We start from the raw sequence: 72089 nt of genomic DNA, 5'->3' as shown, positions 1-72089 counted from the left end.
AGTGTGTATTCGGCTAGGCAAGGTGGTCCAAGTGCATCATCATCATCAAATAAGTGGGACACAAGCGATCAATGAATGGTGTTGAAGGATCCCATGGCATGGTTATTTTCTCTCTATTATAGTGGAGGCCCATGGCTCTCAACACACACCCTACAAATGTCAATGTGACCCTTTGGAGGGCTTGGATTCGTATAGGGAGACCAAACCCCAAGATGAAGACCCATCTAGAATACTGTATAAGATCTCATGCATCTCCTTGCCTTCCAATACAACAATTCATTATTTTAATTGAACAAATGAGCTTACAAATCATGGAACCAAGTGGGCAATTCATAGTAGCATGGCCTTCCATAATTGGCTTTGGAATGTACAGGTGTCCCCAAGCTTAAGAAGGAGGTTAATCAAGGACCCTATTAGATGATTTCAACCTTTAAGAGAGTGAAATTTCCATGGTACATCCGTTAGATGGGAGGTGTCATGTGAAATAGTGATGAAATGGAGTGGAGTAACAGGGTACGCTCCAAGCCACATGTCATGGTACAAGGGTAGCTATAATGAGAGAAACTCACACTTAGGCGTATATATGTAGGAGGGAGAAATTGTGGTATATGAGTTACCCTGGCTTTTGTTTTTCCACCCTTCTTCATATTCCCTTTGCCTTTTATTGATTTTTTCTTCTTTTTTTTTATAATTGCTCAGGGCTCCAGGAAATGAGAGCATGATGTGAATGATATAGCAGGGAATACCCCCTTAATCTTGGGTAGTTCATTAACCACCATGGGTTGGTACAATCATGGGTTCATGAATGTAGGGGGCTCAAACAGAGGCCCTAGGAACCGGGGTGATGACCATGATAGGGGGTAGAGCTCATGTTTGGCTTTTCCCACATGCTAAAGTTTTATGTCTCGGTCATATTTTGCATTTTATGGTACATTTCCTATTGTAAGTGGCCATATTATGCTTTTAACTTTCCTTTTAGCTGTGTTAACCTCTAGGGCATCGTTGTAGGCCCAGCCCAAAGTGTGGACAAAAAGAGGGGGAGGCTAAATCCTTGTGGACCCAATGGACAAATGTGGACCCGTATGAGAAATATGTGAAAATGGGTTATAATAAACGGAGGGGAGTGATGTATGTAGTGTCGAGAAGCAGGACCACACAACGAAAATCGAGAATTTTCATGTAATGTTACTCCTAAAGCTAATAGCTAATAAAGGAGATCCCACAAGACTAGGATACAAGATTAACCACCAAGTTGGACAAGGGGACAAGAGAACAAACCAATCTCATTCTTTCTGTTGAATCCCCCCACTAATCCATACCCATAATTTTCCATGAGAAGTAATAAAAAAATACCCAAATACATAATGAAAGCCATACCTTTGAGGTTGGAAGGCCCACCTTCAAACATACAATCATAATAGATGGGCGAGGGCACATAGTGGTGGACTCAGGTGGCGAAGATGGTGGCAAATCGAGCTATCTGGTGGTTGCAAGGGATTGCTAGTTTTTGGCTAAAGACAATCTAGGAGAAAATTTCTCCTATGGGTGTCACCCACAAGTGGTGGGTAACATGGTCGTCTTGTGCAAATGAGGCTGACTTAGACAGCTAGAATATAAATGATTTTTCATTCAATTTTGATTATGAAAATATCAACCAAAGCTACCAATTTTCAATACTTCTTTCGTGTTTTTTTGTCAATGTTGTTCCTTTTCTGCAACTTTTATTGTAGAAATTAGAGGAGATTTTCATCCATATCTAATCACACTGAAGTGTCTTACGACTGATTTCAAGAAGAAATGTGCAACTTTTGAAAATATAGACCAACGACTTATATTGTAGATTTGAGGTGCTACCTTCCCCATGAATTCAAGGTTAAACCCTCAAATCATCTAGGGAGTCCCTACCATAGAATTGGTACAGAAAATTTTGGAAGCGAAAGGAAGTTAAAGCAATGATTCAAAGCTACTTTATGATGGTTATCCAAACACCTTTGATTTCTGGAACAAACAAGGTTCATATACACAAGTGAATAATTAAAATATTTGGAATATGTAAATATCCATTAAAGGACAAGTAATATTTATACAAGAATGTTGAATGTGCAAGAGATATGAGATGATTTGATTACAAATGAGGGTCCTCTTATATACCTAGGCAAGTGCCCCTTAATGAATGGTCATGTCATTTAAGACATGTCTCTTCAGTAACTAATTAATTAGTATTGTTATGATTATTATTATTATTTATAATATTTATATTATTTTTATATATTATATTTATAACATTGCCTTCCTCTTCAAAAAACAATTGTCCTCAAAGCTTATTGTTGACAAGATATGTCATTTGTTTCTTTGTCTTGTAATCTATTTTTATCTTTCAGAGTTCTTCGAGTTGTCATCTTTGATGATACAAGATGATAGGATCCTCTGAGTGATAAATAAAATTGTCAAACTAAGAAGGGATCTAACCATCCTAAATCAATCTTCTATGGAATTTTGCAATTATTTGATAGTTGGGATAAATTGTTATCGTAAGACTGGATTGTGCAGACATCAGTTTTTTTCAGAACATAAGTTTGTTGTTTCTATCCTAAGTGATACAAGCAGATTAAGATGTCTACTCCTGTGATTCAGATGTCGATAAGGGGTTCTTGTGATTTGATTTTCCCTCATCATGTGTGTGGTAATTTCTTGATTTACTTCAAGTACTCATGTTGTTGAGTTGGGTACAAAATATTCACTTGGAATTTTCACCATGTGAGCTGCAACATCTGCATATGTTTTTACTTCAACTGATTTATCATTTTATTTTGTTGTGATATTGACGGGATTGATATTTGTTCTTTTTTCTTCAACTTGGATTGTTATCTCTGAAGACTTCAATACTTCTCTCATCATAAGTTCTTCTAGTTTGTTTTTCAATAATTTCTTATCGCTTTTAAGTTTCTTAATTTGAGTGAGTAGACTTTGATTATGATTCTGAGACGTAAGAGTTCTTTAGTTTTTGATTCATCAACCTTATTTTCAATGCTTTGACATTAAAGATTTTCATCTTTTAAATATCTAATTTGTTCTATAAACCTTTGATTTAGTATTTTTAAGTGCAAATTTTCTTCTTCTTTTTCCGATGGATTCTCTTTGAATTTCTTCTGAAGACATTCATTTTCTTCTTTAATTTTTTCTTTGCATCTTTAGACTTTGACCTTCGTAAGTAATTTTCCACTATGATTCCTTCGATGCCAAATTTCTATGTTATTTTCTGTTGATTCTTTGTAAAACTGATCTTTGAGATTTTTATATTTCTTTTCTAATGCATTGTTTTTTATTCAAGTTATGCCACTTCTTCCTCTATTTTTTTATTTTTCTTTGTGTATTACCTTGATGTTCTTTTGTACTAAATAGTTTTCCACATGTTGAACAACATATCTCACATTTTTTATGAATCCACAAATACCCAATTTCAATTTTACAAAATAAACATTTAGTCCAAAATGTTGACGTACATGTTGAACTCATCTTACGATATTTCTTGACTTCTTTGAAATATATTTCTCTACCATTTATAAATTACTTTTTTTTTACTTTCTTTCTCTCTTCTTTTTAATTTATTTTTCTATTTTTTGAGAAAAGTACTTTAATATGGTCCTCCCAAAAAAAATATTATATAACTCGATACATATTTATATATATCTCTAAAATCTTCAAATACCTTTTTGAGACTCCAATTTTCAATTTACTTTTTTAAAATATATATTAAAGAAAGAAATAATTATCTTATTTTCCTTTTATTCACGTACCGGACATGCTTGCTTTAAGAAGGGTCACGACTGACTATGCATTGTAATAATTTTTTCATGAACGACCATGACTTTTTGAATATGGGCCACGACATTGGAATATCTAATGATTATGGGTGTGTATGACGAATCAAACAGCAAAACAGCAATATGGATTAGTACAGACAATGATTACAACTGAGTTTGATATAGCAGGGATTGGACTGTGATCAATGATGGCTTCAATTTTGTAGCTTCCACATAATCCTCTCGGTTGTTAACAGCTTTGCGGCGGACCAACTGATAGATACATCTCTTTTATTACTTGTCAGGTTGTCATGAATCAAAATTGTTGTTATAATGGTTATGTCCTTTATCTGTTGTTACACATCAGCTTGAATTTGATACCCATGGTTCTGAATCTTTTGATGGCTTGGCTACAGGGGCAGTAAGTATGGCGAGGCACGGGGTATCACTAATGTTGGACAGCATAGGCGGCGGGGTTTGATGCTACAATGTCAAGCAAGCAGGAGATAAGCGGGGACGAAAATGGTGGATGTAGCATGCAACGGAGCAAACAGGATGGCGGTTGGAGGACGCAAGCCTACAGGCTGCAGGGTGCATACAACGACTGCTCTGTCGGTGCAACCACGAGCTACAGATGTGGCTAACAGCCCAGGTCAATAATTTTCTTCTAGAACTCTTTGTTTTTCTATATAAACTTTTTTCCTTTTATTTAATAAATAAATTAATTAATTAAAAAAAATAAAAAATAAAAAAAAATAAAAAAATCCCTATAATTTTTCATAAATATGTATAGATATATACATAAAAAAATTTATATGTAACATTTTCTTTTTTCTGTTTTTTTTTTTTTCTCGTTATTGGCCAAAGGCCAAAATTTATTCATTTATGTAAAAGTAATGATCAAATTTCAACTTCTGGTGGCGGAAGGCCAAAATCGAATTGATTGTTGAGTTGTAAGAAAATTTCCAAAATCTTCAAGTATGCAGTAAAATCTCGGCCAATGACCAGGATCAAAAAACGTAACTCTGATACCAATGTAATTGTTGTCACATGTCATACCCTCTTGTAAATGTGTCAAATGGTCATATTTCTTATCCCTGGTACATAGAAGGATGGGTGAAATCGTGGTTGACCAAAGAGAAATCCCAAGGGAGAGCCGAAGTCCGAACGCTGAAAGGAAAGCCCAAAGGGAGAACCGAAGTCCGAAAGCTAAATGTAAGACCAACCAACAAGGGTCGATTCTCGAAATGGTGGATATTAGAGATAGGCTAAGAATATCGAGGGCCGGTATCGAAAGGACTGGTAGAAAGGCATATCAAGACTTTTGGCTATCGAAGGTCAAAACATAAGAGACCTTGGAAACCTATTTAAAAGCAGACCTAAAATGGAATATCGGAGCAGGCAGACAGAGGGAATGTATATCGAAAACTCGACAGGTCGAACCTCAGAGCGGGCTAATATCAAAGCCTAGAGCTTTCAGAGTTTGAAATCTCGTACTCCTTTATAAATTGAATTCCTTATTAAATTCCCAAGGTTATGGAGAAATAGAATTTCAAAGGAAATCATTAAAAACCAAAGGACTAAGGGACCCTTTCTCTCTCCTCAAGACAGGAAACATGGCAGCAGGTAATTGGCCCTCAAGGGCTAACAAGGCAGATGACATCAACATGACGTGACAGTATGAAGGACACGTGGTAGTCAATTTCGGTGTTTTTAGGTGGCCTAGTGGGGCAAACCCATGTGACACATGTCACCACTCAGATGGCACCACATGGAGATGACGACCTAAGCATGACATCATCTCAGAGGTTGGCATTTCGAAGGGAAGCTCAGCATCACATCATCTCGGAGGTTGGCATTTCGGAGGGAAGAGATTTTGGAACTCTTGTGTATTTGCAAATCGAAGAAGTTCCAATGAAAGGGGCTTCTGATGTATGATTGGCAAATGGTCATGGGAACCCAAAAGAACCAAGGGCATATAGTAGGCCTTAGCACCTAGTGTTGTAAAGGAGCCACGTTTAGGGTATTTCAAAGGTCAGTTTATCGGAGGTAGGAGGCATCATAACTCTATTCTATTTTCATTTCGAATAAGTTACGAAATAGGGAGCTCCCAATGTTGATGGGTGTATGATCGTAGAAGGGACAAAAGACCAAGGGCGTAGAGAGCATTGAGCACCTAAGCACTATAAAGAATATCGAAGGAAGGAAACACCATAACTCTATTCCAATTTCAATTTGAAAAAACTTATGATGAAATGAGCGTCGATGTGTTGGTGGCGCTTGGTTATGGAAACCCGAAGAACCAAGGGCAGAGAGCGATTACAAAGGGAAATAAGCCCTCGACCAGAGCCCAAACTCTTTAGCACCAAGCGCCAAGCCGCTGATCACAACAACCGATTCTATGGCAGAAATGCGATATGGGTGCTAAGAGAAAAGGGGTTGAAGGCATTAGAATTTTATGATTTCTTAACGTTTCTTTTAAATAAAGTTATGATGTGTTGTGGCTCTAAAGTTGCACTACGGTGCAATGTCACAAGATAGAAAGGATATAATACCACAATACAAAGAGTTTGGAGGATGGGTGGGTTGGCAGCGAAGTTATAGAGCACCTCTAATGTCACCACACTTGATAACGCCCAACTCCAAAAAAGGGAAATTCAAGCAGTTAGAGGGAGAAAGCGACAGCAGAAGTGTCAGATAATTGTGGTAGGAATATCATGATAGAGGCATGGATAGATCATCAGCCCACCACTAATCCAGATAATGGAGCCTGAGTCCACCTTAGGAGATCAGAGGAATCGACATCGGAGATATTTTGCTGTGTCAATTATGACACCTCATGCTTTTCATGTTTTGCTAATTTCGAATTTTCAAGAAAAGAATCAAGTTTTTTAGGTAATCATTAGGACAACTAGGTTATTCGCATGCTTAGATAGCTAGTAGTTCAAAGAGTTGTAGCATTCTGAGATATTATGTAACCGTTGTTTGAGCCCTCTCTCCCCATAAGGGAAGAGGAACTAAGTAATAATGGTTCCCAAATTCTATTTTCAAAGGTTTCAAATTATGTGTTTGAGGGTTTCGAATTATGTTTTCAGAGGAGGTTCCAAGTTTGGTTCTATTTTCCTCTTCCAAGGGTTGTAATTGTTTTACAGATTTCACAAGTTTAGGCATGTAGCAAGTATTTCATTTTTTAAGATTAATGAAGAAAGTTTATGGTGATTCCAAGCATTGGGATATGTAGTATGTGTTCTACCTCTATGTGTCATTTCATATGTGTATTTTCTTCTCCAGAAATTGTGTAATTGTAGTTGTTGGATTCACTCTTAAGTCACAAATTTACTTATGTTATGTAATAGCTTATGGTACCTGTGAGATTGTATATTTATCTATGTTATGTAATAACAGACGGTACATGTGAGATTGCAGATTTACCTGTGTTATGATATAGCAGATAGTACCTATGAGACATTGAGTTGAAAGCCTTAAAATGCGCTCCATAATTTTTGCACTTCATTCCTTTTATCTTGTCATGATTCTACTAGGATTTGTTGCATAGGATTTTGTGTTTATCCAACCCTCTGCACCATGTTCCTCTCTTATGTTTCTCATTTCCATCTCCACTATAATGAAAAAGTTAAGTTGCATTCACTATGTGTCGGGCATTAGACCTGAACATTTGTTCTTGGGAATGATATGTTGTTTATGAGCATACTAAATCTGCCTCTGAGAAAGGTAATTGAACCAAAATCTAAACCATTTCACATTTATCTCTTGAGATGCACTAATTTATCTTCAAGAGAGACTAAGATGTCCTAGACAGTAACCTCTTCTCAACCTGAGGATTGTCTCTACGAGCCACAACATCTCCTGGCATCGCTGTCGGGGAACGAATCAGAATATTTTTCTCGAGATACGACATTTTTACATTCCTTTTGGCAAGTGAGTGAAGGAAGTGTGGGTTGAAGATCTCTCACCTTGGCGACTCCACTATTTAAATCTTCTTTTTGATCGTCCTGGCTTTCAAAAGGCCTCATACTCGCTCTGACACTTCTCAGTAGAAAACTCCTCCTGTATTCAACCCTGAAAGAATCATATCCAAAAGAGTTTGGAGAGAAAGGACCCCTATTACTCCAGATCCTGTAATTTCATTTCCTGAAGTGTCAACTTCTAGCTCTTAGAAGGTTGAGATAAACTACTCTAAGTCCTCTTTCAAAGCCTTGGAATATTCAGAAGAACATAGCCAATTGTTTAGCTCATTTTCTTCTAAAGTTAAATATGAAGAAGCTTCTGTTAGTTCACCTCCTCTCACATTCCCTACCTTCCCAGAACCTGAAGAAGTCAAAAATGTTCTCATAACTAGTCTGACTCAAAGCATTGCTAGCACTCCATCTCAGCTCCATATAGCCATAATCCATACAGCTCCTCAACCAGACCCTTTGGTAAATCTTCGACCGCCTCCACTGCAAAACATGGATATCCTTGCTTTTCTATTTAATAAATATGCTCCACCCAACTTTCCACAACCTCTGAATAGGATGCCACAAGATTACCTTAAATATCTACCATGCTTCACTGGAGAGGATGATATTTCAGCCCAAAAACAGAGAGATTTTTTGTGCATTTGCTGAGAATTCGAATGTGGAACATTTGGATCTAGTCCTAAGACTCTTTGTTTAGTCTCTGGATGGGGAGGCTAGGATATGGTTCAAGATTCTACCAAATACTTCAATTAATACCTAGGAGGAGATGGAGAACTCTTTCATGTAGAAATTTGGGGAGAAAAGGGACTATGGATATATTCTTACAAAATTTAATGTAGTGAAGAAAAAACCTAATGAAGATGTTTTCAGAATTCATAAAGAGGTTTAATAAGTTACAGAAGCTAGAACCATGCTAGAGAAGAAAGTTACACAAGTATGCAGAAGGAAGCAAATACAATCTAAAAATCTCCTGAACTCTCCATCCAACAACACATGTTGTTGACCTAATCTTTGAAAATCTAAGCATTAGATGGGGAGACTATGCATAGAGTTAGGGGGAGCTTATGATCTTTACATTCGTCAGACGGTGGACCCTCTGAAGTCAGGGAGTTACAAGTTCAGAGGAGGATGGGAGAAGCAGGAAGATCTTTGTTCATGGGAGAGTCGATTAGCTTCCAAACTGAGAAGGGAAAGGCGATGATCAACGAAACAAGTGGCTTCGATGAAATAAATGGTCAAAAAGATGCAACTGTGGAGAGTTTAGAAGCAGAAAATTTGCATATTGCACAGAGTAGTAATTTTCAAATTAAGAGGCTAAGAGAGATACAAGTAGTTGAAGTAGATGAAGCTATCGAATGTGAATGTTGCTTTTGGGAATATCAAATTGAAAATATTGTACAATGTCAAAATGGGCATCGCTATTAGGCATTCTTGCATAAGCTATTCATGGATGGATCCTATGAAAACCTTGATGAGTCATATCTGGACATTCATAGATCATCTCTCAGGAACACTCCATTGAAGAACATGATCTCTTATCTATCCAATGAACTATTGTTGAATACTTCTTCCACTTGTTTACAAGACAACAAGTTTTCATGAGCTAGAAGAGTTTATGCAGGCACGAGGAGTTGGTTCATTACATGAATGAATGTAAGCACATCTATCATGAACCTCATTGCCAGAAAGAAGAGCACCATGATAGGGGGAGTAATATACCTATGACGAAACTAGTCGTGAAGAAAAGGAGCAGCTTGACAGGGGGAGTACTTGGGCACCCCGTTTGCCACTGATGTGAAAGGGGGAGAGAATGTTGAAAAGGAAAAAATATTGCCATCAATGAAAAAGGGGGGGATTGTTAATCTAGGTTGTCATTGATGTCAATATAGCAGTGTTTGTGATGGCAAACTCTTGTAGACGCCATATCATGAAGATGATATATTATGATACGATGAGATGGAGGACCTAAGGTTTGAATACAGACATAATAGAAGAAGTGGACCCAAGGAAGAAAGATATCAGAATCCATCGAAAGAGAGAGAAAGAGTAAAAAGAATAAGCCATCGGAAGAGAAAGAGAAAGAGTAAAAAGAAGACGCCATCGGAAGAGAAAGAGAAAGAGTAAAGAGAAGAAACCATCAGAAAGCTATCAGAAGCCATTGTGAAGCCAAAGAGTAAGAGGAATAAGTCATTGGAAGCCATCGAGAATCAAAGAGTAGTCGTCGTAAATCACAGGAACGAGAAGCCATGAGAAATCCAAGCCAAGAAGTGATACAAGGAAGAAAACAGTGATCTTAGCAAAATATCCAATAAAGAACCAAATCATATCATATCGACGATATATAATATTGGCGTTTTTATTAATGTATCACCGCCCAAAACCTCTGATGTGAGATATAAGGTGCAGACCTGACATGATTATATAACAATTAAATTGTGAAATCATATCCGCCACTTATCACAATCTTTGAAATGTGACCTCCAATTAGAACCTCCGATAAGACTAAAACTTTGATTGCAACATATGTTACGAACCTGATAGGACTATCAAAATAGTTTTATTGAAATATCGCATCCACCACGTCACAAGTCTTGGAGCCTTGTTACACTGAAATCCCTGATTGCGATATGAGTTGCGGACCCAATGGTCCCATTATAACATACCCTAATGTAATATCGCATCCACCGTATCGGAACTTTCATATCACAAGTCTTAAATGAATGTCACGATAAAACCTCTGATTGCGATATGTATTACGGACCTGACTGCACCATTATAACATGACTCAATATAATATCGCATCCGCAGTATTGCAAGTTTCAAAGGGATGGCGTGTAAAACCTCTGATTGCGATAGAGTTATGGACCTGATTGATTTATCAAAAACAATTTATTAAATATCGCTACGGTGTGATATGTGAATATCGGCGATATTGATATCAGAAGACAAAGCATGTGCACAACTTGTAAAACCTCTGATTTTTTATAAAGTTGTGATTGTGGGATTAAAGGAATGGCGTGGCATGTGGGACCTCCAATGTGTGTATAGCCTCTCCTATGCGATTTCCATAAATAACAAGTCTATGTTGTAATTGGATGAATAGTAACAAAAGGCTCCTCCAATATATTAATGTGTGACCTCATAAGTCGGCCTCTCCTCCAAAGAACGTGTCTTTTTGGTTATTGGTGAGACTCGTATAAATACAAGTCAAATGCTTCACCTCAAGGATCGATCACGAGCATCTATCACAGAGAAGAAGAGACAGTTCAAAACTCGTGAACTTGAAGGAACAAAGGAAAGGAAGCCGAAGGTCGAGTAGGAAAAGAAATTTTGTTGATTGGGTTAATCTTTGAAAGGCTCGGACCTGTGATGAATTAATCTATGGAAGAAGTACAGACTGCAACCTAAAGAATAGTTTTGTGAATATTTGTATGACCTCGAACTAGCGAAGTAAGATTTCATCAGTCATCGTTTGAAGGGAGCAGTAGACAACACCAACATTGAAGTGTTTGTGAGTTTGTTCCTTGGAAGTAAGATATCGCGACAATGAGAAGCAGTCACTCCTGAAGCAATTACTGCGACAGTCACTCCTCTGAAGCAGTTACTCCTGAAGCAGTCACTCCTGAAGCAGTCACTCCTGAATCAGTTACCACAACAATGAGAACAAAGGCTCGAAACAGAGAATTGTTTTGTGCAGACATTGAGGCTTAGTGCAGCCTATTAAAGATATCTTGTTGAAAAGCTTCAGCAGATCTTGGAGACATTATTGAAGATCATGATGCATTGTTGAAATCATCATGAGGTAACTTTGCAAACTCAGTTTAGGTAACATGAAGAACAGTGGAGACTCCTTCATGTGAAGATACAGTTGTCATTGATAATGTCATGTGGAGACTAAGTGAAGGTGTAGCGTGAATATTAGAGTGAAGCTAAAGATTGACAGGGCTTAGTGAAGATGACCTAGGGAGCCGTGAAGTACAATCGAACATACCTTGACAAAGTAAAGCAATAGGGTTGGAGCCCTTGAGGTTGGTGCCTCATAATTGACAAGGTTGGTGCCTTGGAAGATAGGGTCGGAGCCCTGGAGGATAGGAGTCCTCAAGAGACCAGGTTGGTGCTTGTACCATAGATAGGGTTGGAGCTCTAGAGGTTGGTGCCTCAAAGTGACAAGGTTGGAGCCTTGGGAAGTCCAAGTTGGTGCTTGGCAAAATACAGGTTGGAGCCTGGGAGATTGAAGATTGGTGTCTTCATTTAGGTTTGGATCCCTACACAAATATTGTACTTGATTTATTGAGATTAATAATAGTATTTATTCCTGTTGTTCATTTTGTGTTCTAATTATAAGTGATCTAACTGGTAAAAGTAACAATTTAAAACAAATACGGATTCACCCCCCCCCCCCCTTCAATATTTCCAACAAGTTAGAGGAGATGAACAAGTTGATAAGGAATTTGTCTAACAAACTGGTAAAACTAGAGTTGGAGAACAAAAACCCTCCTCGACAAATTCAACCAACTCCTAACAGAAATTTTAACCCCCAATATAGGAGGCCACCCTTGCAGCTCTTGCAAAGGGAGAGAAAGGATCAACATGATCATATTCAGCCTCCTTTGTATTTAGAAGAGGATCTTGAGGAGATGGTCGAAGAAACTATAGAAGTTCAAGAAAATCAGTTCTCTTCTCTCTTAGAGGGAGAAAATGAAGTAGAAGCACTTGAAGGAGAAGGGGATGATATAGATGCCCCACTGGATGATGATGAGATAGATAGTTATTGCAAATAGTTTGCTGACTTCATGCAAGCCTAGTTGCACAAGAAATATGATCTCAGGTCATCTAGGAAAAGGTCCAGGGGGCAAGATCAGAATGAAGAAACTCTTCATCCAAGTTCTCCTAAGCCATCAAATAAAGGGAAGAAACCACTCAACCCTGTCTCACCAACCAAAACAGAGTCCTCCAATCCTATTCCAAATGAGTCTAGAACCTCCAAACCATAGAAATTTCCCCCGCCAATAAAGTCAATCTGCAATGAGAACAAAGAACTTGTCGAGTTTGCTAAAATTGATAAGAATCCATTTGCCTTTAGTCTTCAAAAAGAGTAGGAGAAAGTAAAAATATATGTCCCTTTGACTGAATTGTTGAAACAACCTAGTTATAAAGCTAAAGTGTCTCAGTTTATGAGTTCACCCACCACTACTCCCCTGCAAGATAGCCTTAACCTTCAAGAGGAAAGACCTATGGTTGTGTTTGGACCGCATGTGGAGGAGTAGGACTCTTCCACTAGGCCATTTTATGTCACCTTGGTGATTCATGACCTACTACTACATAATTGTATGCTTGATTCAGGAGCATCTCATAACTTAATACCATTATCTGTGATGGAGTAGTTGTGACTGCAGATAACAGAACCGGAAAAATATCTATACTCCTTTGATTCTAAAAGAGTGAAGTACCTAGGTATCATCAAGGATCTGGTGGTCAATTTGGCTCAAATCCCAGTAAAAAGTGTAGTAATGGATATTGTAATGGTTGACATCCCTGCAAGATTTGGTATGCTTGTGTCTAGGTCATGGGGAATAAAACTTGGGGATTCCATTAAATTGGATCTAACATATGCTATAATTCCTGTGTTTGGTGGAGAGGAGTGTTGATTATACAGGGAATCTAGATTCATGAAGACAATTACAAAGGCAAATTGTTCAAACAATGCTCCTGTGTATGGTAAAGAGAGATTTCTCTTGTCTGCTATGGGAAGAAGATGATCAAATTATAAGGGACAGCCTGGTTGAATGTTCTGCTCAGCTAAGTAAAAAAACATTGGAACATGACAAGGTATGGAAATTGTATTTTGACAGTGCTTATTCTAAGTCAGGAAATGGGGCGAGTGCATTATTGGTATCTCCAGGAGGTAGCTTGATACCTCTCTCTTTTAAGCTGGAGTTTGAGGCCACAAACAATGTTTTCAAATATGAAGCTTTGTTATTAGGGATGCAAGCTGCTAAAAACCTTAACATCGGGTGCTTGACCGTGTTTGGGGATTCAGAGATGATGGTGAAGCAAATAAAAAATCAATGTCAAACCAAGCATCCAAGATTGAAGTCCTACAAGAACGAAGTATGGGATTTGGTTGAAAACTTTTTCTTAGCCTTCAATATTCAATTCTTGCCCAGAGAACAAAATCAGATGGCTGACTCTTTGGAAATTGCCGCTAGTAATTTCAGACCCCCTCAAAACCCCTTGCTTAGATATGAAGTCGAGGTCAGGTACAAGCCTTCAATACTAGACAATGTGAGGTACTGGCAGGTGTTTGAGGATGAAGAATAGATCAAGCGCTTCATGGAGGTTGTTGGGGAATTCTCAAACTCGATGACTGATCAAGAAAACAAAGAGCTGACAGAGGAACAACAAGTCGGTTAGGAAGGATCTATTGTTGGTCACAGAATCTTGCAACTAAAGGGAAATATCATCCCCAGAGGGTTGGTTCCATTGGAAAGGCTCTTCAACTCAAATGATGTGGTTGTTAAGCCAGCTAAGCAAGAGCTTGAGGAGGAGGTGGAGGATTGTAATATTGGCACCGAAGAAGATCCTAGAATCATCAAATTAGCTAAAGGAGTTCCTAGGGAATACAAACAAAGGTACCTGGAACTTTTCAAGGAGTACATTGATGTGTTTGCTTAGTCATATGATGATTTCAAGACTTTTGACACTGGTGGCATACAGCACAAAATTCCTCTAAAATTTGGGGTGAAGCCATATAAGCAGAAGCTTAGGCATATTAATACCATGAGGGCTTCACTCGATGAACCTATGACGTATCACGTGCGTTCGTCGCATATTAAATAATACCCTTAATTTGACTACATATTGGAAAATATCTATAAAAATCACATAATTTAACCCCCTACCAATATGTACCCAACACACCTTCCCAATTAAAAAACCCATACTTTCACTAAATATTGTATGTATCCATTTTTTCTTTAATATTTTTTATACCCTTTATTTTTTTTTATTAACTTTGAGCTCCATTTTTTATACCTTCCACTGTAAAAACCCTTTACCCCCTAAATATCCCCCAATATATTATGTCATTTTTACCTCAATATATATCCCCCAATATGACCCCACGTGGTATAATTCCCCCAGTGAAACCTCCGTGATTAATACCCTGTTACTTCCATCAATTGAAAAGGAGGTGAAGAAACTATTACAGGCTAAGATTATTGTGCCTTTGAGGTACTCATATTAGGTAGCAAATTTAGTTCCTATCAGGAAGAAGAATGGGGAAATAAGGCTATGTGTAGATTTCAGGAATCTGAATCGGGCCCCACTGAAAGATAACTACCCTTTGCCTAAAATGGATTATATTATGCAGAAAGTGGTAGGGTCTGCTCGAATGTCCACGATGGATGGTTTCTCTAGATACAACCAAGTCGTTGTACACCTTGAGGATCAGAAGAAAACAACTTTTACTACACCATGGGGAACATTTATGTATGCCAAAATGCCTTTCGGCCTCATAAATGATGGAGCTACTTTCCAAAGAGCGATGGATATAGCGTTTGTTGGAGAGCGGGATAAATTTGTAGTGATTTATCTAGATGACATAATTGTTTTCTCTAAATCAGATGAAGAGCACCTCAATCACTTACAACTCACTTTTGAAAACTGTAGAAGGTATGGTCTATCCTTAAACCCAAAAAAAACACAGTTTGCTTTAAGTGAAGAGAAGGTATTGGGTCACATTGTGGCAAAGGAAGGAGTGGAGATTGATCCCAAAAGGGTGGGGGCTATTAAATATATTCCATTACCAATGAATAGGAAGGAGATTTATGTTTCTTGGGCAGAATAAACTTTTTGAGAAGATTTATACCAAACTATGTTGAGAATGTCAAAGAAATCACAAAAATGTTAAAGAACGATAGGGAGGTCAAGTTGACTATAGAAGCCCAGGAGTCATTCTCCATAATTAAAAAAGCTTTTGTAGAAGCCACAGTCTTAGTTAGCCTAGACTATCAGAGGCCATTCCTCATTTTCTCTTTTGCCTCCCCTAACACATTGGCAGTTGTTTTATTGCAGAAAAATAGTGAAGGACAGGAACAGTTGATTGCATTTTTCAGCGAGGTGTTGCGAGATGTAGAGTTGAAGTATAATATCTTGGAGAAACAGGCCTATGCCTTGGTCAAATCCCTGAAGGCTTTTCGAATTTATGTCCTGCAGTCAAATATAACAACTTATGTCCCTACAATTGCTGTGAAATATATTCTTGTGCAGGGTAACAATGAAGGCAAGAGAGGCAAGTGGATTGCCAAGATTCAAGAATATGACATGGATATCAAACCCACTAAGTTGATCAAGGGGTAGGGATTAGCAAAAATATTATCTGAGGCTAACTGCTAGGCCTTGGGCATAAACCTATTGGAAAATATGGAAGAAGAAGGTAAAGGAGAAGAGGGGCATAAACCTATTGGAAAATATGGAAGAAGAAGGTAAAGGAGAAGAGGGGCATAAAAGCATTGTATCCTCAACATAGAAAATTCAGATGAAGTACCTCGCCTCACATTGGTACAAATATATTGTCCATTATTTACTTTTTCTGAAATGCCCAGTAAATTTTGACAAAGTTAAATACAGGGCCTTGAGACTGCAAGCCCAGAAGTTTGTTATCTCAAATGGCCAATTGTACTGGAAGGACCCAGTGGGGATTTTGCTTTTATGCCTGGTAGAAGAAGAGATTCCTAAGGTGATTGATGAATTCCATAACTGTGTTTATGGAGGAAATTACAGTTGGAGAGCCACAACCCATAAGATCCTTAAAGCAGGTTTCTATTGGCCCAAGTTGTTTGGTGAGGTTCATGCTTATGTTAGATCTTGTGAAAAATGTTAGATTTTTGCTGAGAAGTAGAAGTTAGCACCCCTCCCCCTGATTCATGTTTTTGTGGAAGAGCCCTTCAGGCAATGGGGGCTAGACTTCATTGGAGAAATACATCCAACATCCAACGATTAACACAAATGGATACTTACAGCCACTGATTATTTCATGAAATGGGTGGAGGCCATTCCAACCAGAAATGCAACCGATGCAGTGGTCATTAAGTTTATGGAGGAGAATATCCTTGTTCGATTTTGTTGTCCAAGGAATATTATCACTAACAACGCTCAGGTATTTAAGTCAACCAAGTTTCTTAATTTCTACCAAAAGTTCAACATCATTGTGGGGCACTCCACCACCTACTATCCGCGGGGAAAGGGATTGGCTGAATTCTCAAATAAAACTTTAGTAAGGATTTTGAAAAAGACCATATCAGAAAATCAGAAAAACTGGGACTCACAACTGAAATTTGCTCTATGGGCCAACAGAGTTAACTACCAAGAGCTCAATTGGGAAGTCTCCTTTTGAGTTGCTATATGGAAAGGCTGCAATTTTTCCTACCAAACTAGCCATGCCAGTGGTGAAATACTACAAGATGTTGAGGAGGAGCAAAGATTTCTCATTTTCATCACCGTAAGTTTAGGGAAGCCATTGAAATTGAGAGGAGTTCGAGTAATCTAAACAAGGATGATGGATGGAAAATTAGTAGCTATTGTATCGCGGCCCTTTCCTTTTAAGCTTTCTCCTTCTTGATCCAGTGATCTTGTCATTTTCTTTGATTTCCTTTTTCCTCGATTTTTGTTTTCTCTGTTTTCTCCCCTTTGGTTTTTTTTCCCTTTTGTTTCCCTTTTCCTTTTATTTTTGTATATATTATATGGATCTTAATTTTTTTCATATTCTTCCTTTAACTTAGGTTTTTATAATTTAGTCGATTTTCTTAAAGTTGTGTAATTAGTATTAGTTTCCCTCTTTCTTTTTTTTATAATTATCCCTAACCCTTTTTTTATGAAAAAAGGGTTTTATTTCTTCACTCTTTATATATATATATATATATATATATATATATATATATACACATATACATACATATATATGTATATATATACATACATATATATGTATGTATATGTATATATATATATATACATACATATATATATATAGATACATATATGTATATATATATATATATATATATATATATATGTATATATAGATATATGTATATATAGATACATATATACATATATATATATAGATAGATATATCTATATATATACATATATCTATATATATAATTTAACTCATTCTATTACCTTAAGAAATTATTTTCTCCTAATTCTTAGTCAAATCAGATTTAGTTTGGGAATCTAGGTTTTTTATTTATTTATATATTTTTAATTATTTAACTCATAATTAAAATATTAATTTTCTTAGTTTAGTCTAAAATATTATATGTAAAAGTAGAAAATATAATATTAACATCTTTGGTTACACATTGATTAATTCTTACCCTATATTTTGACCCAGTCAAAAGTAGTTGTTTTATAGTCGTTTCTTTATAGCCATTGGAAGGATTTGTCTTTCTATTTAACATGTTGCCATGATCTGATTCTTCATCTTGTCTTGACGATGAACGACACTGGTTGATTTGAAACGCGTCGACAAATACTCTTTGATCTGATTTCTTCCAAAATAAATCTTCTTATAAAGGAGCCAAATTCTCTGACGAGGAGAATAAATCAGTTGGTGGAACTTCAAGAAACTAGAGGGGAAGTAATTCAGAATCTGATTAAATATCAGGAAAGGATGAAGGCTCCTTTTGACAAGAAGACAAGGGATAGATCCTTACAGCCAAGAGATTTGGTACTCAGATGGAATGTTAGAAGAGAGGACAAAGAAAAACATGGGAAGTTTGATCCCTTGTGGTTTGGACCTTTCAAGATATCTAAAGAAAAATGAAACAACACCTTCTTACTAGAAAATTTGGATGGTGAGGTACTTAAACTGCCTGTGAATGGGCAATTTCTCAAGCTCTATTTTTAGCATTAAAGAGGTCCATTTCCACCCACTGTATATATCAGTGAGCCATTGTACATACCAGTAATGTTTTACGTTCTTATTGCTTCTTTTTTTGCTTTTTTATGTACTTGAATAAAATGACTCCATGCCCAATAGAAAGAGGCCCTAATCTGCGGGTTCTCAATGCATTGATTGCAATACATTGTCCCCAATTGGAGTCGATGTTGTCACCTGTCATACCCTCTTGTAAATGTGTCAAATGATCCTATTTCTTATCCCTGGTACAGAGAAGGATGGGTGAAATACTGGCCGACCAAAGGGAAAGCTCAAAGGGAGAGCCGAAGTCTGAAAGCTGAAAGGAAAGCCCAAAGGGAGAGCAGAAGTCTGAAAGCTGAATGGAAGGCCGACCATTGGGGTTCAATTCTCGGAATGGTGGATATCAGAGATAGGCTCAGAATATCGAGGGTCGATATCGAAAGGACCGGCTGAAAGGCATATTGGTACTTCGGGATATCAGAGGTCAAAACATAAGAGACCTCAGCGACCTATTTTAAAACGAACCCACAATGGAATATCGGAGCTGAGAGTCGAAAGGAAGGTATATCAAAAACTTAGCAAGTCGGGACCTCAAAGCGGGTTAATATCAGACCCTAGAGCTTGCAGAGATCGGAATCTCGTAATCCTTTAAAAATTGAATTACTTATTAAACATAGAGGTTGTGGAGAAATAGAATTTCAAAGGAAATCTTTAAAAACCGATGGACCGAGGGACCCTTTCTCTCTCCTCAAGACAAGAAACATGGCAACAGGTAATTGGCCCTTAAGAGTTGATGAGGCAAATGATGTTAGCATGACGTGATAGTACAAAGGACACGTGGTAGTCTATTTTATCATTTTTAGGTGGCCTAGTGGGGAAAATCCATGTGACACGTGTCACCACTCAAGAGGCATCACGTGGAGATGATGACCTCAACATGACGTCATCTCAGAGATCGACATTTATGAGGGAAGAGATTTCAGAACTCCTATTTATTTGCAAATCAAATAAGTTTTGATGAAAGGGGCTTCCGATGTATGATTGGCACATGGTCATGGGAACCCAAAAAAACCAAGGGCATACAACAGGCCTTAGCACCTAGTGTTGTAAAGGCACTACGTGGAGAGTATTTCGAAGGTCAGTTTAACGGAGGTAGGAGGCATCGTAACTTCGTTCTATTTGCATTTCGAATAAGTTACGAAATAGGGAGCTCTCAATGTTGATGGTTGTATGATCGTAGAAGGGTCAAAATATCAAGGGCATAGAGAGGGTTGGGCACCTAAGCACTATAAAGAATATTAGAGGAAGGAAACATTGTTACTCTGTTCCAATTTCAATTTGAAAAAACTTCTAACGAAAGGAGCTTCGATGTGTTTGTGGCTCTTGGTTATGGAAACCCGAAGAACTAAGGGCAGAGAGCGATTACAAAGGGAAATAGGCCCCTAATAGGAGCTTGAAGGCTTTAGCACCCAAGTGATTTTGTAATGTTTCTTTTAAATAGAGTTACGATGTGTTGTCGCTCCGAAGTTACACTATGGTGCAATGTTACGAGATAGAAAGGCTCTTATACCGCAATACAGAGAGTATGGAGGATGGATGGGTCGGCAGCTAAGTTATAGAGCACCTCTAACGCCACCACACTTGATCATGTCCAGCTCCAAAAAGGGGAAATTCAAGTAGTTAGAAAGAGAAAGCAATAGCAGAAATGGCAGGTAACCGTAGTAGGAATATCATGACAGAGGCATGGCCAGATCATCAGCCCACCACTAATCCATATAATGGAGCCTGAGTCCACCTTAGGAGATCAAAGGAATCGACATCAGAGATATTTGGTTGTGTCCATTATGACACCTCATGCTTTTCATTTTTTGCTAATTTTGCATTTTCAAGAAAAGAATCAAGTCTATTCAGTAATCATTATGACAGTGAGGCCATTCGCATGCTCAGAGAGTTGGTAGTTCATACATCTATAGCATTCTGAGATGTTTTGTAATTGTTGTGTGTGCCCTCTCTCCCTATAAAAGGGAAGAGGAACTCAGTAGTAAAGATTCCCAAATTCTATTTCCAAAGGTTCTAAATTATGTGTTTGAGAGTTTTGAATTCTGTTTTCAGAGGTTCCAAGTTTGGTTCTATTTTCCTGTTCCAAGGGTTGTATTTTTTTTTGCAGATTTCACAAGTTTAGGCCTATAGCAGGTATTTCATTTTTGAAGATTAATGAAGAAAGTTTTTGGTGATTCCAAGCATTGGGATATGTAGTATGTGTTCTACCTCTGCGTGTCATTTCAGGTATATTTTCTTCTCCAGAAATTGTGTAATTGTAGCTGCTGGATTCGCTCTTAAGTCACATATTTACTTATGTTATGTAATAGTTGATGGTACCTGTGAGATTGTAGATTTATCTATGTTATGTAATAATAGACGGTACCTGTGAGATTGCATATTTACATGTGTTATGATATAGCAGATAATACCTATGAGACATTGAGTTGAAAGCCTTAAAATGTGCTCCATAATTTATGCACTTCATTCCTTTTATCTTGTCATGATTCCACCGGGATTTGTTGCATAGGATTTTATGTTTATCCAACCCTCTGCACTAGGTTCCTCTCTTATGTTTCTCCTTTCCATCTCCACTGCAACAACAAAGTTAAGTTGCATTCACTGTGTCGGCCACCAGACCTGAACATTTATTCTTGGGAATGATATGTTGTTTATGAGCATACTGAATTTGTCTCTGAGAAAGGTAATTGAACCAAAATCTAAACCATTCCACATTTATCTTTTGAGCTACACTAATTTATCTTCAAGGGAGACTAGGATGCCCCATGTACTTACCTCACCTCAACTCGGGGGTTGTCTCTAGGAGCTACAAGAGTAACAAACAAAGTTTGTATACGCAATGGAATATTCAAAATATCTAGAATATGTAAATATCCATTATAGGACAAGTAATATTTATGTTGAATGTACAAGAGATATGAGATATATGATTTGCGATTATTTGATTACAAATGAGGGCCCACTTATATACCTAGATATGTGCTCCATGAACAGGCATATCATTTAAGACATGCCTCTTTAGCAACCAATTATTATTTAATTAATAATTATTGTCATTATTATTATTATTATTATTATTATAGTATTTATATTATTTGTATTATATTCATAACAATTTCTTTGGTTCAAAGGTATTTTCACATGATAATATTTTGCACATTGATATTAGACAAAAAAAAAAAATATTGATATGTCTTTACTCCCATGATTAATCAAATATTTGGCTTACACATCCAAACATCTTTGTATCCATCCCACTCATCCTTGAATATTGGGAGGCTATTGCAACAAGAAGTCAATCCCACAATAGAAGGCACTGCATTGCACTAAAAGTGTAGAGGCTATAGCCTTGGTAAGGGACTAAAAGAACCAAGGGTTCCATTGAAAGTTTTCTGTATTTATATATTTCTTAATTACAACAATGCCTCATATCCATGTTAGTATATGGTGGAGAGAACATTATCTATAGATCAAATCCAAAAATAAATAAGGAAATTTACTTAAGCAGCAACTCCAAACTCTTCCAGACTGTCCCACAATTTCCTGAGATCTGTGATGCATTCTTAGTTTCACTAGGCATGTCGAATCATCCTATCATCAATATCTTGACTCCATCTTAAGTACAAGATTCAATCCATTATTTGTAACTCTTTAACAACCCTCACAGAACATTCCATTTGGGGAATTCTGTAAGTAAGACAGTGGCTTGTCTATATTGCGTTGTTTACTAGGTTAAAATCCCGAAGGAAGAAACAAAATCAAGAAAAATAATATTCACAGCCAGCATTTGAACACTTTTGATATGCATAAAATCAATGGGACTTGCAATGACAATGTAGTTGTAGTCATATCTCATTTGCTAAAAGATTTGAACAGAGAAACAACCACAAACTATTTTACCTCTGAATTAGGCCCTCTGAGTTTAGTAGTTTGGCTGTCTACATTTGATCTAGGAGGATCTTCTTGTAATTCTTTCTTGGACTCTAAAACATTTCTGGCTTCAAAATTGTCAGTATGAGAAGTCTCTTTGTTTTTAAATTCTTCCTTGGAACTTGTATTAGCATTCCCTTTACTCTCAGTTGCAGCAGCCACTTGGTTGCTTGGCTGTTTCCCATGGTTACCCTGAGGTTCTGTTGTCATACTACGAGAAGTTTGTTCTCTCTCAGCACTAGTTAGTCTCTTAATAGTCTCTTCTAATGTATCAAGCCTGGATTTCAGTTCCTGCAAAGTTTCTACTTTTCCCTTTCCCGAAATCTCAGCGGAGCCACTTAACTTATCATCCAGCTCAACTTCCTTGGAGTTCACTGGCAAATCTAACTCAGAAGACTGGCGTGCTTGCTCTTCTTCTTCAGCTAGCTTCTTTTTCATCTCAACTTCCTGAAAAATGTTTCCAATTTAGTAAAGCATAACCTCGGAGCATTAAAGATCCATATAACTTTTATCAAATTAGAGCCAAGGAAGTAAACCTTATGACAAACTAGAATGATAAGCAGAAAAAATCCTGTCATTTTCAAATGTATGCAGGAATGGGAGAATTATAACAAAGCACGCAATCTCTAAAGATTCTGAGTGTATCAGCAATGAATAGATAACTGTAAATCAGGGAACAAATGACTCCCAGGCCAACAATGGTATAGGTCTTCACAGCCATCACCCATATATTGCATAGATGCAAAGAAACTGGAACCCTATTCTCAGATCGATAAGGCCTTTTTACAGCACTGAAATGCATTATTCTTATCCAATCAAAGCTACCAAGTAAAGAAGCATAGCATTTATGAAAAACGGGCTATACAAAAAATATAAACAAGTGATTTAAAAAAAAAAAAAAAACATCTTAATTGATTAGTATCTAGATAGATGCTGCTTAGTTCAGATCAAAGGAAGCCTTCCAGACCTTGCCCTTCCAAGATTACCCAAAGCCAAAAATAGAACTCAAGAAAGCTACATGCCATAACTTTAAAGACCTTTTCAGAGGCCAAGCATCTAAGACAACGCAAGAATACAAATCTCGTTAATTAAAAATGACATTTTCTGAATTATATCTTTCCCCTTCCATTGTATGAGTTGCCTTGCAGACCTTGTTTTACATTTAAGAACATGAAATACAAGATAATCCACAACTTTAAAGACATTTTTAGAGGCCAGGCACCGAAGACAGCACAAGAATACAAATCTCATTTGTTAAAATTGACATTTCTGAATTATATCTTTCCCTTCCTTGGATATAAGTTGCCTTGCAGAACTTGTTTTTAAAAACACGGTTGAAATGAGATTATAAGTGTCATTCTTGTTGATTTTTGTGTAGCATTGGGAGGTATTCTCGCATGCCAAGAGGCCTCCTAAGATGGCCTAGAACTGATCTCAACTGGGTCTCTGACTGGACTGACATGCATGAGTTATTTATGAGAGAATATTCAGTTATCTGAAGTGCAGCAGTTACATGCATGCATATATTAACTAACTAAACTCACAATTAATTCAACAAACTATTTGAACTAATCTAACTGGACTTAACTCAGATAACTGAGCTAACTAATTACAACTTAAAGTACAACTCATCCTGATCAACTTTAATCAAGGGATAACTTCCTCAATCAATGGAGAAACTGTTGCATGTCTTCACATAGACTTCATGTTTGATTTCCTACAACTAATTAACTCAAGATGAATTAATTAATTATTTTACAAACCGCTGCTAAGATCAAATTCAAATTTTACTTCTCAATTTTAGTTCAGGGACTAACTAAAATTGGAATCTATCCCGAAATGCTATTTATAGCAATGCTATTTTTAGCACTTCCATTTTTCATTCATTGTTGCTATGCCCAACACTAGTACCTGAAATGTTATTTTTAGTATTTCTTGTTGCTATTTCCAACATCTTGATCAGGTTATCTCGTAACACCAATGTGCTCCCATGACAAGAATTTGGCATTTGGGAAAAAATGTACAACGTTTTTTTAAAAGAGTTTGATAGAAGCACTAACAAATTAAATGGCAGCGAAGGTATTTCATTTTAGGCATTTTGCGCTGCCAAATCAATTGTCAGGAAAACCAATCCTCAACTGACAGATGTCAAGGTTAATAAGAATGGGAGGGGAAAGATAAATGTATATATTCTATTGGAAGCAAAAAAAACACTTAGTTGAGAGTTTTGAACAATCGCTGTCAATTATTTATTAGCGAATTTTCCTCTATTTTGTTAACTTGCGTTGCCAAAATAATCTTCAGCACAACCGAATCAATGATTAGCACATGGTTGTTATCTGATAAAGTTTCAAAGGTAATTGGTTTGGGCCGGATGTTAATTTTTTTCTTAAAAACTCAAGCATGCTGACAGTTAATTTGTTAGAGTTAGTTTAACGAGGTCAAAGGAAAGCACTGATAAATTAATTGTCAGTGTGACACTCTATTTTTTCCTGTTTTAGTCATTATCTTCAAGCGGATTTTCCAGACAAGTGGAGATGAATTTCTAAAACCAAAAGAGGTTTTTGGAGGGAACGAAACATTTAAAAAAAACCTCCCTCGGTTTTCTAATAGATATCATGGTTTGAGAGATTCGATTGTATATTTGAGGCCTATTTTTCTAGATTTTTTAAAATCATTTTTCCTATAAAAATGCCAAGTCAACAGCTGAAGACAACCTCATCAAATTCAACTTGGCGATCATATATTATCTCCTCCTTGATTTTTTTTATTTTTTTTAGTAAGCTATAGATATATGAAAAGGTTTGAGATCCATTATTTTTGGATCTTGAAAAGTTTGTAAGTAGTTTATAAAGACTATCATTTATGTAATGTACATGGTTGGATTCTGAGCAATAGAAGTCTATTGTCTATGTGTTTGTCAATATTATATGGTTTTCATTGTGACAAGACCAGAAGATTGTGATTATTGATAAATAGATTCTTGTGATGGTTTTCCTAGTCTATGTTCCTTTAAGTTACAGTTTTCCTTCTATGTGATGCCCATTAAACATTTAGCTTTCGATGTTTTGAATAAAGGTAATGTGACATAATTCATCAATTTACACTACAACAAAACCCAGTGATTAGGGTCCCTTTTTGCTTCCTTTTTTGCGTCTAGAGCCCATTTTTTGTGCTATTTGTGTCCATTTATCAAATATGGTGCAAAACTTGATGCAAAGTTTTCACCAAGTTTTGCATCGAGTTTTGCACCAAGTTTAGCACAAGGTATTGTAATAGGTTTTGCACCATATTTTACACCAGGTTTTACGCCATCCTTTGCACCATGTTTTGCATCAAGTTTGGCACCTAATTTTGTTTCACAAACTTTTGCATCCTTTATTTCATTCACTTTTTGCACCTACACTTGCTTCAACTTTTGCATCATCTCTTGCATCCTCTTATGCATCATTTTTAAAATCATTTTTTGCATCGAATTTGCGCCAAATTTTGCATCGAGGTTTGTGTCCAGTTTTGCATCTACTTTTGTTGCATCCACTTTTACATCTTGTTTTGCATCCATATTTACATCCTCTTTTTCATCTGTTATTGTGTCCACTATTGCATCCAATTTTCTTGTGCATAATTTGCACCTAGTTTGGCACCTCCCTTTGCACTCATTTTTTCTTCTAAATTTTCATCAACAATTGCATCCTCATATACATCTAGGTTTTCATTGACTTTTACATCTATTTTTGCATTCCTTTTTGTATCCACTTTCGCCTCAAGATTTGCATCATGTTTTGTGTAATTGGACATAAAAAGGATGCAAAATTGGACATAAAAAATGGTGCAAAATTGGACACAAAAGTAGAAAAAATGGTTAAAAAATGGACATAAAACGGCTCAAATTTGGATGCAAATGGGCATAAAAATGGCTCAAATGGCTCAAAATGGGGTGGAACAAATGATTCAAAACTTGGTGCAAAAACAAATGTAAAAATAGACGAAAAAAATGGCTCAAAATTGAACGTAACATTAGACACAAAATGGGATGCAAAGGTGGACGCAACACATGGTTCAACATAAGATGCAAATTTAGATGCTCAAAAGGATGCAAAATTGGATGCAAGAAATGGTGTTAAAAATGATGCTAAATTGGATGCAACAAATGATGCAAAATTAGATGCAAAATATGGTGCAAAAAAGGGAGACAAATAAAACGCAAAAGTGGATGCAAAAAATGGTGCAAAAATGGATGCAAAATTTGGCACTAAATCAGATTCAACATATGGTGCAAAATTGGATGCAAAAAATAGTGTTTAAAATGGCTGAAAAACTAGTGCAAAAATAGATGTAAAAATAAGTACAAAATTAGAAGCAAAAAATGGCATAAGACTATATGCACAAACTAGATTCAAAAAAAGGCACTAAATCAAATGCAAAAGATGGTGTAAAACTCGATGCCAACTACGACAGAAAACTAGAAGAAAAGAATGGCACAAAACAGGAAGCAAAAAATGATGCAAAAATAGATGCAAAAAATGGCACAAAACTATAAGCAAAACATGTTGTAAAACCAAATGCAAATCTTGGTGCAAAATATGATGCAAAATTTGGCGTAAAAAAAGATGCAAAATTTGGCGCAAAAAAAGATGCTTTAAAAATTGTACAATAGAGCCAGATTTAGCGCCACGTTGCTCATCTCAATTGAGAAAAAAATACACTAAAATCTGGCGCAAATTGCATGTTTTGTTGTAGTGTTAATGCTATGTTTCATCTATTCTACGAATATGCACTCTTTCTTCTAAAGAAACTAGGCTTCATGTTTCATGCCCTATTATAGTGGATTGTTATTTCTATTATTTCCATCTTAAATGTTATTTTGATAAGTCAAATGTCGGCCATCTACCCTACCTCTGTCCATCTTGATCATGCAACCATTGTCTTGGTAATTGCATCTAAAACCTAGTTTTCTGACTCTATTTCCCAATGGACTAATTATCTCATACCCAACCAAACCCTACTTCAATACCACTTAACTGAAGATCTAGCCATTGTTTTGAAGACACAACTTGTTGCGAAGAATTTAGTGATTAAGCTGTCAGAGAGAGCCCTCTCTGGATCTAAGGGGCTAGCCTCCAATCTACAAGCCTAGTTTGAAAAGGTTACCTTACGAACTTTTCTTTCACAACCAAGAGAAAATTTTGAGTGATAACACTACCCACAAGCTGGGCTTGTTTGGATTGCCACCTATTTGGCCAATGGTTGAGGAGACTTGAGATAGACTGTGATCTTTACCATTTATGGTAAGTGCTATCTCTATCAAGTATGGGATAAAGGTGTTCTACCACTGACTCTTAAGATTCAATATGGGAAGGATATCAGAAAATAGGATAGACTATGATCCTTACTTCTCATCGTAAGTTGTATCCTACCGATTGTCAATTAGATAATGGGTGGTAGATCTAGCTCCCTTATGATGATTCTTCTTCTTCAAATCAAGACATCATTATTCAGCTGATGATCAAAAGAAACAAGTTGAGACGAGATATCATGAGATGAATTTCTTGTTTATGTCGCTGAGATGAAGTTCATGGGACTTAACCTGGAGACTAGTAAGGTTTGGAGGAGTAATCTCCCATACCATTGACTGTGGATTCTTCTTCTTCTATGAGATGAGTCAAAATGCAATAATGATGCCACTGCCCACCTTTTTATAGTGAGGCATGTCATCTGAGGTGAGAATTTATGATGTGAATGAAAATTCCTCCCTAGCTGAGAGGGAGTGTTGAAAATTGGGCAACTTCGGTATGAATTTTCCCAAAAAGAAACCCTCCTGCCCCAAAAGAAGCCCATCTGCCCCAAAAAAGAAAAAATAATTTTATAATATCATGGGCAAGAAATTATTAAGGTTCTTGGAACATATATTTAAATGTTATTATTATTTTGAGCAAAAATTTAACTTAAGAAATTCCCTCCAAAATTCAAAGTGGACTTAATTAAGGAAAACCCTAAAAAAGGGAAAATCGATCCACCTTAACATTGTATAAATTAAAACGTTTTTTCATAAGGTTTTATCATCAATTATCTCTCATCTTGATTACTATTCATGAAGAAGAGGCTCGTATTTCCTAAGGCATATTGGTCATTGAATTTCAAAGGTTCGCTTATCTGAGTGGCTCTACGCATTATTATATTGGATCAATGGCACATCGACTTGATGATTTCTATGTTTTTGTGATTCAAATTATATATTGGCTCAAGGGCACAACAAATTGATGATTTATACGTTTCTATGATTCACATTATTGTATTGGCTTGATGGCACAATGACTCGATGATTTATATGTTTCTTTGATTCAAATTATATATTTGCTTAATGACACAACGACTCGGTGATTTGTATATGTTTATGTGGTTTGAATTTTACATTGGCTCGTATATGTTATAGTGAGGCTCGCACTTAATATATTACAAAGGCTACTTTATGGCTCGCATTTTCTTGTGGCACAAATTTGTAGCTCAATTTTGTGGCTCGTTGGTTCGCATATTCCTCTGATGGCTCGCTCATATATTCCTTGTGGTTTGTAGTATCTACTATAACTCACTCTATGGTGTTATGAATGGCTACTCATATATACATATACTATATGCGATGTAGTGACCTAGGTTGTATTTATGCTCTTTGTGATACAATTACAGTGATTCAGTTCTATTCTATAGTTCGCTACTATAGTAACTCATATTACTTATTCATTATGGATTGCATTTCGTTATCTCTATATTGGGAATCACATATTCACATGGGACATCGTATTTGGTTTGTATTATTGTAACCTATATTCTCTAGCATCATTTCTATATTGTACACATAGTGGCATTGTATTCCTATGTGGTTGAACATTGACTTGGATAGTGACTGGAATATATATGACTTTAACTTGAAACGTGACTTGATCTTAATATATACAACAATGAGGAGTCATGATCATGATTTACATGCCTATGACCTCATTTTGACCTAGAAACACATATATGGCATGACAGTAATTCTCATATGGCAGTGAGTTGATATATATCTAGACAGTTACCTTGTCTAACTATGACCCTTTTTAGTGACATGTGACAATAATCTTGTTCTTATGATATACATGATGACAATGACCATAAATTATGCATAACAGAGATCTTGATATAACAATGTCCATGACATGACAATATGATTGTAATAGTGATCTTGATGATGGCATACTCTTAATGACAGTGAAAACATGATGGATGGTTTATGTGACAGTGATCCTATGGAAAATGTGATATTACAACATCTCTCTTGGACTTGTTTCATTCAATTCACAAACGAAGTTGTGAACTAAATTGAGTTAGCCCGAGGTGGCCTGATGTGATCATTGTGTTTCATTATGGATGTACTTTGTATCTCAGCTAAATAGTTGATGAATATATAATAGAAAAAAGAAATCGGATGGGTTTTCCCCCTTGTGGGGTTTTTCCATGGTCTTCAACATAAATCATGGTGTCTCCTTTGTGAATTTTTTTCTTCTATTGTTCTTTATTTCTGCTACACTATTGATGTTATTTTCTTTCTACATAATTGCTAATGATGTTATGAATAAATGATGAAAAGTTTGTAAATCCAATTATCTAAAGCAAAGAACAATACAACCCTAAGAAAAATTATCAAGAATCTTTGACTAAATGATGAAAGATTAGGAGAGAATCTCCCATAAACGTAAGTGTGTCCACTTGATGTTCTTTGACTAACAGAAGTCCCTGGTAAAGACCATATATCTCAACTTGATTATTTTTCACATCACCAAGACCCCATGAGTATCTCAACACTTTATCCTCCTTAGGGCCATAAAGTACTCCACCCCCTCATACCAACCCTAAGGTAAAACACCAAGTCTAGTAAAAGATAAAACACTTTCATCTTCTCATTATATTGTTTCCCATTGCAATATTAGAGTAAATATAGATTTATTTCACACTTCATTTGCTTCTTAGAGAGATACATGGCTACTAAACATGAGTGAAAATGACACATATCCTTTTGAAGAGACTTCTCTAAAGACTTTAGTGATAATGTAGATGAAATAGTGTGTTTTGCAGATAATTCAAGTCTCAAACCCTCAAAACTTGGAACCATCGAGCTTATACTTCCTAGATGTCTTGATTTTCTTTTGCATGATGTACTCTACCTTCTAAAACTACGAAGAAATTTGTTATTCCTAGTGCACATCCACCAATAAGGCCAATCTATTCACATCTTCAATGGTAAAGTAGAAATAAGGAAAGCATCTAACAACATGGTTGTCATGATTGATGTAACACTCCCTTCCACCCTGTAACAACCCCAAGTTAAAAGTTCATGTAATAAAATTAATAAAGGAAAAATATGGCCAAGGTCATGGGACAAGTATTCCAAATTGAATGTTGGGAAAAGCAACCTAGTGGGTGCTCATTTGGTTTATTATGGCTAAGGAAATTGGCAAAGGCATTAGCAAAGGAAAAGAGGCATTGATTGGCATTTTATTTGTGAAAAAAAGGAAATTAGGAGAAAAGGGAGATGAAAGGTCACATAGTTGTATGAGAGGAAAATTGAAGGGAAAATAGAGGAAATTGAAGCAAATAGAGTCCTCAATGATAAAAAGGCTTATGAGGATCAATTCACAACCTTTTGTCAATTCAATTTTTGAGCTTTCTCTATTCTCTCATACTATTGCACACTTAGAGCATTCTTGGGGCACTCTAGAATTGGATAAAGAAGGTAAAGGAAGGACAAGAAAAGCAAAGGAAAACAAGGGATAAGCAAAGAAAAGTTGGATCAAGTAGCTTCAGCGGGAAGACTTGCAGGTAACATGTTGCATGTGTGATTTCCTAGCTAGTTTGTAAATGCATGGTCCATGCATGTATGTATTTGGTTCTCTTGCTGCCATGGGCATGGGCTTTGCTAGGTGTGACAGTGGTTTCAACCTTGCCTTTCCATTTCTGAATAACCATGGTGTGATGGGGTTCTTTTATTTGGTTGAGATTTGTATTTCCATATGGTTTTGGAACTGGGTGAGGTCATCTCAAGAAAATTCCCAAGGGTTGGGGGTGGAGGTGGTTTAATCTTCGAAAAGCCCTTAACAAGTGGGTGGAGACAAGAAAATTCCTCAAGGTATTGGTGAAGAAATTATGAGGCATCTAAGCTTGTTTTGAGCCTATTAATCCCTTGCCCGATTTTGCTGGAATTGTGGTAAAGCTTGAGGGTGGAGGTGGTTTAATTTATAGGAAGCTTTGGTTGTTTATGTATTGGTTTTCTTGTGTGTTCTCTAGACCGAATTTGGCAAGATCGTGGTAGCATGAGGGTGGAGCTGGTTTAATCTTTGGGAATCCCTGGTTGTTTTTGTCTTGAGTCCCACATTCATGCTTGGAATATGGCACAGGGGTGATTGGTTGAAAGAAAGATTTGGTTCAACTCAATCTATGGTCGAGTGGTACATGGAAGTCCCTGACTTTGTTGGATTTTGCATATGTTAATAAGAGCTCTTTTCCTATTGTATTTCATGAGTAATTGTACTTGTTATTATGTGGCTTTGATGGTTGTTCTATCATGGTTATTATTCTGGTTATATGTTGGTTATAAGCATGGTTTCATAATAGGTTCTAGCTATGGCTCTTGACATGTTTTGATTGGTTGATGAATGGTTATTGAATGCATTAGCTAATAAGTGTTATTGCAGCTATTATGAGAGGGCATTAGACTTCTTGATGATTCTCATGTAATTATCAAACCCCCATGTTCAGATATGCAATCATGACCTATAGATTACATGTTCTCAATATGTTTGATGAAATAAATGTCATGGTTAGGTCAAGTCTTTGATCAAGTTTTGTATGAATGGCTTTGTATTGATGTTATTTATCATTTTGTAAAGTCTCATTGAGTTTTGGCTAGTGGTTTGGAGGTTGACCTGGAATTAGGCTCAGAATCTGGGACCACACTCGCTGAACTGAAGAATTTGGATCAGAACTACACCTTAGTAGGCTTCTGCATGCATTTGGAGGCCCTCAACTACATGGATGCCTTGTAATGCATGCGGTTGGAAATCTAGGTCAGTAAAAATGCATTCCAGCTCAAGATATGGACATTAGGAGTGGTTGTTTAGCTCTTAGGTGTCATGTAGCTCCCGAGCAATGTCAGTAGGGTTCTAGTTTGTCAATTCCGCTTCCTTAACTGTACTTAGGAGGTTGAGTCATGTCATAGTAGCCCTCAGCTCGTGTTTACCCCAATAGGCCGGTGAAATTGGGTAAATGTGGGAGGGATGGTTATATATTGGTATCATAGCATGGTTAAATACTTGGACTCAATGGGCATAATGTGTTTATCATGCATGCATGTCAGTGTCTATATGGTTGTTATGCATGCATTGTGATGGTTATGGTTGTCGTGCATGAGGTCATGGTATACAATTGGTATTATCATGCATGGTGTTGGTATATAGTTATGATTATGAATAAATATGTACCATACTAATCTGGACTGATTTTGCAGACAAGTTAGCCTCCCCTGAACTTGACTGAGGTATGTTGGTTATGTTTGTATTTGGTTATCTGACATGGTAAGTTTGCAGGAAAATAGGATCAGAGATGACTAATAAAATGGTGGATTACAGTTCACGAGACTCTCCTTACATATCAAATGAGCAAGAGAGAGATGAGTACTCTCCTGACATAGCTAACACCTTAAGAAGTTTAAAAGTAGAAATCAGAAGTTGTAAAGCAGATAATGACAAAATCATTCAATCACAGGAAAGAATTTCCAGGGAACAGGAGAAACAAGCAGCGGTCAATGTAGTTATCCTTAAGAGTTTGTTAGACTTGGAGAGACATGGACATCCACAGATCAATTATGGATAGGAGGCTAGGACTAATGGGGCATATGATAACAGGTCTCATCATGGGCACAGGTCGAACATGGATCACACAGTCAAAGATGGCAGGTTCTTGGATACACCTGATAGGAGAGGTAGTCGATATGGGTTCTACTCTAGTTCTAGTTCAGATATGTATCATGGTCATCATCACTATCATCCTTATAGGAGGAGCGAGAGGGGATATTTGCCAGATGAGTTCAAGAAATCCAAGCCACCCACATTCAATAGAGAGTTGAGGAAACCGGAAGATGCAGAGGCATGGTTGCTTGGGATGAAGAATTTATTTGAGTAGCATAACTATACAGAGAACATGAAGGCCAAGATAATTATTTTCAGTCCCAAAGGGAAAGAAGACATATGGTGGGAGGATGTGAAGTGTGTTAAAGACACAAGGACATAGGAGTTGAGTTGGCATGAATTCAAGAGACTTTTCAGGAAGAAATACTTGTCAGACGAATACTATGACGGAAAAGAAAATGTGTTCGATGAGCTGGAGATGGGATCTATGATAGATGAGTAGAACACAACTAAGTTCCTGGAGTTGTTGAGGTATGTGCCATATCTTAAGGATGAGAAGAAAAAAAAATAGAGATTTATCAGTGAAATTCCATTAACATTCAAGGATTGGGTTGAGTATGATGAACCTCGGTCACTGGAAGAAATCATTTGAAAGTTGGAGAACCATTATGAGCTATCGAAGCATAAGACCAAGTCTAAGCAGGGTTGGAAAGGGAATGATAAGACTAAAGGTAAATGGCCATCGAAGCGAGAAAGACCTCAAGATGCAGGTGAGAAAGAGAATGTTGCTCCTTAAAAGAAGTTTAATTTAGTTGAGAAGGGACATGAGTTGCAACCTGGAGAGTAGCAGAACAAAGGCCTTCGTAGTGTTGGATATGTGGTAAGAATAATCACAAGAGGTATTTTCCATTGTATTAGGGTGGTATACCCCAGATCTACAATGCCCGGGAGGCATAGACAGTTGGGGAAGTTGGACAGAGCATTCCTCAGATCTATGCAACATTTTATAACAAGCAGGCAGATCACCAGGCATCCATTATTGAGCTGGAAGGTAATATTTGTGATCGAGTTGGTTCTATTTTGAATGACCTTGGATCTAATTATAGTTATGTTAATCCTGACCTGGTGGATAAGTGAGGTTTGAGAAAATAAGTGCATGCATAGTCTTGGTTGGTGCACTTGGCTACAAGTACTAAGAAAAAATTTCATGATTGTGTAAGAGCTTGTGCATTTTAGCTTAACAATATGTCTACGTCAACACACCTGAATGTGCTTCCGTTGGGATCATGCAGTATGCTTCTGGGTATGGACTTGTTGTATCTTCACAGGACTAAGGTGGATTGTTATGAAAAGGCTAATGAGTGCTTGGATGACAATGGATAACAGAGAATCTTGCAGGGTAAGAAGAAGTTGACATCATTTAGAATTGTTACAACTATGCATGCAAAGCGCAATTGCAGGAAATGGTGTGTGTAATTTGCAGTGCATGTTTCCAATGATAAATGTAAGGATGTTGAGGATGCACAAGTCTTGAAGAGGTATTCGGTTTTACAACAGCTTCAGGATGTATTTCTAGCAGAGATTTTAGAGTTGCCTCCTCACAATGAAGTGGACCTTTCTATTGAATTGGTACTAGGAGCAACACCAACATCAAAGGCACCTTACAGGATGAGAACTTCATAGTTAGAGGAACTAAAGTTGCAGTTGAAGGAAATGTTTGACAAGGGATACATTAGGCCAAGTGTGTTGTCGTAGGGTGTACCAGTGTTGTTTGTGAAGAAGAAGGATGGTACTCTCAAGTTGTGTATTGATTGAAGGTAGCTGAACAAGGTGACGGTTAAGAACAAGTACACTTTGTCGAGGATCGATGACTTACTTGACCAATTGAAGGGAGTAACAATGTTCTCTAAGATTGATATGAGATCAAGACATCATTAGGTACACATCAAAGAAGAGGACATCTACAAGACTGCTTTCCAGACCAGGTATGGGAATTATGAGTTTGTTGTAGTTCATTTTGGTTTAACTAATGCTCCAACTACTAGTATGTGTTTGATGAATAGTGTGTTGCGTCCTTATCTAGACAAGTTTGTGATTGTATTCATTGATGATATATTAATATATTCTAATAATGAGGAAGAGCATGTTTAACACTTAGCAACAATATTGAGATTGCTAAGAGAGCATCAACTGTATGTTAAGCTTAGTAAATGAAATTTCATTTAGACATAGGTATATTACCTGGGAGATTTGTTTCCAAGGAAGGTATAACAATGGATTTGGAAAATATCATAGCTATCATGGAATTGGAAGCTCCTAGGAATGTGGATGAGGTTAGATCATTCATGGGGTTAGTAGGTTATTACAAGAGGTTCATCCAGAATTTCTCATGGATTGCCTATCCTATTACATCATTGCAGAGGAAAGGAAATAAATTTGAATGGACAAAGAAATGTGCAGCTAGTTTTAAGTAGTTGAAGTCGTTTCTTACAAATGCTATGGTTCTAAAGATTGCAGATCTAGACAAAGAGTTTGTGGTGTGTACAGATGCTTGCAAAAGGGGACTTGGTGGAGTCTTGATGCAGGAGGGAGAAGTGGTATGCTACGAGCCAAGTAAATTGAATGAGAACAATCAGAACTATGTGATGCATGATCTTGAGTTGGCAACGATCATTCATGCATTGAATATGTGGAGGCACTATCTTCTTGGCAGGAGGTTTGTATTGATGAGTGATCATGGTGGATTGAGGTACTTGTTTGACCAACCTAATTTGAATACCAGGCAAGCTAGATGGTTGACCACACTTAGTGAGTTTAACTTCGAGATCAACTACATCAAAGATAAAGAGAATAGGGTTGCAGGTGCTCTTAGCATAAGAGTACATGTAAATCGTATGAAAACTTTGAGTTCATATGGGACAGATTTATAGGATCAAAACTTATAGGCAGGACAAAAGGATGACATGTATCAGCATCTTCGGCACAGGTTACAACAACAGGGTACAGGTGATATAGATGTGGATTATCATCTCACAACAAATGGTTTGGTGCGATTTAGGGATAGGATCTATGTGACAGACAATAGTGAACTCAAGAACCTTATATTGAGGGAATTTCATGTTATGCAGTATTTAGGTCATTCGGGATATCAAAAGATTTTGAAAGTTGTGAAGAAGATATACTATTGGCCGAATCTTAAGAAAGAGGTAGCTAAGTTCGTCGCAAGGTGTTTGGATTGTCAACATGTAAAATCAAAGTGCAACCATCCAAGTAGTTTACTACAGCTGATTCTGATTCCGGAATGGAAATGGGAGTTCATTTCCATTGATTTCATCACAGGTTTGCCGAGAACATATAGGCAACATGATTCCATCATGTTTGTGGTTGATAGGCTGACCAAGATAGCTCACTTCATTCTAGTGAAGTCTACTCATTCAACTAGTGAGGTAGCTCAGGTCTTCATCAGGGAGATAATGATATTGCATGGTATTCATAAGAAGATCGTGTCAGACAGAGATGCCATGTTCACTTCCAGGTTTTGGAAGGAGTTATTTGCAGGTTTGGGTATAGAGTTGGCCTTCAGTACAACTTATCATCCACAGACAAATGAACATACATAGAGGGTCAACAAGATTCTAGAGGACTTGTTGAGGATGTATGTGATGCACCAACAACAAAGGTGGGAGGAGTATCTTCCACTAGTTGAATTTGCTTACAACAATGGGTATCAGGGATCACTCAGGAGGAGTTCGTTTGAGACACTTTATTGGAGGAGTTGGAATACTCCTATTAGCTGGAGTCATTCAATGAACAGGGTATTGATAGGACCAAATATGTTTCTAGAGATCGAATAAGAAATCCAATTTATCAAGAAGAATCTAAAGGTAGCACAGGATAGACATAAGAATTATGCAGATCAACATATGGTGTTTAAGCACTTTCAAGGTGGGGAGAATGTGTACTTGCACATCAAGCCCAAGAGGAGCTCCTTGAGGATTGGGTCATGTGCCAAGTTGGCACCTCTGTATTGTAGGCCTTTCAAGATCCTTGAGAGGATTGGACTAGTGGCCTACAGACTTGCACTGCCTCCGACAGTTAAATTCCATGAGGTTTTACATGTGTCATTGCTTAAGAAGTATGTGAAATATGTTTATCATGTGATTGACTAGTATGTATTGCAGGTGGAGCCAGAAGGATAATTCTAGTCAGAACCTCAATGCATATTGCAGTAGAAATAACTCATGCTCTGTAACCAAGCAATCAAGCAAGTTAAAGTGTAGTCGAAGCACTTTTGGCCCGATGAAGCTACTTGGGAGATGGCAGATCAGATGTGGGCTATGTATCCTTCATTATTTGCTAGTTGAGGCAAAGGAGTTTTGGTATATGTACATATTTATGTATGGTTGTTATTGTGATACCGCTATGAGTTGTGCTATAAAGCTCCAATAAGAGGTATGGTTGTCATGTTGGTTTTGCTTCTCAATGATTTGTTATTGTAAATATTGCATCGAGCTAAGTTATAAAGCTCCATGGGTAGTATGTTTTGGTTTTCAATGGTCTTGCTGGTCATAGGTGTCATAGAACATCGAGGACGGTGTTCCCCAAGGGGGGGGGATTTGTAACAACCCCAGGTTAAAAGTTCATGTAATAAAGTTAATAAAGGTAAAATAAGACCAAGGTCATGGGACATGTACCAAGATGAATGTTAGGCAAAACATCCTAGTGAGTGTTCATTTGGTTTATTATGGCTAAGGAAATTGGCAAAGGAAAAGAGGGATTAACTAGCATTTTACTTTCGAAAATAAAGGAAATTAGGAGAAAAGGGAGATGAAAGGTCACACAATTGCATGAGAGGAAAATTGAAGGAAAAATAGAGGAAATTGAAGAAAATAGAGGCCTCAATGATAGAAAGGCTTTTGAGGATCAATTCACAACCTTTTGTTAGTTTAGTTTTGGATATCTCTTTATTCTCTCATGTTATTGCACACTTAGAGCATTCTTGGAGCACTCTAACATTGGAGAAAGAAGGCAAAGGAAGGACAAGGAAAGTAAGGGACAATAAATGACAAGTTGGATCAAGAAGCTTCAGCAAAAAGACTTGCAGGTAATAGGTTGCATGTGTGATTTCTTCGCTAGTTTGTAAATTCATGGTACATGCATGTATGTATTTGGTTCTCTTGTTGTCATGGGCATGGACTTTTCCAGGTGTTCCAGGTGTGACAATGATTTCATCCTTGACTTGCCATTTCTGGATAGCCATGGTGTGATGGGTTCTTTTATTTGGTTGAGCTTTAGATTACTAGATGGTTTTGGAACTGGGTGGGGTGGTCTTAGAAAAATTTCAAGGGGTTGGGGGTGAAGGTGGTTTAATCTCCAGGAAGCCCTCAACAGGTGGGTGGAGACAGGAAAATTCCTCAAGGTATTGGTTTAGAAATTCTAAGGTATCCAAGTTTGTTTTGGACCTAGTAATCCCTTGACCGATTTTGACGGGATTGTAGTAAAGCCCGAGAGTGGAGGTGATTTGATATTTGGGAAGCCTTGGTTGTTTATGTATTGGTTTTCTTGTGTGATATCTTGACTGGTTTTGGCAAGATCGTAGGAGCATGAGGGTGGAGGTGGTTTAATCTCTGGGAAGCCCTAGTTGTTTTTGTCTTGAGTTCCACATTCATGCTTGGAATATGGCACAAGGGTGATTGGCTGAAAGAAATATTTGGTTCAACTCAATCTATGGTCGGGTGGTACGTGGAAGTCCCTGGCTTGGTTGGCTTTTGCATATGTTAATAAGAGTTCTTTTCCTATTGTATCTCATGAGTAATTATACTTGTTATTATGTGGCTTTGATGGTTTTTCTATCATGGTTATTATTCTAGTTATAAGCATGGTTTCATAACAGGTTCTAGGTAAGGCTCTTGTCATGTTTTGAATGGTTGATGAATGGTTATTGAATGAGTTGGCTAATAAGTGTTATTGCAACTATTATGAGAGGGAATTATACATTCTTGATGATTCTCAGATAAGTATCAGACCCCCATGTTTAGTAATGCATTCATGACCTATAGATTACATGTTTTCAATATGTTTGACGAAATGACTGTCATGGTTAGGCCTAGTTAGGTCAATTATTTCATCAATTTTGGTATGAATGGATTTGTCTTGACATTGTTTATCATTATGAAAAGTCTCATTGAGTTATGGGCAGTGATCTAAAGGCTGACCTGGAATTTAGGCTAAGAATTCGAGAATGCACCCTCTGAACTGAACAATTTTTGTCACAATCGCACCCTGGTAGGCTTATGCATGTGGTTGGAGGTCATCAACTGCATGGAGGCCTTGTCATGCATGCGGTGGGGAGCCCAGGTCAACAAAAAGGCATTCTAGCTCAAGATTTGGGTACTGGGAGTGGTTGTTTAGTTCCTGAGGAAGGTTAGTAAGGTTCTAGTTTGTCGATTCCACTTCCTTAATTGTACATAGGAGGTTGAGTCATGTCATAGTAGCCCTCAGCTCATGTTTATCCCTTCAGGCCAGTGAAAAAGGGTAAATGTGGGAGGGGTGGTTACACACCAATTATTATGGATTATGGAAGATGTTACTAACGTCTTAACCTAATCTTCAAAGTCTATTATGAAAATAGAGTTACAAAAGTGCTCCTCTTTAAAGGTCTATGGTAATAAAAAACTAACATCACCATCGCATGTAGCTTAGTGAGATATTTCTGACATTATATATTTCTCCTCAATACGAAATATCATTTATTAATTTAGTGACAATTATATGTCCTTTGTTCGCTTTTCTCATTTTTTTCCCCGAAGAAAAAATCATAATTTTATTCAACTTGTAAACAAGGGACAAGGTTACAATTTTCATATGCCATTGGGAATTTGATCATGTCAACCTTTTTGTTGAGGCACAAGAAAGAAAGAAAACTATAAAAATTATATAATTTTTTGGGGGTTATGTGTGATAATAATCACTTAACTTCCCCTTTTTTTCCTTTTTTATTCTGAATTTTTTTCCAAACCGCATGATTGTTATCTATTATTACTATTTCCAATTGATTTCTAGCTTCTTGTGAAGGGAACTCTTTGTCTGAATCCGAGCCCTCAGATACATGGGTTCTCTTTATATCTCCCAATCACTTGTCAATGAGTGTTTCCTCTTTCTATTGCTCTCGTGCTTTGTTTCCTATTGAATATGTGCCCTTCTAGACATGAGTCATGCTTCTTAATTGGTCCCAAACTCCTTCGTCTTCTTGGCTTCCATGTTGTTCTTGAGCATCCATATTTAGTGTATTTTCTATGGTCTTAGGTACCTACCATCCCTTTGGCCTATGGGCTTGCCTTTTTTTATCTTATGGGATCTTTTTTGCCTGTGGGCATGTGTTCTACGGGTGTCTTATTTGAAAGTAAATTCGACATCTAAATGTCATATTCTCATAATCTAAAACCTGGGTCCACTGTAATTTTTCATGTTTTAGGTGGATATGATTAGGCAGACCTTTACGAAGGTCTATCTCCACACAAATTTTGGAAAATGTAAAGAGACATTTTTTTGTTTTGTCAGTGTCCATTTTTTTAATTTTCCAAGTGTATTCCTAATATCTTCCAAGACTTGATGATGCCAAAAAGGAAGAGGGAGATTTGGTAATCTCACCCATACTAGAATTGTAATGACAACCAAGCTTGTAGCATCAAATTTTGGTAACCATGGGTAATAAAAAGCCCAATCTAGCCTAAAACCATGGCCCATCAATTAGGACTTGTTGCATAGTTTCTTGTTTGTCAAATTGAAATATGAAGAACCCTTTGGAACATAAATAAAGTTCACAATTGGGTGTCCAGTAAGAATATACCCACTGATCTAAATCTTTAGTTCTCGTCCAAAATCCATTAAATTTTCATGTTAATGCCAAAAATTGTAGATCAATAAAAAGTGATTTAACCTCTGGGGGTTTGACATCCATTGCTGGAACTTTTTCTGCTTGTTAGACTATGAGTGTTGGAAACTAGATCACTACTGGGGGGGGTGAATCAGAAGTGTGAGCACTTATACAAATGTTCTCCAATTATTTTATCTTTAACACCATGCACAAATTGAAACACACAACCATAGATCATAACATCAATAATAAACATGAAAGCACAAAATCAATCAACACATGGACATAAGTGTTTATGGTAGAAATCCCATCTTGATAAAAAAAAGTACCCTGTTGTTGTTGCACTACTGAATTCTTTTATTAATTGTCAAAAAAATTATACATGGATCAAATCACTCTCATGAGCCATAAGACTCAACTTCTTTCATAGTAAGCCATCACTATCAGATAAGAAATTGTTTCTCTCTCGAACCTACAGACTACCATTCGTTGAAGGCTACCACGATCAACAATCCTCACCCAGTTACTCCTTAATTAACAAAAACTCTATAGACTTCGATCTACTGGTACTATCATGACCAATGAGCCTCGCTCAGTTTCTGCCGAACTATCCAACCACCATTGGATAGAGAAATCTCTTCCATCTACTGAATCCGCCAATCATTGTATACTCAAAGCCTCCATGCCTTCACTTCCTCCATGCGAGCCTCATTTCATATATTTTCATACTGGACTCCTAAAACTTGCTCAACATGAGCATTACAACAACCTAGCATCAAATCTCAATCAATATCTAATTTGCAACACTAGATTCCATCAAAAACTCTACACAAAAACTCCACACCAACTGGAAAACAATCTCCTCAATTCACTACATCAATCCACACTTCAACACTTCACTCACTGCATAAACATCATGGATGAAACATACTTCAATTCATTGCTGCTACAACTGCAAACCACTTTAGAAATTTTGCACTATACAACACATGCAGCTTACAGGCTCTTCTCCAAGCTCTCACTCACTACACACAACAACTAGACAATCAACCATACTCACAGTGAGCTTTCTCCAGTATGTAGATGAACTCAAGTGCTCAACTCAATAATTACTCAGAACTACTAGGCTTCACAACTCTATTCATATGTTAGATTAGATATGAATTCAACTCATTGACTCAATCAACCACTAACTCCACTAGCCTTTTTGATATTTTCAACTTTGATCAACTTTTGGAGGTCCCACAAACTTTTCCAACCATAAACCAAAAAGTTCTTGTCAAGGATGTCACCAAAACACAAAAAATCACTTAATAGCACGAGGAATGTGAAGCAATTCTCGACAAAACTCTCAGTCACACTCTTGACACAATATGAAATCAACTAGGGCTATAATTGCTCCCATATGCTAGCCTCCATGCGACTAGAGCCTTCCAACCACTCCCATAGGCGTTTGTGCATGAAACTGGGGCTAAATCTCAGTAAAATCATCAACTTCTTAGCTCTAAACCTTTGCCACATGTCCCATCATCTTCTCCAACACCTGAACACTCCTCCAAGACTCTGCAATAGGTCTGCAACTGATGAAATAGGCCAAGAACAAGTCATGAACATGCAAGACCTATTCTGCCAATCATAACACCAAGATCAACACCTCCAGCTCCTCAAGCAGCAACCACAACATCTCTAACACTTCCTGCACCTATATCAACATCTCCATCTGATGCAGGAGAATTGAGCTTAGAAGAATCATTGTATTTTAGTAGACATAGGGGGGTCTTGTGTTTTAAGGAAGTTGGTTTCCTAAGTGTTGAATTAATGTAATTATTAAGGTTTTGAGTGATTTTAATGAGAGAAGTTAGAATAGGGATTTAATTAAGTATTGTGAGGCATATTTGTAAATGTTCTCGAATGTTGGAGAACATGAGAGATTTAGGATAGTTGAGAGATTTGAGAATCAGTTGTAAATCTTAGATTAGGAGTTGGTTTCATGATTTGTGGATTAAAGAGGATCCTTAGAGATAAGGAAGAGATTTTAGGATTTTGTTGAGAAGTTTATGGATCTAAACCAAGAATTGGTTGTAGAATCCTTTTGTATAAATGTAAGCCTAAAAGGCATAGTCAGGGGTTAGATAGTCAAGTCAAGTTAGTAGTTAGAGGTTGTGAGTTAGAGGTTTGATTGTAAGCCTATGGGCAGGTAGGAAAACAGAGGCCACTGATACTGAAGATCAAGCCAAGGGAGAGTTCTTGTATAAATACTTGTTTATTAATACAAACAACTCGATTCAGAGTTTATGTGTGTATGAAGTAATTGAGTTATAATATGTGTGTGAACTAGAGTAGGTTTTGTGTAACAGAGGTTGTAGGTGGAGTTCGAGCATAACGCAGAGAGGAAGAATGATATGGAGGATCGTATTGGATCACTTGAATCCATTCGAAGGATCACAATCAAGATTCAAGAGTGGTTGTGTTAAGAGCACACGGAGTTAAATCAAGAGGGAGTTGTGATGTAGGACATCTAAAAACAAGAAACCTTGAGGTAAACCCGAAACCATAGAGAACTTTGAGAAACCATGTAAAGGTCAAAGAAATGAGGTGACGATGAATGGGAATCGTCGGATCCTTGAGATTGACGAATATTAATGTCAGAAGAAAATGGCGGAGGAATAGATCTGGATCGTCAGATCGACAAATCCATTAGATCGACGGTGACAACAACTGTAGGGAATAGGAGTGTTCGGATGTCTTGATCGTGGTTGAAGCTCCGCACTCACTCCTAGCCATCGATCTCATATTCAACCTTTTTTATCACAGTCAACTGCGGGGGGTTAAGGTGTTTTTAAACCATGTGCTAGTTGAAGACCCGCAAGCCGTAGATTTGATGACCTCGTATATCCAATGGATATCGGGTCATAAAGTGATCAAACGTTAATCTCATAATGGACCCAAACTTTTATAGATTAAGGATTTATAATCCTTATCAACTCCGTAAGGGCGGGTAAACATCGTGCAATATTCCGTGCGATATCATTGTGGACCGTTAGATCAAATGGGTTTTGATCTACGGCGTAGGATCACCGAGCAGCTCTATTGATCGGGGAAGACATCAATCGTCGGATTAAAGGTAAGATCGACAGTGGAAATTGAATCCAATAAGGCTTGGGAAAGAGTGGACCCAAAAGCTTATCAACACGAGTTTAAATTTATTTGGGTTACGGAGGATGGATGGAGATCACGCGACAACTGTTGATCCTATGGAGTGAAATCAACGGTGGAGAGTGAACCCGAATAAGGTAAGCATCAGTAAATGTGCAAAGGCTGAGGAAAGGTGAAAAGGTAAGTTTACATGTGTTTTATGTGTATTTTTATTATACGAAGGTTATAATAGAAATAAAGCGGATTAATGTATTTTGGGTTAAATCGGGTTAAACCAAAGTTAACCATGGGATGGTTAAATGAGCGGATGTTAAGAATTAACCAGAGGGTTAAGTAATAAGGGTTAAGGATTAATTAAAGTTTAATGAAGGTGGAGTATAAAGTCCCGATGGAAAGGTTAATGAAGGTTTAGTCTATAGAAAGTCAAATGAAACGTTTCCGCATGAGATTAAATGAAGGGGCCTTAAAACTTAATTAAGAACATTAAACCTTGATTTAGGAAGGTTTTCACCATGGATCAGGTGATTAAGGCTTGGGACCAATGACATGCAATTTTATATGCATACTATGGGTAAAGTCGGCTTAGCCCGGCATCATTTTGGTATCGGAGCAGAATTGTGGTTGAAACATTTGGTATTGGAACAACATAAAGAAATTTTGTGTGAAAATTTCTTTGAAAAGAATTTAGAACAGAGTTATGTTTTAAGATGTGTATGTAGGCAAGAAGAGATCAAATTCTAATCTGACAAACAGTAGACACACAGAGATAAAGTATAACAGAATATTGGCTTAATTGCAGATACAAGGGAACAGAGGGCAATCCAATTAAAGTGCAAGTGAATGGTAGAACAAGATCATGCAGAGGTCTTGAAGGTGAGATGGTATGTTTTTATTTTAATTTGATTTGAAGACTGGAGAGTGTGTGGTTTTTATATTGATGCACAGGTAGCAGCATAAGAAGGTGAGAAGATTGCAGCAACCTAGAGCAAGGAGTGCTCAATTGGTTCCAGAGGAAAGAACCAGAGAAATGCTAATAGACTGAGCTCAGAGGAGAGAAGCTTAGTGAGGCATATGTAGCAAGAAGGAGACTTGTTACTGCAGAGGTATTGTTGCAGCTCACAAAGGCAATTCCACAAAGGATGTGGGTAGAATTGCTAAGTAATGAAGGAAGCTGGTAAGAGTTTCTAAGTGAAAGAAGAGGTGGTCAGAACCAAGTATTTCATTGTGATTGAAATACAAGAGGATAGTTGTGTTCTTAGAAGATGCAGATGAGTTGAAGCCTAGAAGGAGCAGAGAGAAGTGCTCAAAAGAGGTTCCAGAGATAGAGAACCAAGTGCTTGCCAAAAGACCAAGTACAGAGGAAAGCTTGGTGAGGTAAGAGGCAATAGGGAGGACTTGCTATTGCAGAGGCTTTAGTGCAGCTCATAGTGAGTAAGTGAAGAACTCATAGAGATGGAGAAGAAAATGACTACTAATCGTCATAGCAGAGGTTCTGAGGAAAACCACAGCAGAAGAAAAGTGAAGAAGGAGGATGCCAAGGCAAATGGCAAGAGAATGAGTCAAGAGTAAATTGACAAAGAAATTGCTAAGAGAAAAGAACAACTCAATGTATTAAGGAGGATACTGGAGGAAAGCCAAAGACTAGGTTGGATCTTGAAGAAAAATCCAGTGAAATGGCATAAGTTACAGAGAAGGCTACAACAGAAGCAAGTAACGTAGCTGATGGAAAAACTCAGAGAAGTTGAGTTGGAAATGGAAGTGTCCATTTGTGAATCGGAGCACGGTGAATTTCTGGGTGAAGAAGAAGGAATTATTGATAATTTTTTGAACTGTTGGACAAATGCAGACCAACAGGAGAATGTAAAACCTTATATTGTTGAATCTAATCATTTTTATGTGATTACAGGTTTTGCAGAGGATGAGCAATCTTTTGAAGCTATCAAAAGTATGGAAGAGTATCTTTCAGAAGATAAAAACTCTGAAGTAAAGAATGATGGAGAATGTCTCTTGAATGAGAAAAGCAGTGAATTATTGCAGCAAAAAGAATTTAGTAATATATTGATGTTTGAAACTGTGACAACACAGGAAAAATTTCTTGTGAAAGGAGATGAAATTCAGTCTGAAGAACTAATATGTGAAGCAACAGTTGAGACTGTTGAACCTTGTAATTTTCAAACTGATAATTTGTGTATAAATGCAGGAATCATAAGTAATGATGAAGTACTTATGAAATGTCACAGAGAAATTGAGTTTCTGGAGTATTTGTTAAGAAATTCAGAGTATGACAGTGTCATTGCAAAGGAAGGAGTTCACTACAATGGACAAGAGCAGAAAGACATCATTAGAGCAGATGATATGGAGGGGAGACTAACTGATAGTCTTGAGAGTACATTAGAGAATTCTTTATAGAATTCTTTAAAGAGGTTGAATCAGCATACTAATGTGCTGATAGAAGAGGAGAAATTAGAGCAGCATACTGAATTGTTTCCAAAGGAAGAAGAGGCACTGAGGCCTTATGTTTTTTATTTTAATAATTATTTTGTGAGTGCAAGTTTAGTTGCAGATGCTGGAGGAAATTTGGCACAGATGAGCAGCCAAGTAAAGACAGTAGAAGAGGATTATGTGGAAGAATTTAATCCATGGAACAGAGACGTTCAATTGCTGGAGAGAATGTTGGAAAGTCAAGATTCAATGTAGAACGAGATAACCATGAAAGAGGGTAAGGATGAAAGGAATGTAGAACAAGTAATAATGAGAGAAAAAGTAGGAATAAGCAGAAAAAGAGTAAGAGTAAGAATTCGACAACTTCAAAGAGAAGAACAACAGTTTGAAGAGTTAGTGGACAGCAGCAACAACCTAAAACAAAGAGCAAAAGGTAAAAGTAAGTGGCAAAGTATGGACTAGTCCAAGGATGTGCTGGAAATGGAGATTGAAGAATTATGGTAGTTGATGATGAAACAGTCCATATGGAGAAGAATGATAGCAGGAAGGATGATCAATCAGAACTTGAACCTGATTGACAAGGAGAGGAAGATGAAACAAAAGACATCAAACATACAGCAACAGCAAAGGTGAAGAGAATTCAGACAACTACAAACTAAAGTTTGGGACCCTGGAGATTTCTATCCACATATGAAGACACATGATCAGGAGATCATGAATGTTTTCTACTTTGGGAGTCTGATGCAGGAGCATTCAGCTCAAAAGAATCATTGTATTTTAGTAGACATAGGGGGGTCTTGTGTTTTAAGGAAGTTGGTTTCCTAAGTGTTGAATTAATGTAATTATTAAGGTTTTGAGTGATTTTAATGAGAGAAGTTAGAATAGGGATTTAATTAAGTATTGTGAGGCATATTTGTAAATGTTCTCAAATGTTGGAGAACCTGAGAGATTTAGGATAGTTGAGAGATTTGAGAATCAATTGTAAATCTTAGATTAGGAATTGGTTTCATGATTTGTGGATTAAAGAGGATCCTTAGAGATAAGGAAGAGATTTTAGGATTTTGTTCAGAAGTTTTTGGATCTAAACCAGGAATTGGTTGTAAAATCCTTTTGTATAAATGTAAGCCTAAAAGGCATAGTCAGGGGTTAGATATTCAAGTCAAGTTAGTAGTTAGAGGTTCTAAGTTAGAGGTTTGATTGTAAGCCTATGGGAAAGTAGGAAAACAGAGGCCACTAATACTGAGATCAAGCCAAGGAGAGAGTTCTTGTGTAAATACTTGTTTATTAATACAAACAACTCGATTCTGAGTTTATGTGTGTATGGAGTAATCGAGTTATAATCTGTGTGAACTAGAGTAGGTTTTGTGTAACAGAGGTTGCAGGTGGAGTTCGAGCATAACGCAGAGAGGAAGAATGATATGGAGGATCATATTGGATCGCTTGAATCCATTCGAAGGATCACAATAGAGATTCAAGAGTGGTTGTGTTAAGAGCACGCAGAGTTAAATCAAGAGGGAGTTGTGATGCAGGACATCTAAAAACCAGAAACCCTGAAGTAAACCCGAAACCATAGAGAACTTTGAGAAACCACGTAAAGGTCAAAGAAATGAAGTGACAATGAATAGGAACCGTCAGATCCTTGAGATCGACGAATATTAATGTCAGAAGAAAATGGTGGACGAATAGATCTAGATCGTCAGATTGACAGATCCATTAGATCGACAATGACAACAACTGCAGGGAATAGGAGTGTTCGGATGTCTTGATCATGGTTGAAACTCCGCACTCACTCCTAACCGTCGATCTCATATTCAACCTTTTTATCACAATCAACTGTGGGGGGTTAAAGCGTTTTTAAACCATGTGCTAGTTGAAGACCCACAGGCCGTAGATTTGATGACCTCGTATATCCAATGGATATTGGGTCATAAAGTGATCGGACGTTAATCTCAGAACGGACCCGAACTTTTATAGATTAAGGATTTATAATCCTTATCGGCTCCGTAAGGGTGGGTAAACATTGCGCAAGATTCCATGCGATATCATTGTGGACCGTCGGATTAGATGGGTTTTGGTCTACAGCGCAGGATCACCGAGCACTTCTGTTGATCGGGGAAGACATCAACCGTCGGATTAAAGGTAAGATCGACGGTGGAGATTGAAGTCGATAAGGCTTGGGAAAGAGCAGACCCGAAAGTTTATCAACACGAGTTTAAATTTATTTGGGTTACGGAGGATGGATGGAGATCACATGACAGTCGTTGATCCTATGGAGTGAAATCAATGGTGGAGAGTGAACCTGAATAAGGTAAGCATCAGTAAATGTGCAAAGGTTGAGGAAAGGTGAAAAGGTAAGTTTACGTGTGTTTTATGTGTATTTCTATTATACGAAGGTTATAATAGAAATAAAGCGGATTAATGTATTTTGGGTTAAATCGGGTTAAACCAAAGTTAACCATGGGATGGTTAAACAAGCGGATGTTAAGAATTAATTAGAGGGTTAAGTAATAAGGGTTAAGGATTAATTAAAGTTTAATGAAGGTGGAGTATAAAGTCCCGATAGAAAGGTTAATGAAGGTTTAATCTATAGAAAGTCAAATGAAGTGTTTCCGCATGAGATTAAATGAAGGGGCCTTAAAACTTAATTAAGAACACTAAACCTTGATTTAGGAAGGTTTTCACCATGAATCAAGTGATTAAGGCTTGGGACCAATGACATGCAATTTTATATGCATACTGTGGGTAAAGTCAGCTTAGCCCGACATCACCATCACCTGTAGCAACATCATCTCCAAGCTATGACACAACATCAATAATAATAGCAACAATCCAATCCTCTAGTAGCAGCAACATCTCCAATCAACTCAACATGCCAACCTCTATCCAATCACACATGTGTGGAATCCATCTCTACTCAGCCTCCACATCAACTGCACTAGGTCTAGTCACAAGTATGTTGACATCAATGTCAACTAACAAGACCATCACCTATAATCTAACACCAAGCCCTCATCACACATGCATATGACCAACAACACCAAGAGCTTGTTGACATCAATGCCAACACTATAATGCCAGCAGTAAGGCCCTGGAAAATATCGGATATGGTCAATAGGAGTTTCACCATCCCCTTTCATTGAATCCTTGAATGAGCCAGTTCCATTGGGATTTATAATACTTGATCCACGCATCAAGTTCAGATTTAATATAATAGTGGAGTTCATTTCAATACCATATTCTTTCGACTTAAAGGAATCATGTAGCAATTTCACCTAAAATAGCAAACTCTGGAAAATTGTAGGTATACCTATATTGTTCACGATGTTTTGCTTCATATTTTCCACTAGTTTTGAATTTCCAATCCTGAAAATGAAGGCCTTCCCATGAAGATTTTTGACAAATATATGGAATTTCTTTGATTTTACCTCTCTTTGGCCGGATTTGTATGTGAGAGACATAGGGGTTCCCTTTGATCTAAGTATTTATTTAGGTCAACTTTGATATGAGATATTTGGCTAATGGGCATCCTTTGAAAGGACGAATCCCCGAAAGAATCCTTTTTCTGCAAGCCACTGACCCTCAGATCAAGCGTGATATTACACGTAAAGAACATTGAAACGATGTCCTTCAAATCTATAAGCGAAAGGTGATACGAGCACACTTTTTTAGTCACAGACCCCAAGTATGGAATGCTTCCCATTTGCATAAATTCCCAAGGTAAATGATTTCTACCAATACCATATTTCATAGAGCATGAGGCTAAGAGTAGTGATTTATTTGTTGGTGCGTTGTTTGTCCAAAAATGCTTAGAAACAGAACAAAACTCCATCCCAATGATCATTTAAAATATTATACAATTGGTTATCCAAAAACCATTTGAATAATCCTCGAATCTCTAATAGCTTGCAATGAAGAAAAAGAAAGGATCCCGTCTCACAAGAGCCCACCTCCATGAGAGACACGAGATCATGGCCATCAATGCTACCCTTCAAAAATCTATAGAGAGAAAAAACCCTAAACCTTCGCTCTGCCTCCATCGTCCCTTATTTTAAATCTTATCCCATATTAATTTAAAAGAAATAATAATTAATTCAAATGGGAAACTTTCTTAAAATAATTGTCACACAATGTTTTTCCTCTCATATATAAACATCTCAACGAATTATATCATTTAATTAATCATATATTGTTAATATATAATTAACTTATACCTTACTAATGTGAGTTAATAATAGATCCTGACAAACGAATATAATATTATTTTATCTATAAATTATTATATTATTTAATTATTTAATGAGAAAGTAACAATACACTAATTTATAATATGAGCTCCATTTAGTTCATAAATTTATTGATAATAAATTTTAACTAATAATTTTATGCTTTACATGTTAATCATATATAAATAGTAATTATAGTAAATACTCATATCAAGAATCAACCTTAACCACAAGGCAAAATTATTGGGTAGGGAGTCCCGATAATACCTCACACTCTCTCTCACTAGAACCTAACATAAGCATGAAAGCACTATGGGCCTCTCGTATCAATATTGTCGTGGATTAACAACTTATTGTTTCTAATCTGGTACATCTCCCCAAAACCATAACACGTGGTGTCGGAGGGGGGTTTCCTCATGGTCCACGAGTTACATATCCCCACTAGATGCCCGAAAAATGATGAGGCATACTAGGTTCATGCCATCTCGGGTCGGGGCCCGGGGGCCACCAACTCAACGTTATTTGTTTGAACCATTTCAGGCTTAACCAAGGTCCAAAGGCTATATATAATAATACAAAGGTGATGTACAGTAGTAAAAATATCTCGGGCCGGATAAGCCATCATGGGAGGTCGACCGTCGTAATGTGTCATTTTTTCCCTTAAGCAAATTTGAGTTGTACATAGTCTTGTCGATGATTGAGCTTAAGCAGCGTTTAATTGTACATAGTCTTGTCGAGGATTGAACCATGAAATTTGTGGGGACCAAACTTCTCCACTTAACTCCTGAAGAAATAATGCCTAATCGCCTAAGCAAATTTTAGTTGTACATAGTCTTGTCGAGGATTGAGCTTAAGCAGCGTTTAGTTGTACAAGGATTGAACCATGAAACTAGTGGGGACCAAACTTCCCCACTTAACTATTGGAGCACATCCTCAAGACTAACCGTTATAATGTGCGTCTATGCTTGGTTTCCAAAAGCCTAAAAGTTGAATTTCCATTGCATTGGCTTTCAATGTTTCCTTACCTCGAGTTAAACCAAGAATCCTTCTCCCATGTCGCTAATATAACATGGAAAAGGATGGGAAGATGTTGATCGCTCCCGGAAATTTACTTCACATTTTTCTTCAAAGGAATAACAAGATCCACAAGTTGCCTTTCTTGTTGTTCATCTTCCAAATTATCGCCAACATCATGTTCTTCCTCTAGCTAGGGTTCGAGAAGAGGTTGGTAAAACATAACAAGAGCTCTTAATGTTGTCATTCGAAGTGTCTTCAGTCTAGAGGAAGATAAAAGTGATTTTAATTCAATATTATAAATTTTGACACTAGAAGCATAATCATAAGTGGGATCCCTATAAGCATTATCAGAGATATATCGAATATCATCTCACTCTATAGCGACATCACAATAAGCAATTGAACCTGCACCACTCAAGAGAAACTGTGAAGGAAAAGATGGGTAGTTGGGAAAGAAAGTTAAGGCGGAGGTAATAACTATAGTAGCTATTGATGTAGAAAATAATGCAACAAAAGACGAATGAAGAGACTTTGTCGATAAGTCGAGACTTTTCTTCAATAGATCAAACACTACTCCAATCACTACCATGGTTGTTTTTTAAAAGACTCATGCCCAGGGTTCCTTTGGGGTTCAATAATAACGATAGATTTTCCCTAACAACCCAATTTTATCATCTCTGAGAACAATTTGAAGCCCTCCTCTTTGTTGTTGTACCCCATGTCTCTCAAACAAATAAAATTTTGGAACTGCCCTTGGGAGAGAAGAAGATGCACAATGATGGTGCATGTTGACATCTTTAGAAATTGTTGAATTTAGGTTTCTGTGATCCATATCAAGTTTTTTGAGAAGAGTTTTCGGTGGAAATCACATTATAATACATTTGTCGACGCGTTTTGAACCAACAAGTGTGGTTTATCGTCATGACAAGTTGAAGAACCAGATCATGGCTGCAGTGTAAATAGAGAGAGCAGGATATCTAATGGCTACATTTGACCAGGAAACGACTACATTACACTGGGTAACATTCAACTCATCCTTTTCCATGCATTTTGGCTTTTTGCAATTAATATTTTAGCAGTCCTTTAATCACGTTGTCTTTGGTAGTTGAATGATCATTTTATGTGCAAGTGAGATCTATCGATCCATAGGGCAGAGTAGATTCACTTTCCATGCATAAACAACATCTACTTCAACACTCTTCCTCCTGTTTTCATTTGTTTCTCCAAATTGTCTACGCATAGAAAATTACATTATAGAGTTACAGGGGATTGCTAGTTTGCTTTTCCCCTTGTGCAAGATTGGCTACCAAGTAGATCTAAGCTTGGCAAGTTTCCTTACGCTCTTCTGCAACTTCCTACCACCTTTTTCCTCCTTCAGAGCACTTCTAGAACCTTTAGATTGATCTCAGATGCAATTCTGTAGCAATATAGGGCATCCTGTAGCAATCCCATAGCACTTAACAAAATTCATCAGAACATGGCCATAATTGCTAGCTTATTTTTTGCTTCTCATCACTCCACAATGTCCCCTAAGTCTTGGAATCAAGCTTGAGAAGACCAAAGACCCTTTGTATATCTTCCTTTCATCACTGTAGCTCTAATTCTACAATTAGGGTTTACTGTTTTGGTTATGAGTTAGGTAGCATAAAAATAGTTTACATGGATTACTATTGAGCATTTGATGTTTTCTGCAAATAGAGTAGAGTTTACCTTGATTGCAATAGTATAGATTTGATTTCTTGCAAGATAGATTAGAGTCATTGCTTTCATGCTTTTAGCTAGGGTTTACTTTCCTGTTACTTATCTTCTGCAAAACAGATCACGATTTCTTTTCCAGCCTTTCTTTCCACGCAAATAGATTAGTGTTTCCTTGATGCAGTAGGATAAGTAATGCTTCAATTGTCTCTTTTTTTTCAAAGTTAAGTTCAGTAGTTTGTCTTCTTTAGAATTTTGCAAAATGGTCTCTGCACATTTCAGTTCAATCCATTGCTTCAGAGCAACTTAGGTAGAATCTTTCTTACTGTGCATATAGAACTGTCACCTCTTAAGGTTGTACGAACTCTAGATTGATAAATTAAAGTTGGTAGCCCTGGGAGTCACAACATCCTTGTTGTAATACTAGGACTCATCAAAGATTATTGACCCAGGAAACCCATCCTAGCGGAGGCCTGATTCAAGTAGAAGATGCCTTGAGTATGTTGAACATGTATAAGTTGTTCCGAGAAGATATGTGATTCCCTGATTCCGATCCAAGGAGCTTTCCCAACACAAAGTTTTGAGCCGTCACCAAATTTCCATCTGAGGCCTTGAGTGATGATATTAACAGAGTTTAATATGGCTTTTTAGACTAAGGGGCTGTTTTGCGATGGTCTTCTAGGGGCTTTGAGCCATTTCAGAGTAGTAGTTGGGAGAATGTATTTTTTTACCATAGTCTAAGCCTAGAGCCGAGTGCCTTGAATTGGCTTCCATACACCTTTTGCGGCTAATGCTTTTGAGAACTAGATGAGGTTTTTTAATCCCCATCCTCCTAAAGGCTTGGGAAGGGCTATGGTGGACCAAACTATGAGATTAAAGGGTCTACGATCGTGTTTCCCAACCCAAAGGTATCATAAGGAGATCTGCTTTATTTTATTTAGGATTCCTAGGGGAACCCATGCTAAAGAAGCCCCGTATACAGGAATAACTTCAATCACTGTGCTGCAAAGTATTAGCTCGTTTGCATTAGAAAGGCATCAGTTGCACCAGTTTTGAATTTTGAGCTCAATTTTGGTGATGAGCCAAGCCCAATCCTCCTTTTTATAGTTGTTTGGCTTTAAGAAAAATCCCAAATATTTTAGGGTGTCTCCAAGAGGTGAAGGGATAGATGTAGGGATTTTGGAAACAAAGATAGATTCGTCCCGATCAAGCGCATTGCCAATTAGAGTAGACTTCGCATGATTTATCGACATACCCATTGACATAGAGAATAATTCCAAGATGCAATTAATGGTTTGCAATATGCCAACATCCATTGCAATAAACTGGAGTTTAATCTTCTATCTACTACAAATTATTTGTGTTTTGAATTATTATTGACAAATAACGATTAAATCACTATTGCATTCTTCACAATTAAAAACGTTGTGGAATATAAAATTGGAACTGAGAAAATATGCACACACACATAAAAATTTTACATAGTTATTTTTGGACAAATGTCCCTGGAAAAACCCCAAAGGGAAAACCAGTGCAACAGATGAGGGTTTTATTATTATCTTCAACAAGTTAGGAAATTAAGATTGGATGCCTTTCACTAGCAATCCTCCGGAAAATACTAACCTCAATTGGAAAAATAATCTCGAGATTAATTATCTCCCTCTACAACTGGATCTGCCTCTTGCCCGACAACTCGCACTTCCTGGCTATTCACACTGCTTGGCTAGAAATGCACATTGCTGCTTTCTGGAGATTCGTACAACCTTGGCATCATCTTCTTGCAAGTCGTCCTGCCTCCCTCTACCTCTTAAACCCACTTGCTCTGCCTCCAGACAATAGATCCGACCTCTAGAAACTGAAATGTGGTCTCCTACAACAACTAACACTAGGAATTCTGGCTACTCGCACTAGCTGTAGCGACCTCCTCTGTAGATGAATTCGACCTCCTCTTCATGTCTCCCGGACATTGGAAAATACTGAGGAAAATTCCTCCAGACACCTTCTCCCAAATCTTTGCTGATCCCTCTATCTCTGATGCTTGCTTAGCTTCAACTATGCCCTTCCTGAATACCTGCAACTGGGTAGTCAAACTGCTCACAAAATACTTGATGCCTTCTCCAAGCCCTTTGACTTGCTCTTATAATCTCTCGTTAGAGTCTCAACGACCACAATCACATCTCAACCAATGGCTAAGATCATCTTGACTCCGTCAATTAGCTTTTCCAGAATTCTCTAGAGAAAAATTGAACTCCCTCAATTAACCAATTTTCCTAAGTTAGACTTGGGAACTTTTTAATTATTGGCTAATTAATTTAATTAAGGCGTCTCCAAGTCTTTTCTCGCAAAAACTTTTCTGGGTTTTGGAGATCTTGTGTTACTTAGCCTCTAAGACATCATAGAGACTAGAATACCTGTCTGTTGCTACCCCAAATAAAAACTAACAATAAATTCGAAACAAGCCTGATAGAATTCTATGGAAAGGCCATCTGGACCGAGGCTTTTATCCTTTTGGAAGCTATGCAATACAGCTTCCAGCTCTGGTTTGGTGATTTCTTTCATAAGCTCTTCATTATCATGCTCATTAATAAAGTGGGGGGGGGAAACGCCAATTGGAGGATCTTGTTATGTTTGCTCTTCTAGACTTTTTGAAAATGTCCTTGAAATATGATATCCCTTTCTCTGCAATGTCCTTGATGGAAGAGGCTTTTGATCCATTGGCCTTATTGATTCCCCATATAGTATTTATGGCTTTTCGATGGTTTGCTATTTGGTGGAAATATTTTGTATTCTCATCCCTTGCCTGAAGCCAAAGAGCTCTGCTCTTTAAATGTCATTCTTTCTCCTTTTCCAAAAGAAGGACCCTTTTTTTTCCCTTCTAGGCCTTTTTGAGCAGCTAATTGCTCATCCGAGAGAGAGGAATGGTCACCATTTTCCAGGAGATCCCGTACATCAAGAAATACCTATATGCTATATTTCTAATTTTAGGTTTTCATTAAGTTTTTATGTATCCCCCAAATTTTGTATCTGCTGGTTACTCTTTTAATTTTTTTTCTTTCTATCATGTATGATATTGTAGTTTATTTGATATATCTTCTTTTCATTGTCACTTGTACACTGAAATTTAACTGCATTTTCTGACACTCCCCTCACCAGCAATTTGAAGATGCTGAGCCAGATGTGCACCCTAACATGACACTGCACCTGTATCCATAACCTCGCATTAATGCCACTTGTTTGATAGTTCTTTCTTGTGTTTCATGGTTTCGTCATTTCTTATGTTGTAGTGTTTGGTTGTATTTTATTTACGCATAAAGGTTGTGCTTTGAAATGGTAAAAAGTTAGATAATGTTCATTAATTGTTTAAGCAAATGTTAAAATATGCATTTTGATTTAGTTTAAGAATTGCAATTTATCTTCTGATGTTATTCTGTATATCTGGAAATTGCATGTTTTTTTGTTCTGTTTTGTTTTTGTTTTTGTTTTTGTTTTTTCTTTATTGTTTTCTTAATGTGATTTTCTTTATTTATAATTTTGCAAGACTATAAGCAATGGATTGTTAAACTTATAGAAGAAACATGGAACCTTTTTGAAGCGAAATTTATTTCTTTATGGAATGCAAACACAGAACACTGTGAAGATGCTTATCTAGAAGCTATATATAATAATCCCGTGGTTAGATTGCTCGTTTAGCAAAAGTATATAAAAGATCTATTTCATGACAGCCTTGGATCTGGTGCTGAAAAATGATCAGGTAATGATTTCAACTATGTATAGTTCTCTCTGTATAGTTCTCTCTGACAAATTTTTTACTTTTGATTGGAATTATGGTTTTACTTCTTCAGTTTGTAGGTCCCACATATTTCTCCTTTTTTGAGAATAGGTAAAAGTTAAAACAAATGGAAAATCTTACCTATTTTAGGAAGAAATCTGAAGGTTAAACTTTTTCCTCTTAAATTTAATTAAATATACAATAATGTAAAGAGCATATTACAAAAAGCACTGAAGATAGGCTGCCGTGGCATAAAGCAAGATATTGGAAGAATCTAAAATCCCCCAAGTGAAGATCCTCACTAATTATCAAATAATCAATCACAGCTAGCCATGGGCCTCTAAATCGATACATTACATAAATATTAAAAAACCTAAAGTTAACAGCCCCAAATGGTGAAGCATCATGCAACCCATCATCATTAGATAAAAGGCCAGCGTGGACTTGCCTGCTTCTCCGGTGAGTCATGATAACTCATACCTGGTTGATCCTGCCAGTGGTCATATGCTTGTAAAGATTAAGCCATGCATGTCTAAGTATGAACTAATTGAGATTCTGAAACTGCGGATGGCTCATTAAATCAATTATAGTTATAAATATTTAATCATCAAAGAAATAAATCCCCACCAACTTACATGTACAGAGCCATCAGATAGGCTGCCACTATAATGCGAGATATGTGGAGATTCTAAAATTCCATAAGTGAAGATCCTCACTAACTATCTAACAATCCATCACAATTAGCTGTGGGCCTCTAAACCGATACATTACATAAATAGCACAAAGCCTAAAGTTAACAGCACCAAATGTTGAAACATCATGTAATCCATCATCATAAATCATATAATCATCAAACAATAAATCCCCGCCAACTTACAGGTATAGAGGCATCATTACTGTAGGAGGGGCCTCAATTTTTTCCCATTTATTTTGTGTTATGCCTGAACTTGTTTTCATCTCTCCATTGATATCTGCAGTCTTGTGCCTGTGCACAATTTACTTACCAACACCTTTATCTCTTACCCTCCACTAAATGTCATAGTTCTTGTGCATTATCTTTTTCCTTATTCTCCTGTTATTTAGGTTATTTTTAAGCTTTTTATGCATCGATTGGCAGAGATTGCAAAACTGGAAAAGGAATTGCCAATTTTAATTTGGTTCACTAATTTTCTTTTGTTGTTTGATCCCCCATTTATGTTACTACTGTTAATGAATTGAAATTCAAACATTCATATTCATGGGAGCCTATGAATTTCATAAGTCTGTATTTTGGAAATGCAGGAGAATTGTTGGGGTAGCTCATGTAGAAGATTTTGAATCAATAAAAGATGCAAGCAAGCGATCAGAGTGTGAGCGCCGAGCTCTTAATTTTGCAAAGATGCTTATGAAGGAGAGGCGCAACTTCCATACAATTAGTCAAGTTGTACAAGCTGTTCAGGGAAAATCTTAAAGACTCTTGCTTTCGGCATTCTTCACTGTTTGGAGAGACTTGTTTGGTGGAAAAAGTTATTGCTGTGTATTCTTAAAATACATAGAGTAACTTGAGATGCTTGAACCAGTAGCAAGTTTGTTTCTGTTAATTTTTATCCTTCAGTGAGGTGAAGTGTACTTGAAGGTACTTGGTGAATCTAGGGTACACTTACCTGGAAATATGAAGATAGATAGTCTAGAATATTCCCTTTAGAACATGGGTTCATTTAATTAATGGATTGTAAAAGCTATATGTCAGATAATTTTCATCCAAGTTAATGCCTAAGTTCAAAGAGTCTTCAGTCTTCAGCCATTGGAATCTAAGAATTATGATAGGTCCTCAAATAGGCATGGTGCAAAAAGGAGATGCAATTTCAAAATTAACCATTGTTAGCACCACTTAAACTTCTTAGAGCATGATCTCTGTTGAATTTTTTACAAGGTACACAATAGAAAACAATTTTCTGATCTGATAATAACTAACTAATGATCTTCAGTCAATTTATCTCATGCCACTGATATCATTGAGCAATTATGCACAGAAAATATCAACAGTGAATGCAACAAAAACAATAAAGATCATTAAAAAACAACCATGCACAATAGAGGCATAATTTTTACCCTAGGAAACCCTACATTGGGAGAAAACCCAACAATTTTTCTTTAGGAGAAACTATTCTTTAGCAAGGTTTACAAATCCAATTTGTCTAGAAATCTGTGCCAAAATCCAAGTCAAAAATACCAGGTCAAACTTGGCCAAACTCCAACAAATAATGCTGGTCAAACAGTTAATTTTTCAGCCCTGCAGCCCTCGTCCTACGACTGCCTAATACCTTTGGTCAGCCCTCCAAACAGCTGCCTCGATCCTCCTTTCAACCTCAGAAACTTGGCCTTTGCTTGTTGGCTGCGGCTCCTTGTTGCTCTTCCTTGGCTCTCAACAGATTTTACCCTTTGTTGTGGCTTCTTGCTTGCCAACTCTCCACACAAGAATAGTTCTTAGTGCTCGTCATTGGTGAAGAAAATGAAATGTCACATCATCTATATATATTAGTCGAATGGTGGTAAAATTACCCAAGGGACACACCCTTTCATGTGCTGGGCCGACTTGTCTACCTACGCTGACTTGGTGCCCCAAAAATTAACATTTTATATTAATTTTCTTAGGTGAACTTGGAGACCTCTTTGGCATGCTAGAATACTCCCCCCTTGATGCTCCACAAACACCTACATTCTCTCGTAGCGAGCGAGATATTCTCCTGAGCTGCAACATATTTCCCCTCAGCTGAAATTTCTCTTCCATAAGAAAAGTTCATGAGCTTGTTAGGTTGATGTAGGTCAGGGCTATAGATCACTCAATGTGTTGCAAAATGTAACTAGTTTTCGTCTTCATAATTGTCATTTGGCTCATGTCATGATGCAATTCTTATGTATCTATCAAAAGAAGAAAGAAAATGATGTAAAGAACAAAAGAAAATCATTTTTGTAAAGTGTGGGTTTCATGCTTAAGTTATTTTTCACTAGGTCAAGCATTCATTTAATGCTCTTAGGGTTTACATGAGTTAGAGAGTCATTGTCACATTGTAATAGACCCTTTCGGGCACTTGTATCAAGAAAAGAAAAATTATTTTGAATTTAGAAGTGTCTAGAAGGATCCCAAGACCAAGTCAGCCAGCCAAGGAGAAGTCGACCTAGAGAAGGCTAATGGATCCTCTTGGAAGGCTATAAAAATGAGTAACTCCGACCTATTTGAGACACACATCAAGCATACATCTCTTGGATTCGATCTGTGGCTAGAAGGAATGCAAAGCTCTCAAGAGGCTAGAAGAGCCTAGAGAAGGAGAAATATCCTTAGATAACTCAGAGTTTTGAAATTCTGCCTGGATAGCTCACACATGCGAGGGTTTCCTAGGCATGGAATAGGTCTGAAACTGCAAGAAAGTGTCGCGAACTTGATTTGTGAGATATGAAGACTAGAAGAGTCTTATTGTGAAGAGATTTTGCTTCGTTGCCCTTAGAGACTTTGTCTTGCATTGAAGAAGTAAGATTGTTTGGTTGGCTTGGTTCTTGGTGGTAGGCATGGTCTAGGTTTTGGTCTTGTAAGTCTCATTTGAATTGATTCTATAAGAAGATAAGTTCTTTCTGGGTTTTCCCCTTGGAGGTGTTTTGCTCTGGCTTGGAGTCTATATCTTGTGTTCATCTTTGCATCGTTGTGATCTTCATTGTTTTGACATTTATTTGATGATGAGAGCATAAGCATAATCAAGAAAGAAGAACATGTTAGAAATTCAGAAAGGCAGAAATATTTTCTTATTCTTGATAATTACTTGTGATGTTTCTTACTATTAAGATTCTTTACTTGTGATGTTGATCAAGCAATTACCAAAGCAACAACACATAAAACAATAGACACCAGATGTATGCATATGCCTGGGTAAAACCCCCTTTGAGGGAAAAACCCAGTCAAGAAATTCTTCCTTTCAATAATATTCTTTGAGACTCTTCACCCTAGACCAAGACAAGACCCTCCCTCCACACCAAGTCAACCTTCCAAAATTTCGACCCCTTTCCAACAACTTTGACTAGGCAGCAACTTCTGACAACTGGCAGCTTCCGACAACAAAGAAACTTGGAAGACTTCGATCTCCCAATCTAGAAAACGAAACGGAGAGAGAGAGGCACCAAAATTTCAATTTTTCATTTCTCCTTAGACTTCCCCAAACTCACCTTCACTTCGACTTCCCGACAACAAACTTCACATTTTTCCCAGCTACAAGAGATATCGAACTTCTTGTGAGTGAGTGGTGCTCCAAATGAATTCGATGTGCTTGTATTTATAGGCTCCATGTGAGGTCGAATAGGATCCTTAGGCCAACTTGATCTTCTTCTACGCCGACATGGTGTGGAGGATACATAAATCATATTTGACTCAATACTTAACCTTTTTACATGATCCAAAATCCCAAGAAGGGTCTCTTTAAAAGTACAATACTCTATTAACTCAGACTAAATCCTAGAAGTCCTCAATGGGGACTTTGACCTAAAACATGGTGACTCAAGCATGAAACCCATGCTTTAATAAGTCACAATAATAATAATAATAAATATTTTCTTTATTCTTTTGACAAGTACATTACATGATGACTCAAATACATTAAATGAAGACCGAACCTAGTTACATTTTTCAACAGAACATAATGTCACAAATAATTGTCAAGGAAGGAAAAGTCAAATTAAAAATGTTGCTCTAATCAATTTTCCAACATGGTATCAGACCTAAGGTCAAGAGTCTAGGCAGCTGGAAGATCCGTAGAAGGGTTTTGCATTGCTCCAAAAAGTCGAAAAGAATGGACAACCTGCATAATCTTAAAAGGCCGAAGTCACTAGAAGTGAAGCTGATCTAAGGGAGGCCATTTTATGAGCATTTTCTTAGCATACTTGTATTAGAACAAACCTCTGAAATCCGATCGAATTTCTATGCATAAGACCGAAAGTGTTGAAAGAAGTAGGGACTATTTGTAATCTCCTTAAGGGCCAAAGAAACGCCAAGTTGGAAAATAAATTTTATGGGCTACTTTTGTGCAAACTACAATAAGATCAAAGCCACAATCATAGGATTGGGGTCCGAAGTTTTTGAGGTGTCTAGAAGGGATGAATAAGCACACTTCAAGAAGACACATCATCTTCAAAAAGTCTGAAGTGCACATAAAGATATCAATTGTAGACCGAGGTTCATATGCATATGTACAAGGAAGAACGAATCCTGTAAGCATGAGTTTTGTGGACTGGTAACAACCATTCTAGCCAATAAAGGAAATCAACTTGTAGAGGGATCTAGACTGCAATAATTAGAGGCACTTTAGGCCTGTTATAAAATCATTTTAGTGACTGCTAAGACTCCTAAATAAGAAAGCCTAAAGTATTGTACAAACGTTAGAAGTCCTAAAGAATTGATAGAAGTACCAAACCTCTTAAAAGATAACAAAGTAAGAACTGTGTACGTTCATTTGAAGCTAGCTATAATAAAAGTCTAGTTTGAAGATCTCTAGTAGCATCTACAACATACCCTAACCAAAATTCAAGAGGAGCAACATAGCATCTTGTCTTGATATCCTTGGAAGCTTCTCTTGAAGGAAATTATGAAGAACAACTTCAACTATGAGATCAAGACTTTATCCTTGGGAATCAATCTCTTTCAAATGACGTCCTTTGTAAGAAAGTATAAGGTAAGGCTGCAAGAAGATATGGATGATCTGTAGGTATTATATGTTCATTTGCAAGATTTTGCTAAAGGGTCTGCATGGAATGCTTTAGGATTTTGTTGCATGTTTTGAATTTAGGGTTTGTAGACTTCTCATCGTTCTTGGTATCTAGGGATTGTAAACCTTGTTACCGCTCAATCTAGTAGGGGTCCTAGGAGGGGTTCCAAAGGAGCAACTACTAGACCAAGTGGCAACAATGGGACAAAGACCCATTGTCACCTCAGTCAATGTCCCCTGTTCTTTACGGACTTTCACCGATGGGAGGAGTCTTGGTACAAGGGAAAACACTATGAATGGTATGTCAATGATGGAAAGACAGAGATTTCAATAGCCCATTCACAAGAGAGACTCAGATGATAGAGCTTACTTGCTTAAGAAGCAAGGTGCAGGGCTCTCCAAGAAATGCTTAGAAGGAAACCTAGACCTAGGGATTGGGGATATTACTTGATAAGGAGTGCCCTAGACCTAAGATTCATAGGAGAAGAGGGTTTCAAGGTAGTCTTTGTGAAATAAAGAGTGAGAAGGTGTGGGACCACAAAGAAGCCCTAAGAGAACCCAAATAAGGCTTAGGGTTTTGGGTGGAACTTCAAACAAAAGATCTAGACCAAGCAAGGGTGGAGAAGAGAGTCAAAAAAATTGAATTGTACTTGAGTTTTAAATGCAATGACCCTTGATGAAGCCGCTAACCAAGGAAATCTAGGGTCAAGAATGAAGTTGGAGCTAGGGCTTGAGATATTTCCAAATCTGGTTGTGGAAAATTCTTCAAAATTTCTGATGGCCTAGGGAACACTCCAACACAATTGTGGCCCAACTCGCTCTCAAAATGGATGGCTCAATTGGATTTCACTTGCTGCCCTAGGAGACCTCTAGGGATAGGGCTTAGATAAAATGAGAAGAGGTGAGAAAATATTTTCTTTAAGGTGATCACAAAGGATAAGATCAATTCCTAGCCTATTGGGAGAATGGAGTTAATGTGCTTTCAAATTTTGGAGTTCTTTTACCCTACGAAGGAGTCCTATGGTAACTTCACATATCCTTAAGAGGTAACAACTAGGTATCACCAAGGAATTTATACTTCTTATTGCAACAATTTGACGACTTATCAAGGCAATTATGAAGATAATTTATGCCTAGGAACATTCATTCACCATATCCAAACATGTAACATATGCAATACCTCACAAAATCAAAATTTCCACAATTTCACATTCAATTAGGGAAAAATTTTAGATTTCATGAGCGAAAATTCCATACATCAATCATGTATACAAGAGAGAGAAATAAACCATGAAAGAGCACTTACAAGTATATCGAATATATCCAATCATCAAAGAGTGACACAAATCGGAGCTCCAAGACTAAGAAAAGATATCCAAATATCAAAATGCATCAATATTTCTTCAATTTGTCCATTAATAGCTATAGTGAAATTCTCAAGAAAAGAGAGATACAAATCCAAGTGATGATGAGGAATAAAATGATCCTTTCATCAATACATATGATCCTTAAGGGTTCAATTCCTAATGATGCCCTTACTAATAAAATAATGTGCAAAATAACATTCCTTGGTGACAAACCCACCAAGATAGCTCCATAACATGAAAAATAAGCCTCCCAAGAGGGCCAAAGTGATAAATGAGTAGCTAGGAGGGCCATTGAAAGGCCTAATGGATTCCAATATGTGCCCAAATGAGAAGAAGGGCTCTAAATATAGTGATAAACGAGATAGCCCCTTGATCTCCTAGCAAATGACTTGTGGTGCTCCCAAGTGGTCGTGGGGGCACAAAAACATCCTCATGGGTCTCCAAGTGAATCAAACAAGCTTGTATCCCACCTATAAGGGTTGGAACAATGATGCAAGCCCTCCCTTTGTCTCCCATGGCAAGACACAACCCCATATGGGCCCTGGATCAATTGCCCAGTGTGTGGTGCAAGAGTGTAGCCGACTGGGCAAGGTGGTCCAGGTGCATCGTCATCATCAAATAGGTGGAACACGAGCGAGCAATGGATGGTATTGAAGGATCCCATGGCATGGATATCTGCTCTCTACTATAGTGGAGGCCCATGGCTCTTAACACACACCCTACAAATGTCAATATGACCCTCTGGAGGGCTTGGACCCCGTATAGGGAGACCAAACCGCAAGGTGAAGACCCACTTGCAATCCTGTATAAGATATAATGTGTCTAGTATAACAAATCATTAATGTAATTGAGAAAATGAGCTTACAAATTATGGAACCAAGTGGACATTTCATAGTGGCATGCCCTTCCATAATGGGCTTTAGAGTGTAGAGGTGTCTCCATGTTCAAGAGGGAGGTTAATCAATGACCCTATTAGGTGGTTTCAACCTCTAAGGAAGTGACAGGTCCATGGTACATCAGTCCTAAGGTTGGTGACATGTGATATAATGATATAATTGAGTGGGGCATTAGGGGAAGGCTCCAAATCACATGCCATGGTGCAAGGGTAGCTACGATGAGGAAAGCCCTCGCTTGGGTGTATAGATGTAGGAGGGAGCAATCATGGCACTTTATTTTATTTTTAGCTGCATCAACGTCTAGGGCATCGTTCCAAGCCCAAAACAAAGTGTGGAAAAGGGGAGGGGGAGGCTAACTCCTTGTGGACCCAATGGGCAAATGTGGACCCAGATGGGTGTTGAAAAATGTAACTAGTGCTGGTCTTCATAATTGTACTTGAGTCATGATATAATATATTTGTCAAAAGAAAGAAAAATGAAATTTATTTGTAAAAGAAAAATGATTTATTAGTATGGGTTTGATGCTCTTATTATTTATTTTTAGGTCAAAGGATCCATTGTAGGCTTCTAGGGTTTATGTCTTAAGTCCTAGTCCTTGTCATCATGTAATAGACCCTTCTTGGGCTTTACTTATCAAGAAAGAAAATTATTTTGATATAAAATAGGTCAATTAGGCCTCCTCCACCAATTCAACCTCAAGGAAGACAAGTCGAACTAATTGGGAACCATAAACCACTATATATAGGCAACAAATCGACCTCATTTGGAGCACACACAAGCTAGTTCGATTTGCAACTTAAAGAAGAGAAAAAAGTGTGAAAAAAGGAAAGAGAAGAAGGAGAGAGTGCATCAGCTATGACATTCTCCGTTCCCTTCTTGTGTAATATTTCTAAATCGAATGCTGACAACTTCTCCATCCACTTCTGTTATTCTGTGGATAATGTCTTTTGCTGAATCCCTTTAGAAAATATGATGTCCTACAAGATTTTTTAAAGAACAACTCAAGGTATGTTCTAGACTACAAGATTTGTTGCAAGATTTTCTTCATACAAAAAGTTATGATCATTCTTCACTTAAAATTTCTTTATATTACTAACTCTCTTATGTCGAGAGTTTTGAATCATAAAAAATCTTGTTAGGGTGATTAATCACTAGAGTGAATATACTCTTATTATACTATCTCTTGTCATTTTTGGTGAAGCCCTAACCTTTAGGGTTCATTATAAACCATAACCTTTCGATGCTTAGGGTATGCTAATGGTAAAACCCTAATCTTCTTAGGGTTTATCGATAAATGTTAGATCTCTTGTCGAAATCCTACTCTCTTGATGTTTAGGGTTTTGGTAATGTTATGGTAAAACCCTAGCCTTTTTAAAGTTTGTTGTTGATGCTTTTTTAAGGGTGGTTCACGGACACTGATTCGCTACTACATGCACAACAAAATCCAGGTAGATCAACTTGAAGGGATCTACCCGCCGACCAAACTCGCAAGGCCTAACCCCAAAGGCGTTGAGGAGATTTGACCCAGTGACCTCCTGATAGGCGAGATACTTAGCAACAGGAACTCGACCAACTGAGCTATCCCTTGGGGCAATTTGTTGTTGATGTTGTATGATGAAACCTTAGATTTTTAGCGTTTGCTTAATTAGGGTTTATGGAAAAACCTTTGTAGTAGTTATTATAAGCTTATAGAAATGAAAACCTAGGTTCATGTGCTTTCATGTGATTGTAATCCAACCTTGGTCAAAAGTGTTGAATATCTAACATCGAAGTTTTGTTTGTATCTAAGATTTACAACAAAAACCCTAGTAGAGATTAATATGAGATTCTGGGGCATAATAATGAAAATCCTAGAAGTATAATACTTTCACTATGATTAGAATGCTAACTTGATTATTAATGTCTATAATTTAGTCTTAATGATGAAATCTAAGGTTTGTAATAAAACCCTAGTGGTATTTGTCATGAAATTCTAGTGCATAATGTTAAATTGTATGATTGGATTATTAACTTGATTTAGTTGCTGATATCCAAGACTTTAAGTCTCGATGATGGAATCTAGGGTGATGTCTAAAGCTTGACTATTTTGATGCTTCCATTATAATGGCATGATTATGATATAATTGACTTCATGCTTTTGTATATTTGTACTTGGTTGTATTTGCTGTTAAAGATTTGCAGGTACATAATCTTCAAGATGTTGTAAATGACTTGATAATAAAGATAAGCATGATGAATAAAGGGAATGATGATGACATAAAAGATAAATAAATGACCTTGTTGCCATGAGAAAGAATGATGTTCTTGAAATAATGAAGTTTCTCCGATGTTATGAAGTTGTTGATCTCCCTAAGTAGAGGTAGCTTGGATAAAAGAAAGTGTATATCTCCCTAGTTGAGAGGGAGGGCATAATGTGACAACTAAGACCTTGAGGAAAGAGTAAAGAATAAAGATCATGATTGAAACATTACATATATAGATACTCGTGAGTGGCAAAATTGTGAACAAGACTTGAATGCTAAGGCTGAGTTTGGTGTGGTTGACGAAGTTAAAGAAGAAAGCTTCTGAAGAGATGTGTTTGGATAATATGATGATGATCTAAGCAACATCAGAATGATTGAAGACCCCATAGGTTTGTGATATATAAATATATATATATATATGAAGTTGATTACTAATTGGGGTTGTGATTATGGATTGGTTTATCCCATGAGATCCCATATCCACGCTTGGAATATGGCAGATGAGTCATTGGCTAAAAGAAATATTTGGTTCAACCAATCTATGGTCGGGTGGTACGTGGAAGTCCCTGACTTGGTTGGATTTTGCATATGGTTAATAAGAGCTAAGTTCCTCTTGTCTTTGATGAGTAATTATACTTGTTATTATGTGGCTTTAATGGTTGTTCTATCATTGTTATCTATCTGGTTATATGTTAGTTATAAGCATGGTTATATGACAAATTTAAGTATGGCTCTTATCACATTTTAATTAATGAATGTTTGGTTAATGAATGCATGACCTAATTGGTGTTATGACAACTATTGTGAGAAGGCATTGGTCCTTCTTGTTAAACCTCATATAAGTTTCAGATCCCTATGTTCAGATATGCATTCATGACTTGTAGGTTGCATGTTTACCATGTGTTTGACAAAATGTTTGTCCTGGTTGGGAGGGGTTAGGTCAAGTACTTGTACAAGTTTTTGGTTTAGAAGCTTGTTTCTATGTTATTCATCATTTTTAGAAGTTTCTTTGAGTTTTGCATAACGGCCTAAGTCCTAGCCCTGAAAAAGTGGCTCAGAATTCATGGTCGCTGGCACAAAATTGACTAGGAAAGTCCATAGTTGTTGGGAAGCAGGCCTATGGGAGTGACTCGAGGCTTACAGTCACTTGGAGGCCTTGTCAAGGGAGAAATTGAGGCTCTAGGTCAATGAAAAAGAGAGTTAATTCAAGGGTTGGACACCTAGAGGGGTTGGGTAGCTCTTGGAGGTCCTATAACACTTGAGGGATGTCAGTGAGTTCTTAAGTTGTCGACTACATTTCCTTAAGGTCATATAGGAGGCAGTTACAGGGTGGTATTAGAGCAGGTTGCGCTCTATTTGGGTAAAATATAATGTTGTCAAGGTTATGGTTGTCATGCATGGGGTCATGTTATATAGTTGGCATTGTCATACATGATGTTGTTATATTGATATGCTTGTGATTATATATGGATCATGCTAATGTGGATTGATTTTGCATATGAGGTAAGCCTCCCTTGAATGTCAATGAGATATGGTTTTCATTTTGGTATCTATTTAGTTTATTTGACATGGCCTACTTGTAGGAGGAAGAGAATCAGAGATGACGAGAGAAATGGTAGACTACAGTTCCCATGACTCTCCTTATAGATCAGTTGGGTAGCAAGGAGATGAGTATTCTCCTGGTTTAACATATACATTGAGGAGTTTGAAGGCGGAAATAAAGAGTTACAAAGAAAATAATGACAAGTATGTTGAGGCTCGGGAAAGACTTGCAAAGGCTCAAGAAAGGCAGGAAAAATTCAATGTAGTGATTCTTCAGAGCTTGTTAGATTTGCTGAGACAGGGACGGTTGAGGATCGGTCAAGAACAGGAAGAGAAAACTAATGGAGCCTATGGTAGCATGTCTCGGTCTGGATGAAGGTTGGATAAAGGGGATACAATCAAAGGCGGAAGATCATTGGATACACCTAACAGGAGGATTGGTATGTATGGGCATCATTCTAGTTCCTCATCCAAGAGACATTATCACCATCATCACCATCATCATCCTTATAGGAGGAGTGAGTACTTGCCTAAGGAGTTCAATAAAGTCAAGCCTCCTACATTTGATGGAGAGATGAAGAAGTCAGAAGATGCAGAGGCATGGTTGCTTGGGATGAAGAAATTCTTCAGATTGCATAACTACTCAGAGAACATGAAATCCAAAATAGCTACCTTCAATCTCAAAGGGAAATCAGATATCTGGTGGGAGGATGTGAAGAATGTCAGAAGCATTCGAGAAGAAGAGTTGATTTGGGATGAGTTTGAGAGCCTCTTCAAGAAGAAGTACCTATCAGAGAGGTACTATGGTGATAGAGCTAACGATTTTTATGAGCTGCAGATGGGTTCTATGACTGATGATTAATATACTAGCAGGTTCCTGGAGTTGTTGAGGCATGTGCCTTACCTCAAGGATGAGAAGGCTAAGATTCATAAATTCATCAGTTTGTTGCCAACAACATATAAATACCAGTTTGAGTTTGATGAGCCTAGATGATTGGAGGAGGTTGTCCGGAAGTTGAAGCATTGTTATGAGCAGTTAAATCGTAAATTTGAGCTTAAGCATGATTTGAAGGGAAGTGAGAAAGTTAAAGGGAAATGGAAATCGAAGCAGGGAAGACCTTAGGATGCATGTGAGAAAGAAAATGTTGCTCCTTACAAGAAGTTTAATGCGGTTGAGAATGAACATGGGTCACATCCTGGAGAGCAACAGAATAGAGGTAAGGGTAGGGGACCATTGCAGTGTTGGATTTGTGGCAAATATCATTGCAAGAATTTCTTTGTTGTACCAGGGTGCCAGGCCTTAGATCTATAACACTTAGGAGGCACATACAGTTGGGGATGTTGGTCATAACATTCCTCGGATTTATGCAGTTGTGGACAACAAATAGGAAGATCACCATGCATCCATTATTGTGATGGAAGGTAAGCTCTGTGGTCGATTTGTTTCTATTTTTATTGACCTTGGATCTAATTATAGTTACGTTAATCCTAACCTGGTGGATAAGTGTGGCTTGAAAAAATAAGTGCATGCAGAGTCTTGGTTGGTGCAACTAGATACAGGTACTAATAAGAGAGTTCATCATTGGGTAAGAGCTTGTGCAATTGAGATGAATGGTATGCCTACAATAACACATCTGAATGTACTACCATTGGGATCATATAGTATGCTTTTGGGCATGGGTTAGATGTAACATGACCAAAGTAGATTTTTATGACAAGGTTATTGAGTGCCTGGATGATAATGGGGAAAAGAGAATCTTGTAGGGAAAGAAAAAGCCTACATCATTTAAGATGGTCACATCCATGTAGGCTAAGCGTAGTTGCAAGAAAGGGTGTGTAATGTTTGCAATTCATATTTCTAGTAATAACGGTAAGGATGTTGAGGATGCAGAAATCTTCAAGAGGTACCCTATATTACAACAGTTTTAGGATGTGTTTCCAAGAAAGATTCTAGAGTTTCCTCCCCATAAGGAAGTGGACTCTTCTATTGAGTTGGTACTAGGATAAACACTAACATCAAAGGCACCTTACAGGATGAGCACACCAGAGTTAGTAGAGTTGAAGTTTGAGTTGAAGGAAATGTTTGATAATGGGTACATCAAGCCAAGTGTATCGCCTTGGGGTGCACCAGTATTATTCATAAAGAAGAAGGATGGTACTCTCAAGTTGTGCATTGATTTCAGGTAGTTGAACAAGGTGACGATTAAGAACAGGTACCCTTTGCCAAGGATTGATGACTTGTTTGATTAGTTGAACAGAGCAACAATTTTCTCGAAGATTTATCTAAGATTAGGATACCATCAGGTACGCATCAAAGAGAGGACATTTATAAGACTGCTTTCAGGACTAAGTATGGGCACTATGAGTTTGTTGTGGTTCCTTTTGGTTTGACTAATGCCCTAGCTACTTTTATGTGTTCGATGAATAGTGTATTGTGTCCTTATCTGGACAAGTTTGTGATTGTATTCATTGATGATATATTGATATATTCTAAGAATGA

The 72089-nt window shown here is 37.3% G+C and overlaps 2 protein-coding genes and 1 pseudogene across 2 annotated transcripts; 1 reads left to right on the top strand and 2 right to left on the bottom strand.

Moving 5' to 3' along the window:
- Nucleotides 1-13498: 13498 nt before the first annotated feature.
- Nucleotides 13499-14104, top strand: LOC149197557 (uncharacterized). The gene has a single exon (XM_089408724.1). It carries the CDS (start codon nucleotides 13499-13501, stop codon nucleotides 14102-14104), a length of 606 nt encoding a protein of 201 aa, XP_089264850.1.
- Nucleotides 14105-22145: 8041 nt separating this feature from the next.
- LOC149197556 (uncharacterized) lies at nucleotides 22146-23143 on the bottom strand. The gene has a single exon (XM_089403927.1). It carries the CDS (start codon nucleotides 23136-23138, stop codon nucleotides 22662-22664), a length of 477 nt encoding a protein of 158 aa, XP_089260053.1. The 5' UTR covers nucleotides 23139-23143; the 3' UTR covers nucleotides 22146-22661.
- A 29299-nt stretch (nucleotides 23144-52442) lies between these two features.
- On the bottom strand, nucleotides 52443-52940 carry LOC149197555 (uncharacterized; annotated as a pseudogene).
- Nucleotides 52941-72089: the final 19149 nt, after the last annotated feature.

Source organism: Pinus tabuliformis, chromosome 2_2 (assembly GCF_031772625.1).
Source record: "Pinus tabuliformis cultivar Carrire ecotype Pingquan chromosome 2_2, CPIR1, whole genome shotgun sequence".
In the NCBI taxonomy this organism is placed as follows: Eukaryota; Viridiplantae; Streptophyta; class Pinopsida; order Pinales; family Pinaceae; genus Pinus; species Pinus tabuliformis.
Note: the sequence above shows the minus strand (reverse complement) of the source record. Positions and strands in the feature narration are given on the sequence as shown.

Excerpts from the sequence above, each read along its gene's own strand:
- LOC149197557 (XM_089408724.1), top strand. The coding sequence starts at position 13,499 with ATGGTAAAGAGAGATTTCTCTTGTCTGCTATGGGAAGAAGATGATCAA.
- LOC149197556 (XM_089403927.1), bottom strand. The coding sequence starts at position 23,138 with ATGAAAAAGAAGCTAGCTGAAGAAGAAGAGCAAGCACGCCAGTCTTCT.